Here is a 71,681-nt window from a genome sequence, read left to right as displayed (position 1 = left end):
ATAAATAAATTTTACTTACTTTACTTACTTACTCTGTTAGGAACATACGGGGTAACCAAAGCTCTGATATATGATGGAGCTTGATTATTAAGGGCTTTATAGGTGAGAAGGAGAATTTTAAATTCTATACTTGATTTAGAATTCTTGATTTTACCTCAGACGCTAGTGGACACCAGTGGTGAGTGAAGTTGTCAAGCTTGACCTCTTTACTTAAGTAAAAGTGAAAAAGTATGTGCTCCAAAAACTACTTAAAGTATAAAAGTATAAAGTAACCTTTAAAAAAATGCCACTATATGAATTGAAAGCTTAATTTAAACACTGATTAGTTCTACATGTGGCCCAAGACACAACATAATCATTAACCCATTAGTCAAAGACAAAGTCACTCAAGGAGCATGTTCTCTCTCAAACTTTATTGGAATTCAATTCAAAACAGAGGTAGTATTCAAGCCTGCAGAACTGCCAGAACATAAATGTGTGAGTTCCATCAAATACCTAAGGTAAACTATACCCTTTGGTGCAAAAACATTCAGAGAGAGAGAGAGAGAGAGAGAGGGAGAGAGAGAGAGAGAGAGAGAGAGAGAGAGAAAAAAAAATAAAAAGAGAATAGCTAACCAATGAGTGTTTGCGTTATATGACTCATCCAATTACACTAGTTCTCACTAGGTGTGGATGGCGCCAATGATCTGCATTGGATGGCGCACATTACGTGAAATAAATATTTATAAATATTAAACTGAAGCCAAGAGTAACGAGTAACGTTTGTTTTAAAAATGTAAGAAATAGAAAGAACAGATACTTGTGTGAAAATGTAATGAGTAGAAGTCAGAAGTAGGAAGAAAAATAAGTAATGGAGTAAAGTATAGATACCTAAAAAGTGTACTTAAGTACAGTAACGAAGTATTTGTACTTTGTTACATGACACCTCTGGGTAAGATGGGCTTTCAATACATATGTAGGAGCAGGCCGGTGTACCCAATCTTTAACATGGTGCCGTGATGTCGGATTTGGCTGTAAGTAATGAGACATTTTTGACTTTGGGCACTGGAGAAGTAATCATTTGCAGTACCACAGGGTCGACCCAAAACAGGTAAGGAGACCTTTATTCTCTATTGGCGAAATGCTAGATGCTTTGGCAAAATTTTCATGTGGTGCTGTGGATGAGACACTTTCTTCTCAAAATATTAGAGGTTGAACAGAGCTATTAATATGAGAGGATCGAATGGAATTTATGTTAAAACCAAGAAAGGACTGAATGGGATTTATGTTTAAATTTATGTCAGAAAAACGTAAAATAAGATAGACACGAGGAAATAGAAAACATACAGTCGAGAAACTTAACTGGTGAGACTGTAAAATAAAAGACAATAAAAACGATAAAAACAAAGAATAAAAAAGTCTCGGAGTTGGTTACTTCCCCCTCCACGGCTGACAAGTCTGGAGATCGTTAGAACTGAGATGAAGCCTTGTCTCGGAGAAAGGAGACTCTCCACAGAAACGTAGCGATAGGAACGGACGAGAATACATAACATCTGTAAATTGAGGCTAAAGAACAGTAAGACCCTGAAATGGTGAACTGTAATAGAAGAAAGAGATTTTAAAGGGGCCCCAGGAGAACAATAGGATTGTTTTCTAGCATCAGAACGAGGTTCTGATGCACGGCGGTTAGACGAGGAATTATGAGAAAACATTCCGTCGAACGGACAGGACAAAGAGATCCTTCTGTGTCACGCTAGGCTGTCTGTGTTTAAATATTAATGTTTGTTATGTTTTGAATGTCTCGGTTGTGAATGGGATCCATGCTATGTGAGACAATGTAAGAGAAACTGGTGGGGCCTGCGGATCTGCAAAGTGGTGGGTGTCTCTGTGTGTAATTCTGCTTGGGTGTGTGTGTGTCTTCATGAGTGTGTAAATTCCCTTTTCCCTGGCTCTGGGCCTCAAGATAAGAGAAGTGACTGTGCAGCAGATTACATTTGGTTAAGTAAAATGTGTTCATTATAGAGCAAGAATCTGGCTAAGATATGGGTAAAAAACTAAGGGGAATTTGGACCTACACCTACAGGTGTAGGTGATTAGTGGAGCATGGGATCTGGAGCTGTATGGGAGGCTGAGAGTGCCCTGAAATGTCCATGGTGCAGCAGGCAAGGCTGCACCATGACAGAGTCTAATTTTAATTAGCGTTATCTACTGCAAAATAGCATTTTAAAATGCCTAATGAACATATACACTTTCAGAAATAAAAAATAATTTGCGATTAAATAGTGATTAAAAGGTTTTCATTGTTTGATAGCCCTAGTTATAATACATAGATAAATAGATGTAATTTGTCAGACTTAAATCTAGCTGATTAATAGAGAGCAGAAAGTAGCACCCTATCAGCTTCTGCTCATTTGCAGGCTTGGGAAAACACGAGTAAGCAAAACTAAAAAAAAAAGTTAAAAGTTAAGGTTAAAATGAAGCTTAATGGTGTGGGCAATAGGATATTGCGGTTGATTTGACAGATTTTGTTAACCCTGCATTTAGTCATGAGTCAGTTTTGAAGTCATCCTCCAATAAAGCAGCTAAAATTGAGGAATCTATGACAAATGTTAATGGCTTGCATAATTTTATTATAGATATGTCCATGGTGCAGCTTTGCCTGCTGCACCATGGACATTTCAGGGCACTCTCAGCCTCCCATACAGCTCCAGATCCCATGCTCCACTAATCACCTACACCTGTCAGCCACTAATCAAGCCAGGACTCTTTCCGCCTGTCATCACTACTATTTACACCTCCGTCAGTAAGCTCTTCCCTGTCAGATCATACTGTTTACCTCTGCTAACTTCTGACACTGCCGCCCACCGCATCCAGTTCTCGTCCAGCCCGAAGTCCCTTCATTTCTGCCTGCCTGCTGTGGTTTTGGTTCTGATCTTACTCCGGTACTGCAAGTATTCACCTAGTCGTGCTGCTTAATTCTGCTGGGCTAGTTCTGGTTCTCAAGTCTCCATTCTGCCGTGTTGCTGGTCCTGCTGCCTCCATGCTCTGGCTCCGTCCAGCTTGCCAGCCCCAGCCACTAACAGCCTCCTGCTTCCGTCTGGTCTAAACTCTGGTCTTCATCTTCTACAATTCATCATCTTCAATAAACTCACAAAACAGAACTTTGTGCGTGGTTGTGTTCGGGTTCATCAAAACATGACAAGATACTGGTATTGCAGAGCGGCAGAAACTAGTAGAAACGGAAAATATTATGGGATAATCACAGGATGGTCCCCAAAGTATTCATTATATGTAACCACATTTTCATGGTCCCACAAAATGTAGATGCCCTTGTCACACAGTAATTTAGGAGCCAATGAATCTTTATTTGTTAGAGGTGTGCTATACCAGGAATTTTTAATCGATCCGATACCAAGTAAATACAGGGGCAGTATCGCCGATATCGATCCGATACCGATCCGATACCGATACGATACCGATACTTTTAACATTTGAGCCATGTACGAGAGGGGAGGGGGAGCAGCAGCCAGCAAAATGCCGGCCCGTGACACAGAAGGGGAGACTGGTAAATCTGCTGCAGTCAGCGCGCGCGGGAGAGAATAAAAAGGATTGATCCTGTTAAAAGAATATTGTTCAATATCAATACCCGCGTTGGTATCGATAGTATCGATCCTAGGATCGATCCGCCCACCTCTACTATTTGTTCATTTGGTAATGTGCAATTTCTGGTGAATAAACTTTTCAACATCGTTGCTGGTGATCGATCGTGGCTGGCAGAATTTGACTTAAAAAATTTCTGAACAAAGGCACAAAACTGATTTTAGAGCCATTTTAAAATGTAACTTTAGTGTTTTTTATACTTTCTTCCTTGATAGCTGTAGTTACACAGCATTTTCTTTATCCACATCAGTAGAGCTTCCTGAATTCGCTTGGGACCTGCAACATCGTCCTGAAGATTACATAACTCATGCTGCGGAGAAATGGATCAAACACACAGGTGTGGATCCTAAAACAAATCACTCCAATCTGGGTGAATTATTTAGAGGGGCAGTTTTGGATGGGGTTCCTTCTTTAGTGTCCCTTCTTATGAAACAAAATCCTGATATGCCTGGGTGTTTGTATGCTCGCTGGGAAACCCGTTTGAAACCCGTTTGATACTATTTACATGTGGCTCAAAGGGAGGACAGAAAGTCGAAGCGAGGACTTGCAACTTCAATTACTTAAATTACAGTTAATAGAAACAAAGCGGAAAGTGAGCAAGAGAAAGCAGGAGATGGCACAAAGAAATGTCTCAGCGGGTGCATCACATGGTGCTCAAACCCTGACGGTTCCACCACAGTCTAATTTCATTCAAGGAGGGGGGGGGGGGGGGGGCGCCTCCTCCGCTTTTCTGTTCTTCATTTTATTCCAGATTTGCTGTTCCTGCGCATGGACGCGGATAGCATTGTGACAATCAGTGCAGACATGGGGGAAGGAGCAGAGAACCGAAAGGATGAGGTGGACATGTCAGAACTTTTCGAACACATACAGTCGCTCACTCTGGACACTGGGCATGTGGCTGTTTCACATCATCAGCCAGTCAGCCTGGCATCAAGTCACCGAATCCTGGCATGAAGTCCCAATACGACCTCACATCCAGAAGGTCAGTACCCCAGCAAGGGGATAACACTCCCAATCTATAACATGGGGGTGGTGTGCTGCTGACCTTGACTCGGGACGCCGTGCGTCGTTGGGTGGAATACTTTGAAGACCTCCTTAATCCCACCAACACGTCTTCCATTGCAGAAGCAGAGCCTGAGGACTCTGGATCAGGTTCTCCCATCTCTGGTGCTGAGGTTGCCGAGGTTGTTAAAAAGCTCCTCGGTGGCAAGGCCCCAAAGGACCTTAAGGCTCTGGATGTTGTGGGGCTGTGTTGGTTAACGCGGCTCTGCAGCATTGCGTGGACATCGGGGGCAGTTCCCCTGGATTGGCAGACTGGGGTGGTGGTCCCCCTATTTAAAAAGGGGGACCAGAGGGTGTGTTCCAACTACAGAGGAATCACACTCTTAAGCCTCCCTGGTAAGGTCTATTCAGGGGTTCTGGAAAGGAGGGTCCGTCGGATAGTTGAATCTCGGATTCAGGAAGAGCAGTGTGGTTTTGGTCCTGGCCGTGGAACACTGGACCAGCTCTATACCCTCAGCGGGATTCTGGAGGGGGGATGGGAGTTTGCCCAACCAGTCTACATGTGCTTTGTGGATCTGGAGAAGGCATTCGACCGTGTCCCCCGGGGGATCCTGTGGGGGGTACTCCGGGAGTATGGAGTACCGGACCCTTTAATAAGGGCTGTCAGGTCTCTGTACGACCGGTGTCAGAGTCTGGTCCGCATTGCCGGCAGTAAGTCGGACTCGTTTCCAGTGAGAGTTGGACTCCGCCAAGGTTGCCCTTTGTCACCGATTCTGTTCATAACTTTTATGGACAGAATTTCTAGGCGCAGCCAAGGTGTTGAGGGGATCCGTTTTGGTGGCCTTAGGATTGCGTCTCTGCTATTCGCGGATGACGTGGTCCTATTGGCTTCATCAGGGCGTGATCTACAGCTCTCACTGGAGCGGTTCGCAGCCAAGTACGAAGCGGCCGGGATGAAAATCAGTGCCTCCAAATCTGAGACCATGGTCCAAAACACCGCACGCCAAGGAACCGCCCACTTCAGACCAGTCACCCTGACCTCCCACCTGATGAGGACCATGGAGCGCCTCATCCTCTGATGAAGACCATGAAGCGCCTCATCCTAGCTCACCTGCGCACCGTGGTGAGCCCCACCCTGGACCCGCTGCAGTTTGCCTACCGGCCCAACATCGTAGTAGAGGACGCCATCATCTACCTGCTGCAGCGGGCGCTAACCCACCTGGAGACCACCGGGAGCGCTGTGAGAGTCATGTTCTTTGACTTCTCCAGCACTTTCAACACCATCAGATCGGTGCTGCTGAGGGGGAAGCTGGAGGACGCTGGGGTGGACAAACATCTGGCTGACTGGACCATGGACTACCCCACTGACCATGGACTTCCTCACTGACCGCCCTCAGCACGTGCGGCTGCACGGCTGTCAGTCAGAGGTGGCACTCTGCAGCACTGGGCCCCCCAGGGCACCGTTCTGTCTCTGTTTCTTTTCACCCTCTACACCTCAGACTTCCCCTACAACACGGACAGCTGCCATCTTCAGAAGTTCTCTGATGACTCGGCCATTGTGGGCTGTGTGTCTGAGGGGAACAAGCTGGAGTACCGGTCGGTCATCATGGACTTTGTGGACTGGTGTGAGAAGAACCTTCTGTGTCTAAACACCAGTAAGACCAAAGAGATGGTGATTAACTTCAGGAGAAGACCCCCACCTCACTCACCTGTGAACATCCAGGGGCAGGACATAGAAACTGTGGAGAGTTTCAAACACCTGGGTGTTCACGTCAACAATAAACTGGACTGGACTCATAACACAGATGCTCTATACAAGAAGGGCCAGAGCCGGCTCCACCTCCTGAGGAGGCTGAGGTCCTTTGGAGTGAGCAGGCCTCTGCTAAAAACTTTCTATGACTCTGTGGTGGCCTCAGCCCTCCTCTACGCTGTCGTCTGCTGGGCTCCTGGCAGCACAGAGCGGGACAGAAAGAGACTGAATAAGCTGGTGAGGAAGGCCACTTCTGTCCTGGGCTGCCCTCTGGACTCTGTGGAGGAAGTAGCTGAGAGGAGGGTGTTGTCCAAGCTCACATCCATCATGGGCAACACCTTCCACCCCCTACACCAGACCATAGAGGAGCTGAGCAGCTCCTTTAGTGCCAGACCTAGACATCCTGTCTGTAAAAAGGAGCGCTACCGCAGGTCATTTATTCCTGCTGCCATCAGACTTTACAATGCTGCGCTATAACCTGGAATAACAGTGTAATAACTATTTGGTACACTGTGCAATAATCCAGGTTTTTATATTATTTAATTTTTCCCCATTCCACTGTATATCTCTGGATCTCCTCTATATACTTTATGCACCTTTTCCTCCTCTGTGCACCTTCTGTTGCTTATAGGAGCCGATGTTACAAGTAAATCTCTCCATTCTGAGATCAATAAAGTTCTATCTTATTGTCAGATTTCTTCTGATGAGCCCGAACACAACCACACACACAGAGCTTTGTTTAGAGAGTTTTATTTAACGTTGATGGAGACGGAGGATGAGAGCCAAAGATTCTTTACCGGGGTGGAGCAGGTGGATGTAGACGGCACGACCTGGAGCTCGCAGGATGGAGCTGGAGGTCTGCGGGCGAGTTCTGGAACGGACCCTGAGGCCGGCAGCTGCGCTTCAGAGTAGGATCTGAGCTTAGCCTTGGGAGCGGGACCCAAGGCAGGCAGGAAGGCCGCGAAGGTGCGTCCTGAGCAGAGCTGCAGCGGGGTTTTTAGAGGCTGCGTCTAGGAATGGGGTCCAGAGAGCTTTGAGAGATGCCGAGAACGGTGGGAAGAAGCGTGAGCCTCTGGGTGAAGCGTCAGTCATAGGGAGAAGACAATCCAGCAGGGGAGAGCAGACTAAGGTGAGTTTAAGTAGAGGTGTTGGCAGGTGAACCGAGTCCGGACTTGATTAGGAACAGCAGGTTGAACTGATCAGAGGTGCAGTGCAGGAACGAGCTCTATGGGAGGAGGAAGGTGCCAGAAATAGTCCAGGATGCAGTGAGCAAAAAACTGCATCTTGACACTTATCTTGTCTGATCTTATCTTATCTTGTCTTAACTAACAAAGTCTTTGGAGGGAGAGACCTTATATTTAATAAACCACATTTAATAGTTTTATTTTTTGGTTCAAGTTGATTTTGATTAGATTTTCATGATTTGTTCCTTTTAGATCAGTTTTTAATCTGTTCAGTTTTGGCCATGTGAAAGACACTGTCTCAATGGGGTAATGGGTGGGTAACAGTACACATTTTTCCCAGGGGAAGCAGAAATACGTGGAAGTTTGTGCAGTTAAAAGTTTTTTTTTTTTTCGCCTCTCATTCTATTTCCTAATGAAAGAACGAAATTAACATACCATCTTCTCCAAGTCCCCCATCTTTTTGAGGATGTTCATGTCGTCCATGTTGTCGATGGTTGCCAGATCCAAGTAATGTTCCCTGCAGAAACTCTGAGCATCATTCCAGGTCTTTGGTTCATAAACAAAATGGTATTTACGTGCAGGAAATGAGGAGACATCGCACAGAGCTGCAGACAAAAATCAACATGATTGAAAAACTCTCAGTTACTTTAGATTGACCATTAAGATTCACACAATCTGAATAAATGTTGTAGTAAAAGACGTACCAGACGCAGCAGCAAAAAACAGAAAAACGTTCTCCATCTGTCTTTTTCTGTCCTCTTTGTTTTATTTGCTGATGAAGAACTGCAGAGAGGAGCAATGTTCACTGCTTACATACTGAATCCAACCACTATTTGCATTTGATTAAATGTTCATATCCTGAAGCATTTTCATGCGCAACAAATTCAAAACACTTTTATTTACATAGGAAACGTCACTAATCCCAGTTTCTCTGGTTTATTCGGTGGCTGAGGTCGACTTCTTATTACTGCTGAGTTACAATGCCTAACAAGGAAGTTTACTGCATCCGTCTTTTTAGACGATGTTTGTATTTTCTGAGATTTCCACAAATTATTTTTAAATGGTAAATGGACTGAACTTTTTTAGCACTTTTCCAGTCATACTGAACACTCAAAGCACTGAAAATTAAGAAAAGTTTTCAAGGTAATGAATGTCCAAAAATAACTTAAAATTAGAAGAACATGAGGAGAACTCTCCAAAAACAGGTTTACACCTAAAACCAGTTGGCCGACATGTAACTCCGTTCAAAATCACTACTTAGAGGAGCTGGTAAAGAATATAATTAGGAAATTATTACATTTAAAAAATTATGGTTTGATGTTAATAAATTATACTTAAATCTGAACAAAAGTTTAAAAAATTAATGAAATTTGAAAATTGTAGACTGAAGATGAAGTTCAAAATACAGATAAATGAGGTTAATTTTGGAGATTTAAATAACAACTAATTTCTTGTTATTATTGGTGACAAACTAAAGTTGAAACCTGACATCAAATCTGTTAAAAAAAAAAAAAATTAAAAAGTATCTGTGTTGCTGTTGTGAATCCCAAGTATGGTCAGTTGATGAAACAGAGTGTTCTCTCCAATCTCCTCACATTGTGCTTCAAAGAACGCAGCTCTGAATTAAACCAGGGAGCCAGCTTCCTCCCAATACAGCAAACAGGCTTAAATTGGAGGTAACCGGACTTTCTCTCAGTTCTTTCTGAAAACGTTTCAACACCTATCCAGGAGTCTTTGTCAATTCTGGTGGCTGTTGGAGAACTGAGCTGTAAACACTGGGGAGTTGGAAGCACAATCCTGCCCCTCTGTTTAGTCATGGCTTTTCTCTTTGGACCAAGATGGCTTCTTTCACCCCTGACTTCTCTCACTGGACCGGGTTGTAAAAAACTGCACAAAATCCGTTTGGTTCTGATTTAAGCCTGTTTGCTGTTGCGATGACCAGCATAACTGATAATTTGCAGAGACTTCCTGTGAATAATTTCCCTTTTTTTCAAGGGAGCTACATTGTCTAATGCGAAACGCAATGAGGAAGTCACACCGTCAATAAGAACATGAATTTGTCATCTTCTGCTTCCTGGCAGCATCCTGCTTCCATGTCCTTAAGGCATAAGGCTGTAGCTGGCTCCTGCATCTCCCCCACATAGATAGCCTCTGTTATAAGCAGACTCAACCGGTCTGGGTTCCTCCATGCTCTCTGCATTTCTGAGCTCCTGCACAGCAGACAGAGCGCCAACCTCTGACCCTGCACTATCTCTCCACAGCGTACTCTGCTCTATTTCCCTTAAATACTGAGTCTCAGCATTAAGATTTTCTTCCATGAAGCTGGCAGCAGCTGCCTTTAGAATATAGAGTGCATATTTTGTGTTCTGTGTCTATCCAGGCCTCGTCTAAAGGATTATGTTTTATCCGTTTAGAGATGTATTGTAGCCTATTTGCTAAGAAGTAGTAATGGAAGTTAGGCAGATCTAGTGCCCCTTTATCTTTAGTCTTCTGTAGTGCCTTTAAGATGATATGAGGGAGTTTATCATTCCCAATCAACAAAGACATCATCCTTGCCTAGTGCCCCACTGGAGACAAAAGATGGAAGATGTTTGGTTATTTGTCCTGACACAGGCTGTTGAAAAGCTGTATAAAATATTTAACCAATTCATAAAAAAAATCCAAAACTAAATTTATGTAATGTAGTAAATAAAAAAAATCAAAGTAACTCTTATCAAATGCTTTTTCTGCATCTAAAGACAATGTATTGGATTCTATGTTTTACTATAGGAATAATCTATTAAATTAGGTAATCTGCACGCATTTGTGGATGACTGCCTTCATTTAATGAAACCAGTTTGATCAGGGTGTATTATGACAGGAGTGACTTTTTCTAATCGTTTTGCAAAAGCTTTACAGATTATTTTAATATCCACGTTGATTAAGGATATGGGACGATAGCTGGTGGGAAACATAGGATCTTTGCCTGGTTTAAGCAGAAGACTGATGGTTGCAGAATTCATATTAGCTGAAAATCTGCCATTTTCCTGAGTTTCCTGCAACATTCTGTGAAACGTTGGTGCCAGAATACTCCAGAACTCTTTATAAAACTCAGTAGGGAATCCATCTGGACCTAGAGCCTTTTTATTGGGCATGCTTTTAAGAGCTTCCTGAACTTCAGCTGTTGTCAGCGGTGAGTCCAGTGTCGTTCTTTGGTTATCTGATAGTTTAGGAAGTGTAATTTTATCCAGAAATTGCTTGATGTCATTATCTGATGTATTTATCTGTGATGTGTATAAAGATTTGTAGAAATCTCGGAAGGTGTTATTATACATTAAACATTCTGGATCACGTAATGTATTACCAGTAGAGTCTGTAACTGCAAATATAGTTGTTTTTTCTTTGTTGTTTTTTTTTAGCTGATTAGCTAAGAAGCTTCCTGTATTATTGCCATGTTCAAAATTTTCTATTCAGTCTTTGTATCAAAAATGTATTTTGCAAACAAAATATTTTAGTTCTAATTTTGCTTTACAGATTTTACCCTGCTCTTCCACTTTCGGGGAGATTTCTAGAAACTTAATTCTTTCCTCTAATTCCTGAATCTTTTTTTATGAGATGAGGATCAAATTATTTTACCTCTCATCACTGCTTTCCCTGCTTCCCATAGTATAGATGCTGATGTGCCTGGTAGATTATTGTACTCATAGTATGAAGCCCACTCTTCTTTGAAAACATTTCAAAAATCTTCATCTTTAAGCAGTCATATATTAAGTCTCTAGCTTTTGTTTTGTGGGGTTATTTTTTTATTTATTAGGGTTAAAGTAACAGGAGCATGATCACCGACAGCAATAGGATGTATTACAACATCCGAAACGTTAGATAGCAGCGAGCTGCTCATTAAGAAATAGTCCAAATGAGAGTAGGAACGATGGACATTTGAAAACAAAAGTGTATTCCTTACTTCCACAAAAAAAGTTAAAAAACAAAGCAACTGGACTTGTTTTCCGTAGTTGAAGACGTTTCGCTTCCTCTCCAGGAAGCTTTCTCAATTCAAAAAGTCTGGATTAATGTGGAGTAACAAGCTTTATACCATTTCCCAACAAAGGCCTTGCAATGGTTTAGATAACATGCAAATTCAACAGAAACAGGTCCACCCCTTAGTAATGGGCGGTCGTTAAAGTCAATTAAGCCAGCAGATTGGACCGAAACCGGTCCACTCCTCTGTAACGAGGAGTCGTTAGGGTTGTTATTGGCTTGTCTTAAAGGAACGATGTTTTGATCACCCGAATGAGGGTGAGAGTTGAGGTGATGATTGGCTGGAATTAATCCTATAGCTGTGTTGTAAGTTTTTGAGAGTTGGAACCTAAGGCCTCCTCCTCTGTTTAAGGTTGGTTTCTCTCTCTTAACGTAGATGGCTTCCTTCACACCCCTTTCAAACCATTTGTCTTCTTTCTCCAAAAGAGTGTCCTTTGTACAGCAGAGTCTTGTCCTGAGGAGGTAGCTCTCCTGTGTTGAGCCATGCGTCTGTGGAGAGGTTGTTTGGTTTCTCCAATATAAAGATCAGAACATTCCTCACTGACTGAACTGCAGACACCACTCCACTCATCTTAGGTTTGGGGGGTTTGTCCTTGGGATGCACCAGCCTCTGTCTGAGGGTCCTGTTTGGTTTGAAATGTTCTGGGATTTTGTGTTTGGAAAAAATCCTCTTGAGTTTTTCAGAGACTCCAGCAACATATGGGATGAAGATGTTTTTGCGTTTATTCTTCTCACCATTATGTTCTGCAGCGGGTCTTTTGGATTTTCTTGCTGATTTGACAAAATCCCAGTTAGGGTACCCACAGGTTTGGAGGGCATCTCTGATGTGTTTCTGTTCCTTGTGCTTCCCTTCTGTTTTAGTCGGGACATGCTCGGCCCGGTGTTGTAAGGTTCTGATGACGGAAAGTTTGTGCTCCAGTGGGTGGTGTGAGTCAAAAAGAAGATATTGGTCTGTGTGAGTGGGTTTCCTATACACTTCAATGTTGAGGTTTCCATCTCCTTCCATGTTCACCAAACAATCCAGTAGCTTGTTGTCGTTGGCATCCTCTCGAGTAAACTTGATGTTGTTGTCCACCGAGTTGATGTGTCTTGTCAAAGCTTCCACCTCTTTTAAATGGATTTTGACAAAGGTGTCATCCACATATCTAAACCAGTGGCTTGGTGGTGTTCCTCTGAAGGTTTCTAAAGCTCTCTTTTCCATTTCTTCCATGTAAAAATTGGCTACAATTGGTGACACTGGAGATCCCATGGCACAACCATGCTTCTGTCTGTAAAAATGATCACTGAACTTGAAATAAGTTGTAGAAAGACAAAGTGAAATTAGTTCTGTTATTTAGGTCACTATCTTGTTGAAGACATTTCCTGACTGTTTCTACTGCCTCTGATGTAGGTATCCAAGTGAAAAGTGAAGTGACATTACTTCCGGGAGAGGAAGCGAAACGTCTTCAATTATGGAAAACAAGTCCAGTTGCTTTGTTTTTTACTTTTTTTTGGAATGACCATGACCTGGATGACTGAGAATCTTCACCAGCATACTTTATTCCTTACTGTTAAGATGAAGAGATCGGCATGGATCACAAAGACCATTATCACTCATGTATTGTTTGACTACATTTGAGGATTGCCAACTGCACTGAATCCCTGTTTTATTCAACCTGTATTCCTCATTTAGATCAAGTGAGCAATACGAGGTCGGAAGTATGAAGCCAAGAGTGTGTCGGTTTATGCACATTTTGATTAAAACAAATTGAATCTAGGATAGTTTTAAAGGCTACACTAAGGTTATCACATTCTGTGTCAACATGAATGTTAAAATCACCCACTATAATGACCTCATCAGTGTTTAACACCAAATCAGATAAGAAATCTGACAGCTGATCCAGAAACTGAGAGCAAGGGCCTGGTGGACGATACAAAACAACAAACAGAAGAGGTTTTATTGTTTGGATGAGGGAAACTGAAGGTTAAATGTTTAAAAGAACTGTAATTATTAATTGGCCTGGGACTAATTAATAAACCAGACTGAAAGGTGGTTGCCACTCCTCCTCCTCTTCCCACAGATCTGGGAATGTGGTAATTTGAATAATTGGAGGGAGTTGACTCATTTATACCAACGTAGTCCTCTTGTAGTCAGGTTTCTGTGAGACAAAATAAATCAATCTGATCATCAGAAATCAATTCATTAACTAACAAAGTCTTTGGAGGGACAGAAATTTCACATTTAAAATTTTTTATTTTTTGGTTCAAGGTTAGCCGTATTGATTCTTATGAGATTTTTAGGATTTGTTCCTTTTAGATCAGTTTTTGATCTGTTAAGTTTTGGCCGTGGGAAAGACACCGTCTCAATAGGATAATGGGTGGGTAACAGTACAGAAGCTGCAGAGAGGTGTGTTAAACTACGGCTCTGCTTCCTGGTCTGGACCCTGGGTTGTCAGCATTTAGGAGAACTAATAAATCCGGCCAGATTTCTAGAAAGAAGAGCTGCACCATCCAAAGTAGGATGGATGCCGTCTCTCCGGATGAGACCAGGTTTTCCCCAGAAAGACAAACTTCAGTTACATTAAGTTTTGTACTTTTTTAGGAGTTTATTAATAGTGTTAATCATACTACTGCATAGACCAAACAGTAGGAGGTGCTGTTGTCACAATTAGAATGATCTAGAAGGCCTGACTAGATTGAGATATTGTCCATGGTTCAATGTCTATAAATAGAAGCAAAATGGAGTGTCCGAGAGGGGCAATGCAAACAGGCAGAAATCCACAGAATGAGAACTGGTCATGATAGGCAGGCAAACAAGGAATGCTGGATGGTCTATAACATAAAGTTTTTGAAGGACCTGGCAGTTACACACTGGGAGAGCTGCAGCAGGTGTAACTGCAGAGCTTAGGAGACAGGGAACATTTTTCCTTCACATTAAACAAAAGAGATTAATGCTCACAAAAATATCTTTAACTTTATAGCACCAAACAATAAATAAAAAAAGAATTGTCTCCTTAAATAAGCACACCACCTTTCTAATACAGAATCATGCATGTATATTTATACCTCATCCTGCTTTCAAAGGGTGCTAGTATAAATAGCTAGTTTAAATATATGCTAGTTTCATTTAGGATCTGATGCCATCTTTGACTAAAGGGACTTAAATGTGTGTTTAACCACTGGTGAAACCTTTTTAAATTAAGCAGTAGATAGACAGCATTAATCTTCTGTGACAAAAATCCCAAACAACCAGACTTTTTAGATGACCTTGTCAATGTAAATAAAACTGCTTTGAATAGTTTTTGACTTGCCAATCAGTCTGGATGTACCATTTCAGTTCCAATGCAAATAATGTGCAGAATCAAAACTTCCTGTGGATGAACAACTCTGCCAACATGGAGAAATTTCTACTTGTCTCTGTTGCATCAGGCAAGTGTTTAAAGAAAACCCTCGCCCCTGTTCAATGTTTCGAGTAGAAACTTAGTTTCACACATGTTCCCAACGAAGTAGGCTCGCACTTGCTCACAATGTTTTCTTTTTTTCTTTCTTTCTTTTTTTTTTATCGGACATATTTCTTGCAACATTACTATACATGTTTGCTTTCTAATCAATGTTTTCCATATTTTATGGTTGTAAATGCTGTTTTGTATAAAAAGTGTAAATAATAATCACACAGGCGCCAGCCCCTCACCAGAACATAAAGGCTGCAGACTAGTTTATGTGGGAGTAATTCAAGGCTGCTAGGCTACTGTTTAAGGGTTAGATCATCTTTTTTTTTTTCAATAATAATAAAAATAATAATACATTTTATTTATAATGCACTTTACATTTCAAAGAAAATCTTAAAGTGCTACAATAACATGGGGTTAACGGTTCCCATAGTATAATGAAAACAAGAAAAAAAGTTTTCAGTTACATATTACTTTATTTATAATTCTTTTTGAATATTTTCTTATTGTATTTTTATTGATGTCTTTTTTTTCAATAAAACTACTTTGGGAGTTTCTGAGAAACTCTGGAGAATTTTCCCGAAACACAACATACTAGTACATTTTTAACCAATAAGACTCTCTGTTAGCAAGCCCACAGTGTTTCTGATATATTATTGATTGAGTTAAGTTCTTTTCAGTCAGTTTTATTCCTCTTTCCTTGTAAGTTTGAAATGTCCGACGCTCTTTCTGACACTAGTGAATGCATCATGCTGGTCTGTGTAACGCTCTGCTGCACATATTTGTTTGCTCTTCAAATCAGGACAGAGCTTTGCTGTTTTCCCTAGTTTAGAGGTGAGTCTGATAAACCCTTATATTGTCTAAGTTAGAAGTTAGTACTGTGTATTCTCCTGAAGCAGAGCTGGCATGATTGTGTTGAAGGCAGAGCTGAAATCCACAAACAGGGTACTAGCATAGGTACCTGCAGAATCCAGGTGCTGGAGGATGTAGTGAAGGGCAAAGTTGACAGCGTCATCTGCAGACCTGTTGGCTCTGTAGGCAAACTGTTGTACATCTCAAAGAACATGGAATGAGCTTAAATTAGTTTGACTAATTCAGAACAACATTTGGTATGTGTTTCAACCCATTGACAATGCAAATCCTGAATTTAAGAAAACATTATTTAATGAAATACCATTTTAAAGAATGTTTTTCTGAGTAAACATCTGTAAACGTCTAGAACGCTCGATTTTATTAATGCGATTATACCTCCAGAAGGCTAGGGGTCAATGTAGCAATCGGTTGCTAAAATCGACTAATCTAAAGTCATACAAAACACCTTTAAATCAACATTAATATTCCTTATATATAATGCAGCAATAATGGCGATAGCACTATTGAACGATGGTATAGCGAAACGAAACAAACCTTGTGTTTGAAACAAATCGTAGTCGTGCAACCCGGGAAGAGCGGAAGTTATCTAGAAGCTAATAACATTAGGCTAGCAGACATTTGGCACTAATTTTTAAAAGCTTTGGCTTTATTTTAGTCGTAATGAGTGGACCAGATAACACAAACATCAATATCCCATCAATGTATAAAACCCTTGTAGAGATAAAGTTTGTTATTAACATAAAAACACACTCGAATTACATCGGCAATGGCATGGTTCAAAGAATGCTAGCGCGAGCTACCCTGTAAGCTCCGCGTGTTCCAAAAAACACAGTGAAAACGCATTAATTAAACTTCTAAATAACCAATTTAACTTTCCATAATTACTTCATTGCCAAACCTGTCAGGGCCTCTGTGTGAGTTCGGCTCACTTTGGACATCCAAGTCGAAGCAGTACTCCAAGGAAATGTTGGTTATTTCAGCAGCGGGCACGGGGCTCTTAGCTAGCTGAAACGCGGTCGGAGTAGGCCACGAGTTGTAGTCAAGTCCCTGCCACGCAGCTGATCTCAGTCCGGCTCCGTTTGGGGTCCACTTCCTGCTGAGAAAGCAAAACAAAGCTGGTTAAGTATAGGGATTCTTTCACTTCGGCATCTCGACAAAGTGAGACTGCAAACTTAGCTGTGATTCAGCCATCAGGTCCAATGCCAGTCAGGTACTCCTCTCCGCAGAGGACGAGAATTCCCCCCTTTGTCCCTCCATTGAAATGATGGCAAATGAGATTCACAGAAAGCACATTTTACTCATCTTGTGAGCCTTTGAGCCTCCTGTGAGGCTCGCATGGCTGGCTGGTCCCCCAGGGCGGACTGTCTCCTTCAGAGTCCCAGGCAAGAAGGCTGAAGAGAGTCTGGCTCTGTGGCCTGCCACCCTGTTGTGAGAGGCTGTCTCTGCGTGGATGTGTGAAATTCCTTTGCTTACAACCCATTTTGATTTGTCCTCATGTTACATGTTGTTCCCAATTCAATCTGAATTCTGCCATGGCATGATGGCAAAACAGTGTTCATTACAATTTTTTACCGGAAGAAGTTTGCACTTAGATTAGTTCAATGTTAGGCCAGAGGCTGCTGAGAAAACATTTATAAGTTTAAGAGCAAATGTCAACACTCAGAGTCAAGTCAAGGAAAACGGAAAATAAAAATAACGCAAAAAGACTTTGAGGCGGCCAAGGAGAAGCATCTAAATGCGCATCCACATTGAGTCCACAGCTGGATAAAACAGGGCTAAGATTTTGCTACAGGAGTTTTTTGGAGATGATTTTTAAAATTGCAGATGCAAATATGAAAGAAATAACAGACTAGCCAATGACAAAGCCAGAAGATGGTGCAGCACTTCAATCCTTTTCCCTGTTTCTCACTGGATGCTCCAATGCAATGGCAGACATCACCTACCTGGAGTCTTTGGACAACACTACTAACAAGTTGCTTACCAATCTAAAGGCAGCAGACGTGGAGATAAAACAAGCTATTCTGCAATGAAACAGCAGCCATATTGCAAAAAATCTGCAACAAAAGGGCACTGCATGGCATTTCAGTCCACCGTCAGACTCACATTATGATGACTGCATGGAAAGTTTGATACACTCTGTAAGAAAAACAACTTTTATATAATAAACTTTAAAAAGTTTCACATATATTTGCAACTGTTTTAGAATCGTCAAATACAGCCACATGTTTTCAATTTTATGATCCCATTTCTTTACCTATCTTACCCAGTAACGTCCATAATTGTTTTCAAATTGTGCCAGTTTTAGGTATTCTGTAATTTTTATAGTAAATACAGTTATCAAGAAGGGAGTTGTTGATCTTCCAGTAAGCAGGGTTTCTTTTATTAATTTTATCAGAGGATGTTTGAACATATCAACAACTGATTTTATGATCAGTAGAGCTTGAACAATCTCAGCTTTGCGAGTCAAATGCTGTAAGCAATCAGAAATTAGCCAAAAGTCAATTCTTGAGTGTTGGGAACCAGATTTGTTTTTCCATGTGTAGTTTGTAGCATTGCCCTGCGACAGACTGGCGACCTGTCCAGGGTGAACCCCGCCTCTCGCCCAGTGAACGCTGGAGATAGGCACCAGCAACCCCCGCGACCCCATGAGGGATAAAGCGGTTCGGAAAATGGATGGATGGATGGATAGTTTGTAGCATTAGGGGTATTTACCCTCCAAATATCTATTAAGCCTCTTTCATTCATGAAGTCCACAATATGGGAATTAATTTTTCGCCTGCTTGGCCATCAGTCAAGCTCATCGTTAACAGTGATGTTAAAATCAGCCCCTAAATTTACCTTAATATCATTAAATTTTGCAACAAGAGCATCAATATTAGAGTTCAATGTTCCTGAAGTTTCGCTTAACATTGTTATGGCCATAAATGTTACCAATAGGAAAAAAGGAGCCACTGTGTGTGATGACTGTGAGGACAAAGTGTCCGCCAGTGAGGATGATGTTACCATTAAATCTGTTTCTGCTGTATGGTGACTTCCATGAGTCTTCTCCCCACTCAGCTTTCCATAGATTATAGTCACTATGAATATCATCAATACCAAGTCAAATTCCTTGTAAGTGCAAACCTACTTGGCGATTAAACTTGATTCTGATTCAGATTCTGATGCTAATGAAGGAATGAGTCTCCTGAAGCAAAAACAAGAATCAGCGTCTCCCTGCTGCCCTCTGGGAAGAGGTTCCTCAGCATCCGCTGCAGGTCCACCAGGTTCTGCAACAGCTTTCTCCTCGCTGCCATCAAACTGTTGACCTGTTGAACTCTAAGCTGGACTCTGCACCACATTTGCATCATTATCTGGCATTACCAACGTTGCCAAACCTTTATTATCCATTGAAATAGTACACAAAAAAAGTTGTCTAAGTCATCAAAGTTCTTTACAAATAAGAATAAAGCCTTTCTTTTAGTAATCTCACACAGTCCTCGAGCACCGACTGAAAATAATTTCAATATAGAAATCAACAAGATAACTATCAAATTATTCTGTTAGAACTTAAATCAGAACATATAACAGAACTTCTCCTCCATACCGAGCCAAATGCGACCCGTCCAGTTATTCAACTTCTTTCCCGTCCACAAAAGCTCACCCTCCCACAAAGTAAGCACTTTTTATCCTTACAAGCTTGTTGGATTTAGGGCGAGATTTTTTATGAAGGGGAGATTTCTTTGCATAAAGGAGACAGAATTTTTTGCCGTTTTCCAGATAAAGTCGTGAAAATGCCGCATTGAAAACTGGATGAGAAAACTCAGGTTGTGTTTCAGTTCTGTGTTTTCTGCCTAGAAGATCGACCAAATCAATCACCTCCAGAAACTTTCCTTTGTAGTTTGGGATTATATTCTGACAAACCTTCACCGCCTTCAGCCTCACAGCCTCACAGCCTCTTAAATTTGTAGGAGAGGCAGTGACCTCCGACACCTTAAAAACTCTGCCAATGCCAAAACAAAGGAGTGGAGATGTTAGGGGAACAATCACAGCTGCAAAGCAACAAGATGTAAAAAGAAGCACATGGTGCTGTATCCATTCATCTGTCTTCTTCCTTCCTCTTGTCTGAAATCTGGAGAGAAACTGTTTTCAGGCCAGAAAAGACGGATCTAATCCTGCCAGCAGCTCCAGGGTCTGACCTTTTTTAACCACCCAAGCATATTTAATTAGGTTTTGTTTTTTTGTTGTTTTTCAAACACAATTGTTCAAATTCATCAAAGTGAAGCGTTTTCATCTGCAGGTGGAGTATTTGCTGCTCATAGCAGTAATCCTGATTTTAAATGTGGGCTGTCCCTTTAAGGCTCTGTTGATCTTTTTAAGATGGGGAAACATGTTTTTGTAGTTGGTGTGATACTGTAGATACTGTAGGTTTTAATAGGGAATTGACATTTGAGAATGTGGTTGATCAGTTAAATAGTATTGAGGAGAAAAAGAAGATTGTTCGTTTTTTTAAAAAAATACTGGGATCATTATGGGAATTTGAGAAATAGATTTTAGGATCCAATAGATGGCAGTAGTGCAACAATAATAGATGCACGCTGCCGTTAAAATCTAATGAAGAAGACTCGTTGCCATCTCCAATATGGCGGCCTGTTGGCGTACGGGAGCTCAGTGGGGAGCTCGTCCTGTCAGCGCACAGAGATGACGCATCGTTCGTCTGTCACTTCCTGCTTCCTGACAGCAGACATTCAGCAGCAGTTGTCCTGATCTTCTGCTCGTTGCTGGACCGTCTCCACCTGTCCGGCTCCACCTGTCCGGCTCCACCTGTCCGGCTCCACCTGTCCGGCTCCATGCGCGCTCCCGTGTGCGCGGCGCTGCTGCTGTGGGCGCTGAGCGACGCGGCGGCTCGGCAGTTCTCAGAGGAGCAGATGGCGGCTGTCAGGTAAGCAGGACAGGTGCTGGTCCAGGTGAGACTGTCTGACGACGGTCAGCAGGAGGCTCCGGACCTCCTGCTGCCTGTCAGCAGCCAAGGTCGTGGGTTCGACTCCGAGCCGCTTCCCGTCGGCAGTGGTTCTGTCCGTGAACTCCGGCTTCCTGTCAGGCCAAAAACCAGCAAGTTTGACCTGGGTGTCTATTCATCCTGCGTGGGTTTGTCCCCCTGCGTGGGTTTGTCCCCCTGGACTGGACTGACCCAGAATCTAGATATTGTTCCCAGAGTGAAAACAGAATCTGGTAAAAACTGAAGTTTTCTCCTTTTTTGCTTAGAGAAGAAAGAGCAGAGATACAGAAAGCACAGAAGCTCACATTGACCCAGGAGTACTTTCTATGGTAGATGGTAGAGGGTGATCTGCCTCCCCTGATGATGTCACAGCTAACAGAACACCAGACCAGGTGTACCTTCTATGAAGAGAAAAAGACAGAGAACAAAAAGTTAAAAGCTGAAATAACAACAAACAATGCAGATTGGAGAGCAGTAGGAGAACTCAGCAGAGAGAGAGAAATAGACCCTGATGTCCTCCAGCAGCCTAAGCCTATATCAGCATAACTATAGAGGTAGCTCAGGGTAACATGAGCCACTCTGACTAGAAGCTTTGTCACAAAGGAAAGTTTTAAGATTAGTCTTAAAAGTAGACGGGGTGTCTGCCTCACAGACCAAAACTGGGAGTTGGTTCCACAGGAGAGGAGCCTGATAGCTAAAGGATCTGCCTCCCATTCTACTTTTAGAGACTCTAGGAACCACCAGCAGATCTGCAGTCTGAGAGCGAAGTGCTCTGTTAGGAACATACGGGGTAATCAGAGCTCTGATATATGATGGAGCTTGATTATTAAGGGCTTTATACGTTAGAAGGAGAATTTTAAATTCTATTCTTGCACAGGTACAGGTTTTATGTGAAACTGTCCTCATTTTGGTTCTGGCCGCCATCTTGGCCAGGGCGGACATGCGACCGCCCTGCTGAGTTGTGATCCTAGATATAAACCTGCGTGTCTATTTGCAGCACAACCATTAACTCATAATTAGTGTAAACTGTCTGTTGTGGGCGCTGTCTGTGTAAATTCAGACATTTTGATGTGTGCAGCTTCTAGCAGCTGTAGATCTGAAGCACTGACCGTGGTTCTGAAACTGACCCGCAAGTCTGATATCCAGTCTTACTGCAGCGGCTGTCTTGTTCTGAATCTCGCCCGCAGACAGCGCATCAGGTCCATGTTCTACCACGCCTACAACAGCTACCTCAACAACGCCTTCCCCTACGATGAGCTCCGCCCACTCACCTGTGACGGGCAGGACACCTGGGGCAGGTGAGGCCGCGCCCTGACAGTGTCGGCTCTGATGTAAAGAACCACGTGATCCAGGCTGGTTTAGATGTTTTAGTTATTTAATTGTCATGTCTGCTGATAACTGTGTCTGTATTGAGCTTTAGAGCTAATCTGATGATTTATTTGAATTAAACACGTTTTTTTTTTGTCATCTCTAGTTTCTCTCTGACTCTGATCGACGCCCTCGACACGCTGCTGGTGAGAACGAAGTTTTATTTAATTAGAAAGATTAACGTTTCTACAGTAGACAAGTTTTCTGAGCGTCGGCAGCGGTCGGGTCCGATTAGAGACCAGCAGCTGGAGACCTCTGACAGTTTTGCTCCTCACCAAGGTTCTGGGAAACCAGACGGAGTTCCAGCGCGTGGCGTCGCTCCTCCAGGACACCGTAGACTTCGACATCGACGTCAACGCGTCGGTCTTTGAGACCAACATCAGAGGTGATCCCTGAGGCCGGGTTCCTGGTTCTGATGGGAGGAGGATGTGTTAACCTGATGGAGATTCTGTGTCTTGGTCAGTGGTGGGCGGTCTGCTGTCGGCTCACCTGCTGGCGGGCCGGGCCGGGATGGAGCTGGAGCCCGGCTGGCCCTGTTCCGGACCGCTGCTGAGGATGGCCGAGGACGCGGCCCGGAAACTGCTGCCGGGTACGGAAACCCACACAGACGGGTCCAGACGGGCTTCCGTTGTTCTCTAGGCTCCAAGTTTACTGTAAAAAATGTTCAGAAGGTCAGACAGTTGGAGCGGGCCGGGCCGGTTCTGTTCTGCGTAAAAATAGAAATGAAAAAACAGCTTATTGTCCCAAACTGGGTCGAACTCTGCAGAACAAGCAGTTCTGGACGTTTGGCTGTAAATAAGAAAACTTCCCAGCAGGGAACCAGGAACCAGGCTGAGCCCGGCTGGCCAGTGGTTCCCAGCACCATACATCAGCACCGCTGGTTCTGGGGGGTTCTAAGCTGAGCGGCTCAGAGTTGGGACCCAGCGGGTCGTATATCTGTGGTACCAAAATCAGAACCAGTTCCTCGCAGGAGTCTCAGGATGGTGCCCAGGAATGGGCCCCGTCTGGGGATTCTGCTCGGTTCTGGACGGGTCTGGGTTTTCTGTCTGAACCTTTTCTGCCTCTGCCTGCTTCCAGCCTTCCAGACGCCCAGCGGGATGCCGTACGGTACCGTCAACCTGATGCACGGCGTCAGCCCCACCGAGACGCCCGTCACCTGCACGGCCGGCGTCGGAACCTTCATCCTGGAGTTCGCCGCGCTGAGCCGGCTGACCGGAGACCCGACGTTTGAGGACGCGGCCCGCCGGGCCCTGAGCGCTCTGTGGAAGACCAGATCTGACATCGGACTGGTAACTCACCCAGGCGGTTCTGACCCACACTCTGTTCCGTTTCCTTCCTAGCCGCCAGAGTGCGTTTAAACTGGATCAGCGGTTCTCCAGGATTTCTGCAGATCTTTTCCATTCTTCTTAAGGTTCATCCTGAAGTCCAAAAGAACCTCCAGAATCCTGGAGAACCGGCGCCGTCGCTCTCTTTAGGAGATTAGAAGAAGCAAAATGCAGAAGGCTGGGCTGAATCGGACCGACCCGTTTCTGTACCCGCTCAGGTGGGGAACCACATCGACATCGTGACCCAGAAGTGGGTGGCCCAGGACGCCGGGATCGGCGCCGGCGTGGACTCGTACTTTGAGTATCTGGTGAAAGGAGCCGTCATGCTGCAGGACCAGGAGCTTCTCAGCATGTTCCGCGGTAAGGTTCTGGGTCCGACACCAGGTCCAGACAGAACCCTCCCCAGATGTCGGCCGCTTCATGGTGACGTGATGTTTCCTCAGCGTACGACGGAGTCATTCAGAACTACACCCGCTTCGACGACTGGTACCTGTGGGTCCAGATGCACAAAGGAACCGTCACCATGCCCGTCTTCCAGAGCCTGGAGGCGTTCTGGCCCGGTCTGCAGGTACGTGTCCCTGAACTCTGAGGCCCGACCCGTGGAGCCGAGCTCATCGGCCCGCCTCTCTTTCAGTCTCTGCTGGGGGACCTGGACGGCGCCGTCAGAACCTTCCAGAACTACTACTCTGTGTGGCGCCAGTTTGGAGGGCTGCCGGAGTTCTACAGCATCACTCAGGGCTACACTGTGGACAAGAGGGAGGGATACCCGCTGAGACCAGGTGAGACCAGAACCAGCACGTCTGCTTCTGGACCCGCGAGTCCAACTGCAAACCACCGTTTGCTCCCTGGTTCTGAGAAAGACCCGACTTCCCCGAACCTCACAGAACCCACCTCTTCTCATTTACAGAATCAGCCCTTTAATCTGTTTTATTTGGCTTTTAACTCAATTATTCAGTTGATTCTTGATTAATCTCACATATAAAAATGTTTCTAAGATTTTCAGTTTATTTTTCTCTGATTGAATTTTAGAATTTAACAATTTTAATTCCTTTTTCTTGCCTTTTAATTTTCCCTCATTGCAGATTTTTTGACTGCTAAATCCCTTCTGAACACTGTTTTTGTCACAGTTTGCGCAGCAAAAACGCGACTAAAAATAAGTACAATATTCTGGAAATTAGTAAATTTATCCTTGATTTGAGCAGATAAATAAGATGATCTGCCACAACCCATCTCCATTGTCTTATTTCAAGTGCAGTATAACTAATTATCTTATTTTAGGGGACGAAACACTTATTCCATTGGACGATCATTTTATTTACCTGCTCAAATCATGGACAAATTCACTAATTTCAAGAATATTTTACTTATTTTTAGCTCCGTGTTGACAGTGTTTCTGCACTTCCACCATCAGCTTCAGCCTTTCTGTGGAGGAGGAAGCAGGCAGACTGACTCTGGTGTCCGCTGCCTTTGACTAAAGCTATAAGCTCAGCTTCTGCAGAATAAACTTCATCTTTAGAGATGTGGCGTCGGGGATCAGAAGCAGTTCTGCTTTAAATCTGCAGCTAACGCCTGAAAACAACGTTAAACTCCCATCATGCCGTGCTCTGTGACCCGTTAGAAGCTGGACGCGTTTGGTTTGCTGCTGCGTGTCAGAAATCCATTTCCAGCGTCTTCGTCTGTTTGTTTCAGAGCTGATAGAGAGCGCCATGTACCTGTTCAGAGCCACAGGTGACCACACCTACCTGCAGTTTGGCCTCGACGCGGTGGAGTCCATCGAGCGGATCGCCAAGACGCCCTGCGGATACGCCAGCGTGAGTCAGGGGGCCCTGGGGTCCAGGAATAACCCTTCACCCGTTTCCTGTCCAGCAGCTGCTAAATACACTGGAGCCACAAAATAAGACTAATATTAAAAAGTTAAGCCTGCAGCAGGACAGGTGCAACGTTTTATTCACATGAGTCCTGAAGCAGTCGGCTTAAAGAGTTCATGGTTAAAGCGTCATCACTGAACCGCGTCCTGCAGGGATCTCTGCTGCCCCCTGCTGGAGAAACGGTGCAGGTCCTCAGCAGAAAACTCTGGGCAACGTTAAAGTATTTCACATAATCAGATGAACAGTGTTAGACAGTAAATGTTCAGATTGTTTCCAGTTTGGAGGAAAGTCCTCAGGTTTATGATGAATGTTCTCCGTTAACGCTGCTGATGCTGCAGATCTCCTGTCTCTAAAGACTGAAGGCTCAATGTCTTTTTTTCATTGATTAATAATAATAATCATCATTATAATAACTATTATGATTATTAGTAGTAGTATTAATAGTAGTAGCAGATTATTATTATTATTATTATTATTAGTAGTAGTAGTAGTAGTAGTAGTAGTAGTAGTAGTAGTAGTAGTAGTAGTAGTTTTTTATTATTATTATGATTATTATTATTAATAATCCGCGGCTGTGTGACAGGGAAGGTCTTTCTGCTCCAACATTTCCTCCTCTTCCTCCTGCAGGTCAAAGATCTCAGGGATCATCAGCTGGACAACCGGATGGAGTCCTTCTTCCTCGCTGAGACCGTCAAATACCTGTACCTGCTCTTTGACCCCGCCCACTTCCTGCACGGCGGGGGGACGGAGGGCAGCGGGTCCTGGGAGGAGGGCGGGGACGTTGGCCAGTGTGTTTTAGGGGCGGGGGGCTTCATCTTCAACACCGAGGCTCATCCTTTGGACCCGGCGGCGCTCCACTGCTGCAGCCGCAGCGCCCAGGAGCGCCAGGAGATCCGGGACATCCTGCTGAGCCTGTCGCAGCCCGCCAGCCAATCAGGGCGGCCGGCCAGTCAGGAAGAGGACCTTCCAGAGAGCCAATCGGAGAGCATCGCTCTGAAGCCGGGGGAGAAGAAGACTCGGCCTCCGCTGTCGTGCCCCGTTCAGCCGTTCAGCGCTCGGCTGTCCGTCCTGGGTCAGGTTTTCTCTGACAACACCTGAGCCCAGAGCTGGACAGGTGATATGACACCTGGCTGCCGACCTCATGAATGACCCCTGCACCAACCTTAAAGGTGCTCAGGAACTCAGGCGCCCTGCTCACTGCTGTATCTTCCTCTTAAAGTTATTTTTATTTATTAAAACTGTGGCATTTTCTGTTTGTCTAACCTTATTACCGTCACCAACATCATAACTGAGCCTTTTCTGTCCTTCAGAAGAGATGAAGGGGATGATTCAGATCTGCTGCAGATTTAAATCAGAATGTTTGGATTTGACACTTAGATGCTCAGATTAACGCATTTAAATCAAATTATAAACACGTTTCTGCACTTTGTGTCAAAGTGAAGCTGCAGCTGAACAATCCTGACAGCAACCAGCAGAGGGTTGACTGGGATCAGTTTCAGTTTGGAGCTGCAGTACCAGGACATGGCCACCAGAGGGAGGCATCGGAACCGACGGCTTTTAGGTCCAGTTTACACCCGGGGTGGGAAAGACCCAGGGGCCATCTGTGGCCCTCAGAGTGATTCAGTGTGGCCCCTGATGCAGATGGGCCTTTGATATTTTTTTTCTCTTGACACATTTTTATCTTCAGACAAACATTTGCTGAGAAAAAAAAATGTCTTCTTATATCAGCCATGTTTTTCATTTTAACATTTAAATGTCAAGCATGTCGGACCTCGAGCTTCCAGTGACTTTTTAAGAAAGTTCCTGTTGTTCCTGGGAACTGACTAAACCAACAGAATAGAAAATATTTGATCCAATATTCGGGAACTTTCTTAAGAGACCCCCGGTCTGTTCTGATGTTCCTTTAGGAACGAGTCTGACTGGGAGCTGCTGCTGATTCTGTGGTTTCAGACGAGCTGTCGCAAAAGTTTCCCGATGTGATTACAGAGAAAATCTTATAAAACATAAAAGATCTCTGTTTGGAAGAAAAGCAAATTATTGATTTTATATTCCTGGCGGAAACGAGTCCAAATATTACAAACTGACCCGGAACTTTAAAAGCTGTTTGCTCCTTTTTTAAATTGTTGATTTGATGTAAAATGGAGGATTTATAGCGGTTCTGATCATCTTTACGCTGTAAAAATGAAACAAAAGAAATCTTTGGGTCACATTGTGTCAGAATAGGTTGGTTCATGTTTGGAGGGAAATGAGTTAATTCCTAACACAGAACAAAGTCTCATTTTAAATGTGTTTAAAGTCAAATCCATCCAGATTTTCACAGTAAAAGCCCATTTAAGCAGTTTTAAAATCAGCCCAGTGAGATTCTGCTCTCTGCAGCTGAATTTATGGCTTTGTTGTCATATGCTCCTACTGATCAACAGGGGGCGCTGCAACACACCGACTGAGCTGAGCAAAAGCTTTTAAAAACACAAGCTTTAAATATTTAGACTCATAACAAACATCGGGATGGACCTCCTCCTCCTCCTCAGAGAAGGAGATCCGTTGTTTGTGCTTCACCTCCATCTCCTCCATCCTTCCTTCTCCGTCTCTTTCCATCCTTTCCTGCTGTTTTCCTCCCGCCGGTCCTCCCAGGGTGTGTTTCTGGATCTGTCTGGACCGATGACGGACTGCTCAGCTCACTTCAGTGAATCACTTTCTCCATCTGCTTGGCTGCGCTCGGTTACAGCTGATGGCTTCAGTTCAGTGTTTCTTAGAGAACTAGAAGGAGAAACAATAATTCTCCTGTTTTTGCTTCTCTGGTGGCTCCTAGAGCCTCTAAAAGTAGAATGGATTAAGACTAAGCTTAAAACGTTCCTTTTTGACAAAGCTTCTAGTTAAACTGGACCAGGTTATCTTTCCATCTGTGTCGTCTCTTTGTATTTCCACAGAAGGTACTTCTGACCCAGTGTGTCTGTGTTTAACACGGTTTTATTCCTGGATGAAACCGTTAAAGGAAAGCGTGTTTCTACTCGTTAACATAGAAAGTACCCCTGGCTCGGTGCTTCCGTGTTGTTTTTCACTATTTGGTCTCTCAGCCATTGCAGCAGATGGCTGTTCACAGCGAGCCTGGTTCTGGTTCTGCTGGAGTATTCTTCCTGTTTAAGGGGGGCATTTCCTCTCCACTGTCGCCACCTGCTTGCTCCGGAGGAGGGATTGCTGCGAGGTCAATGACTCGATGCAATCAGCCGGACTTTCTTAGACGAATATGCCTTCATCAGCGTTATGTGACCATCTGTGTCGGTTATCATGGGAGAACCGGACCAGAATAAGAATCTATGATTAGACTAGGCTGATTTTAAGTCATTTGGAGAGGATTCACTTTTACTCCTGAAACCAGATGTTTACCTAAACTGTCTGAAATTATTCCTTTTTCTCGCTGTTTTATGTTAAATCAGAATAAACTTCCCTGTTTGAGCTTATTTAGGATCAACACGATGATTTCTATGTGAAGCTAATATGTTGATGTGGGTTCTGGGTCTGAGCCACGCCTCAACCTCCAATCACCCTGCAGTCTACGACTTAAACCCAGTTCTCCCATCCTCCAAGGCCGTCACTTCTGTTCAACCCCATTTATCCCTTCATCCCTCCTCACCCTCCTCATCCCTACTTTCTGTTTCAGATTAAGGCCGGTCCGTCTGGTGGTCTGGGGAGATCATCGTCCTCCAGAAGGACACATCTCTGTCCAAGCTTTAAATTCCTGGCTGACTAACGATCTATGTAGGTGGATCTACCAGTGCTTTCTGCAGCACGCCACCCCCGTACTTCACAGCTTCCTCCAGATGCAACGATGGTCATGATGTCCAAACACCGTTTTGGTCCCATCAGAGCAGAGGACATCTCTCCAGAACTGAAGCTCTTTGTCTCTGAGCAGACACGACTCTGTCTCTGATGTTCCTCTAAGACTAACGTCTCTGAGGGCCTTTCAGTCCGTGGACTCGTTTCTCTGTGGATCATGACTTTCTGACCGGCTTCTTCACAAACTCTTTAGCTCTGGTTCTGGTGTTGATTCACACATTTCTCACCAGAACCTGTTCATGTCGGGTTCTATAGAGCTGAACGGATGAACCTGAAGACTGGACCCAAGGATGATCCAGGCTGGTGGAGGTCCACGGTTCTGTTCCTGATATCTGGGCTGATTTCTTTACATTCTTCAATGATGTCACACAAGAAGCAGAGTGTCTGAGGCGTTGCCTTAAATACGTCTACACATGTTTCTCTATTTAACGCAGATGTTGTGAACCAAGCAGCAGCTATTAAAGCTATGACATCATCACCTGGGCTTTCCTTCGTTTTTTAAAGACACAATGAATCTTATTCAAGAGTTGCTTTAGAAAATCCCTAAAAAAAAAAAGCAAATAGAAACATAACGGACCTAAAACATGAAAAGTTTGGTATGACTTAATGTCACAGAAAATATTCTTTTTAAATAGTTTCTTTAAATGTCTGGTTCCTACTGTGAACATTACACCCGGATATTAATAAAAATAGATTTCTTTTCTTAAAAACCACCCTGAGGAATAAAGCTGCACAAACTGATTAATTTAGCTTTTTTAAAGGTTTGGAGCCAAATGATGTAAATGACCCTGTGGAACCAACCAGGGAGGACGTACAAAAACGCTGCACTGGGGACTTGGAACCAGAACCAGAACCAGAACCATGCAATCATTGCTGTCCATCAGTCAGGGACACCAACTGGACCAGAACCTGGAGCCAAAGCTGCCAAAGACAAACTCTGGAAGACCTTCAGTAAGTCTGCAGAACAGCTGATCAGTTTGGATCAACAGAGGGAAAATAAATCATGACTTTTTCAGGAGTTTTTTAGATCTGTGATCCAGATTAAAGTTTTCATTTTTAACTCCATGAAATTGATGCGCAGACAGAAAACAAAACATCATCTGCTGCTTCAGTGAGTTTTAGATCAGAATAATTTAGGATTAAGTTCAGAAACGGTTGCCTTTCAGGTCTTAGACGGATGTAAACATCTCTAGGTTCCGGTCCAGGATCTCCTCCTTTCTGACCCGGTTATTCATCAGTACCTCCTGCTGCTTCGCTCCACTTCATTCAGCATCTGGCAAACATTAAGCGTACAGGGCGACTGAAACAGATCTGGCTTTGTTTACCGTAACAAACAGCAGAACCAGGTCCAGTCTGCCTCAGCTGCTCGGTCAGCCCCAGGGGATTCACAGCAACACGTTGGTTCGGTAAAACCCACTTTAAATCCCTTCAGGTGAACCAGGAACACCTGCTCACAGATGATCTCAGGCCAAATAGCTGAAGGTGTTTCCAAGAACCGACGGCTTGATCTATCGACCCGAACGGATCTGATGACGCAGAGAAATCTCAGCCAGAAAGGTTCTGCTCACATGACCAGCTCTAAAAAACACAATATAACACAGCAACAGGGCTTTTTTTTAAACCTGAAACGTTTGTTTGTGGTACCAGAACCAGAACAAATCAGCTCCGCCTCCTTTTGTTCATGTTTTCTGTCTAAAAGTTTTGTCTCCAAAGGTTAAAGCTTAAATGCAAACTTTGCAGCTGCAGGTTTTTACTGACAGCTTCCAGCGTTTGCAGGTTATTAACGGTCCGATTAAATCTATAAATCAATAGATAGATAGATAGATAGATAGATAGATAGATAGATAGATAGATAGATAGATAGGGGCTTGTTCCAAACACCCAGGGAGAGTTTGGGGAAGATCTGAGGCAGGACCTTCAGAGATCAGAGTGGATCAAAACTCCTCCACATCCATTGTGTGGACGGTTTGGTGCTGAGAAGCTCGTCTGATAAAGCAGCTGTGGGAACATCTGGGGCCTCAACCTTCAGAGAAACGTGACGGGTGGAGCTGACGGTCCCTCTGAAATCAGAGACGCTTCATTGACCAGATGCACCAATTAAACCAGACAGGCCAGCGAGCGAAGAGCCGCCAACCAGCGTCCGCAGAGGAGGCCCTGAGAAAGCGGTCCCAGGGTTCTCTGGTAACTGGGCGGGGCCCAGATGTCAAACCGGGGAGTCTGACACCGTCTCTAAGGAGGGGCCCACTTCCTGTGTCCATGACATCATCAGGGAGCATGTGCAGAGCGGACAGGTCCGTGATGATGATGATGATGATGATGGTATGCTGCTCATGTATTACATAATGTTGCATGTGTGTGAGAGCTGGCTCCGAGGCCCGCAGTAATCATAAAGCAGTGAGAAGGTCCACGCCCAGCACACACACATCTGCTAGCCATTTGCAGCCAGTCAGTGACAGCAGAACCGCTCGGGCTGGGCTCGTCTCATACTGTTCACATGATGTATGGATGCATGAGCTCCGCTCTGACTGTGGGAGACACATACTTTGGCTTTTAGCATCAGACTCACAGCTTTAGACTCTTCAGCCATGAAACATACACCAACCTGAAATCCTCCTCAGTCCAGACGGTAGAAACGCGGCTGCAGTCGAGTTAGAAGCTAAAATAATGGGATGAAGGTTGAGTTTAATCTGGTGTCCAGGATTATTCTGGAGGTCTGGACCCTAATGAGGGCCCAATGTTTTGGTTCTGTGTGAGGGAGCCCCCCCCCCCCCCCCCCCCCCCACCCCCCCACCCCCCATGAGGCCTTGTTGTTCTGGGGGCTCTCAAGTTTAAATCACCTGATAATACATAAAATGTATAAACCAAACTAGATTGTGTAGGAATAAAGTCTCCAGCAGAACCACAGTGAAATCTGAGGTTGTGTTATTTTTGTGCTTTTTGTTTTCATTTGTCTTTTCGCTGAGGTTTTCTTCTCCGGATGAATCAAGCCCACAATGCAGTTTAGCTTAAACACAAAACCAAGATTATCCCATTCATTCCCACTCAGGTCTCTGGTCTAGCTGTGTTTTCACATGTGGCAAGAGTCTTAGTAATGAAAATGATAAAGAAATCTTACAGGGTGATGACAGGAGGAACAGACGGAGTTATGAAAGGATCCAGAAATGGACAATTAAAAACCAGGAGTGTAAATATTAAGGCAGGGGGAGCTGAGGCAGGATGAAAGCAGGGAAGCTGAGGGATGGAGACTAATTAACACCAAGACAGCTGAAATTAATCAAAATGCACAACGAACAGAACAGAATTAACTAAAAACCTAGACACAAAGAAATGTCACTCACAAAATGGCAAAGTAACAACTGCATATGGCAATACCTTTAGAACATAATAAGTAGAAAGTGATGAGCACACCAACCAAACACCTGGGCAATGTGACAGAATTAACCTCAGAGGTTTTTATGCCTTTTCAACGCATCCAGGAAATGAAACGAAATGTTCCAAGACAGTTTTGAAATATCTAATTATTCTCAATTTTAAACCTGACATGTGTGGGGGGGGGGGCATCATTCCACCTGATTATAACCGCCAGCAAAGAACAGGACGACGTCACTGGCTGTTTAAAGGCCGGGCAGAGAGACTGCAGGGAGGAGAGCCAGGAGGCGGGCAGCTGAAAGGTGACATGGAGGAAGTGGGATGAATACGGCAATAATGTGGTGTGGGAGGAGTGAACTCTACACGCCACTTTAAACAGAATTACACACGTTGATGCTGTGTTGATAGGATCAGGTAGAAGCCCACGTTTCGTTTGAGGCCAAGTCCTCCCCCCATGTTTTGAGTTTAGAGGTCTGTGTCAAGTTCAACAGCCTGGAATGGGATCAATAAAGTGTCCTGAAGATATCTGAAAAGGTGGAGTGGTGGTGGATTGTATTTCTTGTTCAATTAATGCTAAGTTAGTCCACTCCTGTGTTCCTTGTGGTGAAAACAAATAATTATCAAAGATGTAAGAGGCAGATGACCGTTCATACTGAGCCCGGTTCTGCCGGAGGTTTTCCTTCCCGTTAATGGGTGGTTTTTCTTCCCACTGTCGCTTCATGCTTGCTCAGTATGAGGGATTGCAGCAAAGCCATGTACAATGCAGATGACTCTTCCTGTGGCTCTACGGTTCCCCAGGAGTGAATGCTGCTTGTTGGGACTTTGAAGCAATCAACTGGTTTCCTTATATAGGACATTTTTGACCAATCTGTATAATCTGACCCAATCTGTATAATATGATTGAACTTGATTTTGTAAAGTGCCTTGAGATGACATGTTTCATGATTTGGCGCTATATAAATAAATTGAATTGAATTGAATTAAATTACGACTGAAGCTGTTTAAGGAATTTGCAGTAAGTCAGACACCGGGTGTGAAACTGCTTCGCTCAGCAGAGCTCACCCAGGAAACAGATACAGCAGATGGTGACAAGAAACGGCTTCTGGTGATGCAGGAAGTCTGTCCTCCACAGTTTCACTATGACAGACACAAAACTAAAAACTGTCTGGAAACTCAGCCAGACTCAAGATCAGGAACCGTGTTGTCAGCACAGAGGTTATGAAAACTTTCCTCTGGTTTTACAAGCAAAACACATTCAAAGCTTAATTTTTCCTATTCATACATTCCTCAAAGCTACAACTTGAAAAATGTCTTAAATCTGTTCTTTGTGCATCTGGCCTGTTTCTCCAGGTTGAGTGTTAAACCTTTTTATGCCTTGGCTTGTAGTTTTCTGTGATTGGTTCAGCTCCTTTGGTGTTAATTAGTCTCCACCCCACAGCTTCTCTGCTTTCATCCTTCCTCAGCCGGTCCACATCACCTCTGAATGTCTCATGTTATTCCTACGTTATATTCCACCTATGCCTCAGTATTTAAGATCCTGGTTTTTCTTTGTTCATTACTTGATTCTTCTGTTACTCTGCTTGTTCTCCATACACCGTTTCTTCTTGTGCATCTTCTCTAAGTTTTCTGTTTTGCCATCAAACCTTAATTATGCTCATTTTAAGTTCCTGTCTGCAGTTTAGTCCACTTCACCACCAGCAAATCGTGACAGAAAGTAAAGAACAAAGCAGAGCCGGTATGAATAAATTATCGTTGCTCTGTAAATGTAAGAGCCACCCAGTCAGAGTTTTATGCTGTGCATGAAACACAACTCCTAATTGTTTAGCCTTATAACTGACATCATTCCTGGAGCTTAAACCTATTTTGATTCTTCAAAAACTTCAGCCTCAGTGTTAATGTGAATGAGCTCATAATTATCCTGTCCACAGCTTAATTTTGACCTAAAAGAGATATAACTTTGTCTTCAGGAGACACAGAAGAGCCCCAGACATTTTTAAAGATAAAGAATAAAAAGCGTCAAACCTAAACTTAAACCTTGAAAACCTTCAAAGTTCTCACATTTACATGCTTCAGAAAAGAAAACAGAAGAGAACATGTTAAATAAAAGAAGCTTTTAAAATGATTTACTAGTTTTATGTGTGCTTTAATGATGGTTGAATGAGCTGAGAAGCATCTGTCAGCTCTGGGGGCTTTGCCATCAATCTCACTGAGGGGAAATCTTCCTCTCTGCATATTTACCTTCATCTGGTAGCTTCATCTTCTGCACAGGAAAAAGCTACATGTAAGTGTTTTTATTCCTTTTGTTGCATCTAAGAGATCTTTATATTAAAACGACTAAATGTTTGTGGTTTAAAACTCTGATCCCCCTCCCCCCTTCCCGCTGAAAGAGGGAAACTCCCACACTGAGAAATAAGTTATTGGAAGAAAGCGTCCGTCCTTGCTGGTAACACTTTGGTCCTGATCCCCAGAGTCCTGTGTCCCTCAGGGCTAATTAGCTAATTAGGTCTCTAATTTAATTTATTAGTGATCGGTAGCTGGTCAAATCGTTTGTTGGACCACCTCTGTGTTTTACACTGGGTTTTATCCCTGGTTTCCCAGCAGAACTACCTGAAGTCTGCTGCTGAGAAACTCTGTGTTAGCATCCTCTGAGCAAAGCTTCAGGTCCAGATCCAGTCTCAGTAGATCTGAACAAACTCCACATATTTGTGTTTGAGACGGCAGGACAGAAAGCCTGTTCTACAGAGACACTCCAGCCATGTTGCCGCAGTTTTATCTGGCTTTTAGTTTAGGCCAACATTTGCTGACTTTTCAACACACACACCTGATTTAAGGAGATTCTCTCTTTCCATTTTTGCTCAGTGGCCAGGAAAATTAGGCCTTTTTGTCTCGTTATATTCCCCCTACAGAAACACTTCTAGAAACTCTGATAAGCTTAAAATGTAAAATCTAAATCACAGAAAAACTTATGTTATGAATAAAAATAGAGATGGTGGTCAATGTTGATGGAGCTGGGCATTAAATATTAAATGTTACGTCTCCTTGTGGACATTAATAAAACACACTTTGGTCATTTGGATGTTGAGCCTGATTATTTCAGGGGTTTTCTGCGGAAATGTTGCAGGACGTGCAGCAACTCGTGTTTCAGAAAGGAAGAACTTCACTTTTCCTGCGTCATTCTCCTGCAGGAGTCATCTCCATCTGTCATTGTGATGTTTCTTTTTCCATTTGGTAAAACATGTCCCACAGAGCATCTGTGGAGACGTGGTCCTCTCAGAGCGAGCTGGGAGGTGGGCACATGTGGGTCATTTTTCATCCTAAAATGCTTTCCTCCCCAAATATGTTAACCCAGATTGTGTTTGTTGGTCTGGAAATTGTTAAAGAATGGAACCAGAGGCAGGCCCACAATCAGAAAGCACCACATCACACAGAGGGAGGGGGCACATCTGTCACATCTGTCAGCGACAGGTCCAAACTGAGGCAGGACCATGAGACGGGCCTGGGAATGCCTCGACACCCTGATTATGTGCTGCGGATCATTGTTCGCCTGAGAATCATCTATGTGTTCATTCAGGATCAAGACGTGACGTTTGGTGAGGAAACCCGAGTAAAAACACGTCTTCTGGAGATGAGAGGGGTTGAAGCAGAGCCTTGATGGAGTGAAGGAAACAGACAGATCCGGGTCGAGGCTGATCCGTGGCACACTGTGTTTTTATCCACACACCCAGCCGTACCCACTGGGCTCACGTTGCACCGTCCAGCTCCGCACATTCCTCAGAGAGAGAAACTGGACCCTACCGGCTCTGCAGCGGCACATGTGTGTGCTGACCCGCTTCTGCTCACAGGTTAGAGTCTGATAACCGTCGGAGAAGAGGTCGGCAGAAGAGCTCTGCAGCCTCTGTGCAGCGGCTTAGAACGGCAGAGGAAAGCTTTACTGGTTGGAAGGTTTTGTGCTAATGTGCAGAAAATGTTTTACAGTGAACAGGAGGTGAGGTGGGCTTTGGGTGAGTTGAAGGAGGAGGATGGAGAAGGTCAGACAGAGGTGTGTTGCATATCGGTGCTGGACAGTCGGGTATAAGAGGGGAATCCGCTGCGAGCTGTTTGCAGCTGATCATCAGAGAGAGCAGGGGGCAGATGGAGGAGCCTGCAGGGGTGGAGGTATGCTTTGGAGACATAAAAAACAGAAAACACAGAACAAGAGGTCCACAAGTACGTCTTATGTAGAAAATGAATGGTTGCAACGGTTCAGGTTGTCCAGGAAGGAGACACATAATCTGAGCTACAGGTGCTGCTGGATGGGGTTAAACCAAATGTGTGCCGGGTAATTAGGAGAAGACAGACCCAAATCCAAAGCAGATGGCTGTTCTGCTTTGGATGTAAACTATAATTTTACAAGAACCTGCAAAAAATAATATTAAACTGTATGGAAAACCATCAATGGCAATAATCAACAAGGCAGATCATCCTCTATTACCATCTAACATAGAAAGTACTCCTGGGTCAATGTGAGCTTCTGTGCTTTCTGTGTCTCTGCTCTGTCTTCTCTAACATAGAAAGTACTCCTGGGTCAATGTGAGCTTCTGAGCTTTCTGTGTCTCTGCTCTGTCTTCTCTACCATAGAAAGTACTCCTGGGTCAATGTGAGCTTCTGTGCTTTCTGTGTCTCTGCTCTGTCTTCTCTAAGCCCCAGTGGGTGGAGGCAGATGAGCGTTCACACTGAGCCTGGTTCTGGTTCTGCTGGAGGTTCTCCTCCCTGTTAAAGGGGAGTTTTCCTCTCCACTGTCGCTTCATGCATGCTCAGTATGAGGGATTGCTGCAAAGCCATCAACAATGCAGACGACTGTCCACTGTGGCTCTACGCTCTTTCAGGAGGAGTGAATGCTGCTTGGAGAGACTTGATGCAACCTGCTGGGTTTCCTTAGAGAGGAAACTTTCTCACCAACCTGGAGGATCTGATGGAGTCTGACTTTGGAAAGAGCCTCGAGATGACGTGTTTCATGAATTGGTACTATAAAAATAAAATTGAATTGAACAACCCATAAACAAACCGAGTATAGATTGAGAAAAAAAGAGAAGACATTTCCTATTAAGCCCAGATATAATGGTCACCTACATAATTCAGACATTTCCACCCGTTAAAACATTATTCACCAGATATTAAGATAATGCTGAGGATTTTAAACTTCCCAGTTTAACACATGGGCATATAAATAATGACATTATTCATTCACTTAAAGACATAAGAAGGCCCATGTTTACTTTTAAAAGGTTTAATGACACTTTTGGTACAAACTTGATTAATCAGGGGAATTAAACTGATACATGATATTCTCTTTATATTCAATAAACATTTGCAGAAACAATTCAACTGGCAGGAAACATCTTTTGCAATCAATCCAGGCCTGATGCCCAATTAAAAGGTTTTAAAGAACATTAGAGAGAAGAAATGTGAGTTTTGGTGAATCAGATCCTGTAAAGTTTCCAGACATGAGAGCTGCAGGGTGGAGTCCAAGCGTCCGTTTATTCTGCAGATTGTTCCAGATGGAGGATGGAGGGCAGCCAGAAACAAGCCCGGTCCTGCTCGCTCTGATCTGAAGAGTCGTCGGAGCAGAACGACTGGAATCAGACAGCAGAGACAGAAACATCCAATTAAATCTGACGGAGGTTTATCCCTAAACGGAGCCGTTCTGTTGGACTGATGATAAACACGTGTTCACATGACGATCCGGACAGTTCTGGTGGAGCTCAGACCACCGAGGGACCCTCAGGGAGAGGGGACACGTTCATGTTTACACTAAACTGCTGAGAGACAAGCAAAGGACGAGAAACTCACGCAGGGAAAGAAGATAAGATAAAATAAGATGAGATAAGATAAGATAAGATAAGATAAGATAAGATAAGATAAGATAAGATAAGATAAAATAAGATAAGATAAGATAAGATAAGATAAGATAAAATAAGATAAGATAAGATAAGATAAGATAAGATAAGATAAGATAAAATAAGATGAGATAAGATAGGCTTTATTGATCTCACATTGGAGAAAGAACTCGGTGCGGGTCGTGATCCAGCAGCTACTAGAACCACCAGGTCCATGGGCAGCCCCTCCTGATGATGATGATGATGATGATGATGATGATGATGATGATGATGATGATGATGATGATGATGATCGGACCATCCACAGAACAGGACCGGTCCAAACTGCTACAGTGAATCAGCTCTGCAGAGACTGGCTGTCTCTCTGAGGGACACCGATCGGTCGGTACCAGGCTTATCGGCACCGATCTGACCTTGTCTTCCTCTTTTGTTCAAATGTTCATGTTTACAAGAAAAAGGTTTAAATTGACCCTTTTTGTACCTAAAATGTCTTCATTGACAGTAAAAGTGGAACTCCTTGTTGTATGGGGCGGTGACTGAAGCTGGTTCTGGTTCTGGTTCTGATTAAAAGGGCCGGTGCTCCCTTCATGCTAATGTCTCTGTTTCACATAAAGACCCGACGGCCGGACGGAGCAGGAGATTCATTCTTCAGAACCACAACTGGATTTTGATGCTTCCTCCTTTTTTCTTTACAGTCCCACAAGTTTCACACATCCTGCTGAAATCTGGGAACAAGAACTACAAGTTTAAGTTTATAAAGTAAGACTTTACAGTGATTACGTTGATAAAAAGTCTCCTTTAGAAGATTAAGGCGTGAAAATAAAGCAGGAAAGCCCCAGTTTGCCCAGTCAGTGATCGTCTGACGGTCCGTCGCTGGTTTAAACAAACCAGGGTTGATCCAGACGAGCAGGTTTGTTGTTTCATATTTTCAGCTAAACATGGTTTCAGAACCAGAGCCAACAGATTCTGGACCTTCCTAAATCAAGCTGTGACTCTCTGCCAGACACCAAATGATCCTTCACGTTCCGGTTCGGCAAAGATTAGCGGCACATGTGAAAGATTTGAGGCGTCTCAGACTGTGGAGCATGAGCAGCAGTAACGAGATATCCCAGCGCAGGTGCGGTTCTGGACAGTCGGACCCAGTCAGCGATCGATGAGGCCCCTACAGGGACAGTTCTGGTTCTGGATAGCGACAGATATTTCCCACCATGCTTTTAGAGGTTAATGTATCTGAGCAGCAAACACAGATGTGTAAAGGCTTGTTGTGTTAATTATGAACTACCTGTCCAGGCCGGACAGGTTATCAGTCCTCCACAGAGACAAGGTGCATTGTTTAGACTGCTTAATACGGAATTTCACTCATTTTAATAGTTCCAGGTAGTCGTTTTAAACATATACATATATTAACATCTATATGTATGTATGTATATCAGATGCATTGTTTTTCATAATTTATGGAATGTGTGTTTATGTTATCTTCCATGCAATGTGCATTGGGCATTTTTATGGAAAATGTGCAATATAAATGGATAATAATACCATTTATCAGTGTGTCAACGTTAGGCTGAAATCATGGAAGTGGTTGGATAAAACATTTAGCTCTGCAGCTACCAGGAGGACTGGCGTGATATGACACGTGTTGACTGAAGTAACCTTCAGCCTTTAACACGGTAAGCAGTCACACAGCGTCACAGAGTGAAAGGAAGAACAGCCATGAACAAGAAGCCACATAAAAACATAAAAATGAGTGAATGAGTAAAAGCTGTGATAGGGACACAGATGAACCCAGGAATGCACACCTAAGCAAGAACACATGCGTGTAATTAACAAAATAACACGGAGCTGGAGGGGGCAGCACCTGGGGGACTTACCTGGAGAGGTGTGACATGTAGGAACCGCCTTCCTGCTCTGAACATGACCTGTGAGTTACTGCTGGACGCTTCGTACCAGCCCGCCTTAGACTCTGGTTCCACACAGACTTATTTACATTTACTGACTGTTTGCTACCTTAACATAACATCTTGGTACTTCTATTAAAAATCAGAATAAACTAAATCAATCACTGAGTCCAGTAAGATTCAAAGCGCCTCAGTCGTGTGATCAAACCATGAAGATGAAGGCCACTCTGTCTAAGATCTCTTCTTCATTGTTTTAGTCCCATCAACTTAAATCTCTGTAATAAAATAATTTATTGCTTTAACTGTAACTCTTTTAGAGAAGGAAATACAGAAATAACGTTTCACTTTTAGCAAGAAGTTCTATAACTGGTGCTTTAACCGTGTGCTTGTGATTCTTTATTTTAGTCATGAGACGTTTTAGTTTTATAAATGTAATTTATATATGTAAAGTGTCTTTGTTGTCTTTGGTAAATGGAGCTCAGGACAAAGTCATGGTCTGGACGACACCAGCAGCAGTGAAGGTCCTCCAGCTGAAGGAGGTTGCAGGGGTTTTCTATACAATCACAAGAGTCAACGGAGGTTTTTGGATGGATTGCTTGTTGTGGAGGATATTCAGACACAGATGGATGGATTAACTAATTAAAACTAACTAACTAAAAGCAGCAATGAAATTTTAAGCAAATTCAAAACATGCATCTTTATGCATATGTATCCGTTAAGTAATGTGATTAAAAACCCAAGCAGAACTTATACATTTTAAAACTAAGCCTTTTATTTATTAGTTCACAGCAACATCTAAGCTGCCGTTTCAAACATTAGAAATTCAGTTTTGAACTCCTGATCCAGTCCTCGTTTCTTTCTAGAATCCAGACTTGATGTGAACACAGAGGATGCAAAACAAACACAACAGACCTGAAGCATGACTCAGCAAAAAACAAAGCTGAAGAAAGCAGAAAAAACTAAAAGAAGACGACAGAAAAAAGAAGGAAAGGAGAAATAAACACTGGAAACCCGAAATGAGGAAAACAGTTTGAGTCACAGCAAAAACCGCGACGGCTTGAAGTCAGAAGGTCTGAAACTCACAAAGAAAACGAAATCAAGGAGAGTTTGTTTCAAACATCTGAAATCCACAGACAATAACAGGCAAAGGGGGAGAACCCGGACCTCTGGGCCCTCCCGTAGAACCAGAATCTCTTCATGGACCTTGTTTGAAAACATGCTGAGGTTAAGAAAAAATGACGGAGGAAGTTTATTTGGACTAAAGCAAACAGAGCTGCTGTGGGTCTGAGTCTGAGACGGGCAGAATTCCCCGACCCGTTCTGGTTCTGTACCGAAGTTCTCTGATGTTCATGGTGCTGAAAATAAAACATGAAGCTGAATTAAAACTGACAATACGGCCACGACAAGAAGGTGGAGAAACTAAAATGAAGACGGACGGTTTGACGGGTCATTAGTCCTGTCTCTGTGAAGAGGACCAGATCAACGGTCCTGATGGTTCTGGTGGACCTGGTGGTCCTGGTGGTCCTGATGGACCTGATGGACCTGGTGGTCCTGATGGTCCTGATGGTCCTGGTGGACCTGGTGGACCTGGTGGTCCCGGGTCAGTCCGTGGACCCCAGCATAGACGGGGACTCGAGTCATGGGGCTTAAGAACGACACATTTATGACTTGATTAAAACACAAAACACCTCAGTGAGATTTTAAATGCAGACAGAAGCAGGTTCTTCTGGACCGATCCTTGAAGGCTGGGGACAGCGGTGGACGAGCTGCTTATGGTGACGGACCTTCAGTACGAGACGCCAGGGACGCCATGACGGTTTGGACCGGTGTAAGATAGAGCAGACACCCATACGTCTTCCCTGGACTTAAAGAAATGTTTTAACTTAAGATATTAAGAATAACGTCGGCCTGCGAGACGGATCCATTGGTAGCGCTGTTGCCCTGAAGGTTGTGGGTTCAAATCCTGGTCTGGGATATTTCTGTGTGGCAGTTTTTTATTTTTTTGGTATTTAAAGGAAAAAGAGGTAATAATGGCACCTAGTGTTTCAAATCGGAACAACAGCCTCCCATCGTCAACATCTATTACCTCAACGGTCTGTTGTTGCCGTGAAACTCCACTGATTTGTTTTGTACCTCCACAGGACAGGTACATTACGTTCTATTATGTTCTACTTCTGGTCCGCTTCTCTGACTGGCTTCCATGTTTCCAGGCTGCTGCTCTTCTACCAAAATAAAATACCAAATGCTGCGCTCTGTTTTGGGAACCCTGGGAACTTTCACATGATTGGATCAGGAACCAGGAAGTAAACACGGGCTGCGCTCTGGACCGTCCTTCTGGGTTAGAAAGGAGAAAAACTTGACTAAGACATCATTGATGGGAGAGCGATTGTTTAAAGGGAAAGTTACTAACATCCTGGGATAGAAATTACAACGATTAAGGTTGAATTTGCAGTAAACATGTTACTTACTGCTCCTTTAAGCTTGATTTATGCGCATTATCTCACTGAGATCCAAAAACTCATTCTGATTAAACAAAAAACATCAAGACACAGAACTCAGGTTAAATAAGGGAATAAAATCTGAATTTAAAACAGGAACAAGTTCCATAGGAATATTTCTCTATTTTTCTTTAAACAAGTTAAAATTGAAGCTTTTTTCCTCAACTTTTGGGAAAATCCAAGCATGTTCAGGGTCAGTGAGGGACTCAGGAACCGTGCTGAAAACAGCCGCCTGTTGGAGCAGAGTAGGACCAGGAGACACAGAAAGAAATCCTGCCAATAAAAATGAAACAACAACAAGAGGACAAAAGGCTGAGGAGAGACGGCGGGTGGGGCTGGGGTTGTTTTCTGGTACCAGGCAGAGCGATATGCATGAAATGTGAGTCGGCCTGGGGGCTCCCAACTGATGACTGGATCTCCTGACTCTGAAAGAGACTCTCCCCGCACCATTCAGGGGGTTCGCTCTGCAGCAGGTTTAACTTAGGCTGGCTCATGTGCTTTCTGGAGGCGGGGGGGGGGGGGGGGGGGGGGGGGGGGGGGGGGGACAGATAGAGGGAGGATCCTGGCTCGCCTGAACCCGGCCCATACACAAAAAGACCTGCAGAGCCGAGAGAGGGAGGCACTGAGGAGGACAAGACTCTCCTGACTCTCAGAGACAGCAGGCCATTGTCCACACACTCACATCCACTCTGGACCGACCGCTTCAGGATACATCCCTCTGGACGGCGTTACCCATCATGCATCACAGGAGCCTGTCTGAGCTGCAGGGGGCCTCGACCCCACGGACTGCCCAGGATGGAGCGTCTTCATGGAGGTCCAGGACCGGGATGGGATCCAGCCTCTGCAGCCTGCAGAGGGGAGCTTGTTTCTGGGTGTGTCTGCTGCTGGGGGCCCTGCTGGTTCCTGGAGCCCGGAGCCTCCTGAGCCAAGACGAGGAACTGCTGGTGGAGCTGCACAACTACTACAGAGGACAGGTTTCACCCAGCGCCTCAGCCATGCTGCCCCTGGTAAGAACCTCAGATCTTCCCAAAGTTACTGAAACAGCCTGAGAGGAGAGAGGTAAAGCCGCGTTGTTTCATCTGCACAGCTGCAGAGCAAAAGGACAGAGATGCATTTTCTTTTCTTTAAGGTTAATAATGTGTTTCACACCTTCTCATCAATCAGCCGTTCCCTCATTTCTTTCACAATTCTTCTAAAGTTCTTCCTGCAACAAACTGTCAGGAAACGTTTCTCATCCAGATTCAGCTTCAGGGAAGATTTAAAGAAGATTTAAAGTCTAAAAACTGAAACATTTGTGTGTTTTTTAAGTCTCAGGGACTCGTTTCAATGTTTGCTTCATCAAAGGGTCCGATTGCAGGTCCGGCTGTCAGAACATTTCCATAAAGTTCTTTCAGAAGACTTTCCTCCAGAACCAGTTTGTAGGAAGTTTAAACCAAACAAGCTGATTTCTACAGAAATGTTCTCTGAGACGTTCATGTAGAACCTCTTCACTGGTACCGGGTCAGAACCGCTTTCCCCTCAGAACTGTCTTAATTCTTGGTGGCACAGAGCCAACAGGCGTCTGAAACCTCCTTCAGAGATGTTGGTCCATGTTGACGTGATGGCATCCCACAGCTGCAGATTATGGGCTGAGCATCTGTGATGAGGTTCTGAAGTCAGCCGGACCCAGACCTGGTGACTGTGGAGGCCTCTGGTATCAAATGGTCTCACTGGCGCTCAAGAACCATCAGAACACGGGTCCACTGGGGTCAAAAAGGGACGGAGATGGTCAGCAACCATAGTCCGGAAGGCTGTGGTTAAAAGACACTCAGCTGGTTCTGAAGGGTCCAAAGTGGGCCAAGAAACTCTCCCCCACACCAAGGTACCACCACCAGCCTGAACCTCTGATCCAAGGCAGGATGGATCCAAGTTTTTATGCTGGTTCCTCTTAATTCTGACCCAAACATTTGAATCTTGGAGCTGAAACTGAGAACTATCGGACCAGGCGATGTTTTCCCCGCCTGCTGTTCTCTGGTTCTGAGCTTGGATTTCCTGATCTTAGCAAACAGAACCTGGTGAGGTCTTCCACTGCTACAGGACATCCAAACAGATCAGCAGGTTCTGATACACTTGGACCCAGGCCGTGTGGTACCAACAGGCAGGCCACGTTTAACATCTCATTTCTTGGTTATTCTGATGCTCAGTTTGATCCTCAGCAGGTCGCCTGCTGTTCTGTGATTGGCTGATGACAGGTGGTGGGTGTGGCTGACGATGATCGCAGAATTATCTCAGTTTTACGTTTAAATTAAGGAAGAGTTAGAAATTAATACAGCAGCTGGAAGCTTCAAGCAGCACTTTGGACCTTTCAGACCAGAGCTGCAGGTCTCTGCGTGGTTCTTCATGCTCCTGAAGAAATACTGACGCAGACGGACTGAAACACCGGTGAGGGTGGGGGGGTGTCCCTATAGGACCAGGTGGTCCTGGTTCTGCTTCTTGTTCTGGACGGTGGTAACTAACCCGTCAGGAATTGTTTGGGATGTCTGAGACAGGAAATAGGGAGATTTCATTTTGTTATTGGATTTGAAACAGAAAAGTTTGGGACTCGCATCTTCTTTTGGGCTTTTAATTTGAAATACCGACAGTTTAAGGCCATTATGGTGCGTTCACAGTGAACATGTTTTCGGCGGCGACGTCACTACTTGCCTGACATATGGAAGGCAGTTCGCACAGCAGACAAATCAGAAATACAACAGTACAATGGCGCCCTCTAGTGACGCTTTCACCTCCCTGCTACTCCAGCCTCCTCAGCCCTCACTTCTCCAGGTTTGGTCCTTTCTACTTGTCCCGGTAGTAATAAATGGCTGAGTCAGAAACTCGCTTTACGTTGTTTTGTTTCACGCCGCCTTGCTTTATGCCGCATCGCTTTACGTCGCCTCGTTTTCCGTCACATCGCTCCAGTGTTGCACCTGTACAGGTGAATATCATGTAAAACAGTCGCTCCAGTCACAGAAAACACGTTCGGTGTGAACACGCCATCAGTCATAAATGAACAAGTTTCTGAAGGTTTATTTGATTATGTGTAAAACCAGATCTTTTGCACATGAATCCCGTATAAATCTGTCAGCTGATTGTGATCCAGAGTTCTGATTAACCAGAAGAGCAAACGGGTCACTGCTGAGAGGAACCATCCTGCTGGTTTATCTTCCAAACCCAGTTTCCATCAGCAGGATGAGGTTCAGCAGAGGTTGGCTGAAGCTTTCTGACCCGAGCCGATCTGTGTTAGATCACCAGTCAGGAACAGGATTGGGTTCTTTGGCGTGAGACGTCCTGTAGGACAGCCAGCTGGACCTCAGGACACACCAGGATGGACCCAACGAGGTCTGCTAACCTTCATCAGGTCAGGATCAGTAGAAATCTTCATCAGACCTCCTTCAGTTTTGGTTCTGCTTCACAAAGTTCTGTGAAATCTGACCTCAGACTGCTCTGCCAATAAATATGACGTTTAATTTGTTGTAATTCATAACTTTTTTCTTTTTTAACAAGCAAACTGAGTTCAGGCCGATGTCAGAGAGAAATGAGGCAATCTGCGGCATTTCAGATAAACCAGGAGGACAAAGGGGAGAGGCTGATACTGAAGTAATTATTATTATGTAGAAATGTCAAAGTGAGGAAATTAACACCACTAAATAAATCTGTTCATACAGAACACAAGTAAAAAGGCCAAAAACAAGAGAAACAGAAACAAAAGGATTCCAGCAGGAAGCAGAAGGCCTTTAATAACCGGTTCATCAGTGGAGAAACCAAACACGTCATTAAAGGTGCCATGACATCACTGGAGCGACGGCGGCGCAGGAGTTAGCGAGTTCGTCCTGTACCTGGTGGAGAAGACACTTCAGCCGCACCACCTGCTGACGGAGGTCAGAGGTCTGGTGGCGCCGCTGTATGCAGGCGTAGGGACATCGTGAAGCGCTTCAGGGTCGTCTGACTTTATAAAGTACAGCCCATTTTACCATTTATCCCTGTTTAAACCATTTCAGTTAGCTGATTATCCTGCATATGTAAGTTCTCCAAAGAACTTCATTTAAAGAATAACATCAGCTTGTTGTTTTGTCAGGCCAAATGTCCGTCCTCATTAAAAGGGTCGGGCGCTATAATGAGACGCAGCTCTGATTGGTTAGAAAGATTTGTGGAAAACTGGTCAAACGCGTCCACCCAGAGTCTCTCAGAGGTCCAAACTTAGCCTAAAACTTCCTGCCAGGAGTCTGAGCTTCAGCGTTATGCAGATGGTTGCTGACAGCGACTCTCAGGGATTACACGGCAGAAATCCAGTGGTAGTAAAGAGGTGTGGTTGACTCTGTTGCTGGGTGTGATGCTGTCTTTTAACAGATGTGATTAGTTGTGCGTCATGATGATGAAACTTAGCAAAATTAAATAATTGTCACACAACATCGTCATCACCATTCTGAGTCGCTTGTCATCTCTCCGCTCCATTCTGCTCATTTTACTCCATCTACCTGCTATTAACGCCTCTCACCTGTCAGCATTTAGCCAAAGGAGCACCATGAGACGTAGAAAGCAGAGCAGCTGCTGCGTCCTCTCAGCTCTGGGAGGAGAACAGAGAGCTGAAGGTAAAGTGCTCCCTGGATCCTGGAGCCCAGGGAGCCCAGAGGTAACCCAGAGGAGGAGGCGGGGCAAGAGGAGGCGGCAGGCTCTATCTCTTTCTCTTTTTAAAACCCGTTAAAAGAGACTTTTTCTCCTTGGGTTTTGACCCACAGTGAGTTGGTTTCTGTTCCAGTTTAATTCTGCTGTGGCTCCCATGTATTAATTCATCGTTGCTTTATTGTCTGATTCCTGCTGTCGGCCCTTTGCTCAGCTGTCCTGTTGTGCTTTAGAAATAAAGCGGCATGGCACGGTTTGGAGATGCTCTGTGCAGGAAGAGTCGTGTCTGTCTTTGGATCAGCTGCTAATCAGCAGGATTCCTTCGCTCTTCATCGTTTTGGGTGAAAACCTCTTTCGCTTCCTTCCCTTCAGTGTCTCCTGCAGGGAGATGTTCCTCTCAGGATACAGGAACCAACACCTGCGGCTTCAGGGGAGCATTGATTCAACGCAAAGATCTCCTCAGGCTCAGTCGGTCTGAGCCAGAAACTCTCCAGGTTCTGATTCTGACTCTTGATTATTGACTTTTATAGTTGATGCACATCTGGATAGAAAGGAATTGGAGCAGTTTGGGCCCAGGCCGTGTTTGTTCAGATGTTGCTGGACGTGTTTCTGTGGCCAACCAGCAGCTTTGAACCCTGAATGTCACCTCAATATTACTGAAAGGTTCCTGCATGCACAGTCAGAACGTAATGGACTGGTTCTGGGTTCAGAGGAGGAAAAGTCAGACTCTGGTCTGGTGCATCACTTTCAGTCCAAGAGAACCGAGTGAAGACCTGGACTCATCAGAGCTGAGAATCTCTTCCACGCATCAAACTCGTGTTTCCTCCTCTGACTGTTGGGCTTCTTGTCGGTAAAACTGCTGCAGCAGCGCATTCCTGAGTGCATGTGGCTTTCCATCAGCTGGTCAGAAGATAATTAGAGCCGCTGCGGTTAACCGGCACCGCTCTGACCAGGGTGTTAATGTGCAGAACCACAGGGCTGTGGCCAAGGACTCATCAGCAACACATTCAATTAGTCCCGTATAATTACATGGAGGGAGGACGCGGCGCTGGAATGTGCTTCACGCGCCGCCATCAGGCGGTGAAATCATTTTTACCTCACTGGGCTCAGAGGAGTCAAATAAACCGTTTATTCTTAATGAAATGCAGAAATGATTCAGTTTCTTTTACAGATTTTACCATCAGAGAATTTCTGCAGCTCAAAGCAAAAAGTATTCACTCCCCAGAAGGTTTTTTTCCTCATTTTGTCATCAGCCACTAACTTCTGGTTGTTTTGTTGGGATTTTTTTATGAAACTTTAAATAGTTGTGAAGTAAAAGGAAAATACAAATAGTTTCTCTTCAGTTTTAGCTCCAGTTAAATGTGGTTTAGGAGTTTGTCTTTTAAATTTCCACATTTTTGTCCATTCTTTGTAAAACTGCTAAAGCTCAGTCACATTGAATTTCAATGTCTTTAGTTCTGGACTTTGACTAGGCCATTCACACGCATGAATCTGCTCTGATCTGAACCATCCCAGCGTCTCTGGCTGCAGCTTCAGGGAGGTTCTGCTGCAGGAAGGAGAACCTCCACCACAGTCTCAGGACCCTGTTTTAAACCGGACCAGAACTTTCATCTCCATGATGCTGGTTGTTCTCTGATGTTCTCTGAAGAACCTCTGAGGCCAGAGGCAGAACATCTGCAGAACATCTGAGGTTCAGTTGCATGCAGCTGGATGACCATGCAGTTACTGAGGAGGAAGCTGAATTTTATTTCCTTTTATCAGTGAAGGACTGAATCGTAACACATGGCACACGTTTTAATTTGCATTTGGAAAAATGTTCCTGAAAATGTGTTCCTGAAATGTAACAATTATAAATCATTATTTCTAAGAACTCAGTTTTCTGAAGGTGGAGGTGGGATTATGTCAGGAATCATTACTCAGCTCTTTACAGCTGTGATGGGAAGGTTGACCCTAAAGGTCCGTGAGTCGTTTCTGTGGTTTATGATGTTCGCTGTAATGTGTGAGAAAAGTAGAAAGCTGGGGGAGAACATCCTGGAGAGGCAGATATGTTGGTCTGGAGAGAAGAAAAGTGGAACAAGAGAAATGCAAAGAGCAGAGAAGTTGAAGGCGGATGAGTTTAAGAACCCTGAGATCAAATTCCCCAAAAAATGGGCCGAGCACAGGAAGAAGTTGAGGATCTGTAGCTTGTTGCTTTCTGGGTTGGATTAATGAAACCTAAGAGGGAAAATATTACATTTGTCCAGCATTAGCGTGTTAGCAGCGTCCCTGATGGAAACATGAGGACTCTGATGTTTTCCTGTAGTCCTGCTGTTTCTGCTGCTGTTTCTGCAGCCTCCCTGCATGCAGCACAAAACTGTCCATCAGTGACTTTTACAATAAAAAAGACCCTAAATCTTCTGCTAAAGATGTGTGCTAGTGAAAATATTTTTTATGAAGCTTTGCTTTTTCTGTTGGAATCCACAATCTGCCACAGTTAAGGGCTCATTATGTTTTATTGCTGTTATTTGGGGCCTTATTTATTGCCTATTATTTGCGTACAGCTGCAGCTTTCAGACCAGGAGAATTTAAGACTAATACTAGAGCACAATACTTGGAGCTGGTCCAGTTCAATAAGCCTCAACCACAACGTTAATCCAGTCAGCTCTCAGGTTGGCACCAAAGTGAAGTTCGGAGCTGATTTCCGGGGAATACTGGGAGTTTCCCCCTGCGGACCACTTCCAATTATTAACAAGAGGAGGAACGCTGTTGGGAAACCATCGCGGAGTCAGAGATCTGTGTTGAGCAACCGGAGGAGTGCCGGGGAAGTCAGCCAGCTCACTGTTTAGATAAGGAGAAATGAAAATTAGCTGCAGAATGAAGAGCTGCTCAGAGGAATGTGTGTGTTTGTCTCCAATCAGTGTTTGGATTTATAGAAATGGGCGGCGTTGAACCTGAAAAGGTTTTTAGACTCTCTGAAAGTATGGAGGCCGCACCAGGACAAAAAAAGGTGTTTTCAGAGCAAACAGCTGTGGTGTTCTCTGAGGGGTAGAAAGGTTGTGGAGAATATTAAAGAATAATGATTTTTATGGAGTTTTTTGTTTTCTTTACTAGCAGAAAGTTTCCAGTAAGGTGACGTAGCAGCCGACCAGCAGGAGGCTTTAGTCATAAATCATCTCAATGAACTCTTCAACTTATAATAATAATAATTAAACTTTATTGATCTCACAATGGAGAAATTCTGCATCTTAACCCATCCCCTTGGGGAGCAGCGGGCTGCCACTGTGCGGCACCTGGGGAGCAATCTGGGGTTAAGGGTCTTGCTCAGGGACCCAGAGTGGCAGCTTGTGGGAGTTGAACTCAGAACCTCTGGGACTGAAGCTCTGTGCTCTAACCACTAGACCACCACTCCCCCACTTTCCTCCACTCCTCTGTTTTCTTTAGGTTTTTAATCTGCAATGTTGAGATATTTTGAAAAATCAGCAACTTTTTTCAGGTCTTTCACTTGTTCCCCAAAGACTTTGAAGAATATCTGGTTCTGCGTTCGGCTCTCAGGCATTAAACTGAATTTATTTGTGTTTAAAGCTCACCAGGCGCTCTGATCCAAAGGTCACAGAACTAGTTCTTGGTCATGCATCATTTTTATTAAAAGACGTGTAGATCTTCACATCACGCTGCAGTCTGTCCTCAGGTTGCTCTTTGTAACCCGGCCTTAACCAGATTATTAACATCTCTTTACATGCGGTTTGTCACAAAGTGAACAGAATCTGAGATTTTGATAGAAAACGCAGACGTTGTGCTTTTAATGGTCGCCGCACTCAAAGCACAAAAAGTCGGTGTTTGAGGTCCTGAGACTCTTTAAACTCATCAGTTGTAAAGCAGAGAGCGATACTTCGCTCAGAACATAGAACAGAATGCACTTAGCTGTGGCTTCATCCAGCTTTCCTGTTCCTGCACCCCCCCCCCCCCCCCCCCCCCAGGCTTCCCCATCCCACAAAGTACCAACAGAACCACAACATGGCTCAACCTTTGATGGTGAGGACTCAAGTCTTCTATTAAAGATAGGAGAGAGCTATACATCATCAATAACCTGTCCCTATTGTCATGGTCTATGGAGTCGTTGCTGGAGCAAAGGTCAGACAGGCAGGTACGGCGCTAAATATTATGCACTAAATATTATGCACTAAATATTATGCACTAAATATTATGCACTAAACATCGTTCCTTTAATCCAGGCCGATAACGACCCTAACGACTCCTCGTTACAGAGGAGTGGACCAGTTTCGGTCCAATCTGCTGCTTAATGTCTTTAACGACTTCCCATTACTAAGGGGTGGTCCTGTTTCTGCTGAATCTGAATGTTATCTAAGTCATTACAAGCCTTTGTTAGGCAGTAGTATAAAGCTTGTTACTCCACATTACTCCAGACTTTTTGAATTGAGAAAGCTTCCTGGAGAGGAAGAGAAACGTCTTCAAACTACGGAAAACAAGTCCAGTTGCTTTGTTTTTTACCTTTTTTTTGTAATGACCATGACCTGGATGACTGAGAATCTTCACCAGCATACTGCACTAAATAGACATGTTTGATGAGGAACAAGCAAAAGAAACAAAAATAGACCTGAACAGAGCAGAACCAGAGTTCAGGAGGTTGGCGGCACAGGAACCTGATGGAGGAGCTCTAAAAACTGCCTCACTGCTGGAGTCCATGCAGAAGCTCTGGAGGTCCAGAGAAGGCTGGAGCTCAGCTGACTGGAGCAGAAGATGCAGGAACCATCAGAGCTCTGGAGGACGGTCCATGTGGACGTCTGCATCAGAGGGGCAGAAACATGCTCTGCCCTCCATCTTGGCACCAGCAGGACACTGAGCCCCGTTTGAGCCCAAACCTAAACTAGTCCCAGGAATTACCCGCCTCACAGTTTACAACGTCCTCGTTCCAGATCTCTCCTCCACCTCCTCTAGTCTTCTCTCATTACCTCAGGGAAGTTCAGGCTCACCCAGTTTACTCAGAAAGCCACCAGAGTTCCCCCTGCGGTGCACTAGACCAGAGTTCCCAAACGTTCCTGCCTGCGACCCTGAAATCACAGACCGCCTTTCAGGCGTTAATTTAGTCCAACTACTAAATCTTTTCAGCACATTAGCATCAAATAATTTTTAGTATCAGGATTTTTAAACAACTTTATTCTCTTGATATTTGCACTTTATTTTGGCAATTAGTACAACTTTATTTTTGTAATGTTATTAATTCTTGTCCACCTAATTTCATGACTTTATTCACATATTTTCCACACAAAAATGTGTATTAGGGCCATCATGGATTTAAGAATATTGGCCATGGAGGAGTAGATTTCAACAAAAAAACTCAAATATTTGGAGCTCAATTTCACCCATTTGTGAGAAAAAAAACTTGGATTGTTCTCTGATGTCATAAATATTAAAGAAAAACAAAACCATATCATTCTCCACATTTAAAGGCAGACATTTGCTTAATAAAACTAGGATATTCTGACATCTAATCTCGTGACCCACCTGGGGGTCCTGACTTTGGCAGCGCCTGCACTAGAGCAGAGGTCTTCAGAACCACATTAGCTTTCAGTCGGACCGGTGGTGCTGAGCAGCGTTAATGAAAGACAGAAGTGGAAAAAAAGAAGAAAAATAATCTACAAACTAAGTGGAACAATTCCCTAAAAGCAACAGAAAAGCTTTAACGTCTAAGAAGATAAGTTTGGGCGGATCCCATTACAGAGAGGACCGAGAGAAGAAATGACCAAGTTCTGGTTTTAGTTTGTGTTGGAGAGAGAAAGAACATCTGTAAAGTATCGCCGGAGTGATTCCATTTCAGAAAGATGTTCATAAAACTGAAGCCAGATTGTCAGGATAACAGACAGAACCAGCTGGAAAACATCATGAGGTCCATTTTAACCAGAGATCAGCGGAGAACCTCATTAGACCCAAACAACAACAACAGGGTAAAACCGATGGGAACCAGGGGTTCTTTCCATTTTATACTTTATATTTTCCTATCAGAACATTTTACATTTTAAGACAGCAGGAAAAGAAATAAAGGAAAATGCATTAAAATCATGAACAGTTAATTAGAAGATCCAGAAAACGGTGAATGTGACCAGGTGACTGAAAACATCAACCTTTTCTTCCTAAAGTCTTAATTAAAGGTCAGTTGCTCCAACCCCTGATTATCATTGAAGGTGCATAGAGCAAGTTTTTATGAGTTAAATATTTAATTTTCTTTCCCATACTACATGCCTCTTCTCCCATTTACAACACTGGTGTCGTTTTAACTTGTCACCAGTTGTCTGCAAAAAGTCTGGAAATGGCGCTTCGCACATTAAACAATATTCTTCCACGGGTTGATGGTTGGAGGGTCCCCGCTTCGATGCTGTCAACATTATTTTTTAAATGTATCCTTCAGATTTTGATATTCTTAAAACTATAAAACCCGAATAAAAAGATAAGCAGCTAAATTCAATATCACAGCACAAAACCTCATAAAATGGTTTAAGGAAAGGACAAACTTAGATAGTTTTAAATTCGTTACATCCTACATTATCTAGTAGAAGACGTTATAAAGTAATCCCTTTCCCATCGTACGTAACTCTGGGTCATAGTCAGAGTCGTATACCGGCTACATTAAAGGAGCAAAAAGCAAAATTTTATTATTTTAGAAAGACAGAACAAAAAATAGTGATGTGAAGAAATAAAGGTGTCTTTTTAGATGGACTATGGTGTGACGTCACACAAAAACCTGAACAGAGCGAACGGAGATTCAACATGGCGGAGAGCACATTGAAGCATTCTCTTGCTAACGGCATTATAAAGTAATGAGTTACTTACTTCCTCACTAAAATGTTCCTCTGAAAGGTGAGGCTGTTCTGCTGTGTTTTTATCCTTTGCAAATATGCGCATGGGAGGCAACAGGTGAGATGGTGAAGGTTGCAGCAGGGGTGGAGGCGGATGGAGCCGTGGCTCGATACGCGTCTTGTTTTGGTCTACAGACAGAGCTCAACAGCCCCACCTAGTGGTGAAAAAATCACTTATTGCTTCTTTAACATGTGGATTTCTTCATGGAGATTAATTCACTTTATCAAGTCTAACCAAATATTGATTCTTAACTTTACCCACTGGTTCTAATTAAAATGCCTTAATGGTCACTAAATTACTTAATAGACTCTGTAAAGTTTTATTCAGCAGTGACAGTCTATGGACCTCCATTCGGTTGCATAGTCGCTGTTACAGCAGAGCATAAGCGGTCTTCTCTGAGCTGATAGTCCTCTTGGTGAGCCCATCCCACCACCAGACCTGGGTAGCTGGCAGGTTTTGGATCTTATCCCAGGGGCTTTATCCAAATTAACCGATAAACAGCTTCGTCTGACTCTCTAAACTGGCTCTTGGGGATATGAATTGGTAAAAAATTGAAATAAGGAGAGTAATCTGGACAAGTTGCAGGAGGAAAAATCCTCTTTTATACATGCATTGCTAAGTAGTTAGTTTTCGCCACACAGCCCTGATAAGACCTTTGTAAGTACTATCTCTAGATATTTATTAAAGACCTGCCTCTTAGTGAAGATTCAGCGTTGGGTGGACCTTCAGTGTTGAGGGTCCAGCCTGAAAATCCTCCTTATGTCTGCAGCAACTCCATCATCTCTGATTTCTGGATCGCTCAAACCAACCAACACGTCATCAGCATAGAGGCGTATTTTATACTCTGAGCCTCGTACTGTACGTTTGAATCTGGCCTTATAGTTTGAGCAAGTGGTTCAATAAACCGATGAACTAACCCCGTCCTAAATGTTTGGTCTCCTGTTGGTTTCTATTCCTGAAATAGGGCATAATGCGTATAATGTTATAATGAAGTTTCTATGGAAGCCATAAGTTTATAAAGAAAGTCACAGAATTAAAGGCTTTCTCTGCCCTCATACTTAGCATGATCACTGTTGCATTTTCCTTTTTATATGGACCATTATATGGAGGGTCCTCTTTATATTGAGCCTGCCTGGGAAACACGCTTTATTCTGTTTATTCTGCTCAGCAGATCCAATCACAGAGCAGAACCGGACCAGGAATAAAATCGCCTCTGCCGGATAGCTGAGGGGAAAAGGTCTCCCGGCAGGATCTGGACTCTGCTGTGAGTTCTGCTTGCAGCTGGAGAGAAGATTATCATAAAATCCTGTTGCTTCATGCAGGTCGCTGAAACGAATCTGCCTCGGGTCAAACACAACAATAAAAGCTCCAGGAGGAGTTTATGCTCAGATATCTGGTTCTGCCTCCCGCTCACTGAGTTTAACAAAGGCTGTTAGGTCCAAACTTCCCTGGTTCACACTGAGAGGACTTCTCACACATCGCACAGTGACGTTAAGCTGGGATCCTTTAACAGGCCGTAAATAGAAACAGGTGTAATTCTTTTTGGCCTAAAGAGAAATATGTTGTAAAAAAGAGCTGTGATTTTGCCACAAAGACAGAAAAATGTGTGCAGAGGCAAAGCTGGATTCTCCGGTGCTCACTAATTGTTGCGTCGTTTGAATCTTGTTTCTAGATTAGACTAAACAGGTGAGGACCCAGATGGGAGGAGCTTATCTGGCCATAGTGGGCTCCACATGCAGACCAGGCATGAGGATGAAAGTTAATACCGGGGCATCAGGGGGGGCACCAGGCGAGGGGCAGTGATGCTATCAGGCAGTAACTGCAGCGTCTGGCAGACAGATATGAGGGGATCTCCACCGACTCAGAGGGGTCCAGCGGACTCATCAGATGGTGCTACACCTGGAGAAGGTAGATGGACGTAACATTGGGCTCAAGCGTCCTGCATGAGGGGAGAAGGGATTCTGGAAGACACCGTGGGGCAAAAGCACCAACAAACATCTGATTCCTGCAGGTTTTAGCACAGAGCAGATGAGAAACAAGATGGAGTCTTTTCCAAACTGCACCAAACAACACGCAGACATCTGTTTTAAGCCGCATCGCAGCGTTGAGGTCAGAGCTTTTACCTTTGAAGCAGAAAGGCAGTCAGCTGTGTGCTCTGATGATTCAGCAGGGAGGAGCCACATGCATTCATGACGACCTGAGAGCCGTAACTCAGAGCGGGTGTTAAGGGAGGAATGTGGAGCACAACGCTGACTCCTACCTCCTGACAAACAACCCCCCCCCCCACACACACACACATATCCATGTCTCACATACCAACAGAGGACCTTGCAATGGCGTGCATTAATTTTAAACCCCCTCTGAAAGTAACCCCAATCTAAATTAAATTCACACCTCAGTCCTGGACCTAGCCCCAAAAAAGTGAGGACCAGCTGAACATCCTCACTTTCCAAAAATGTCCTCGTTTCGCTGATAAAATACGAGAAACGGTCCTCACTCAGCAACAACTACAAGTACACACACACACACACACACACACACACAGAGACTGTTGTCCATTCATTGTTTTTTTTGGCAGCACTGATTGAAACCACGAGGCGTGGCGCTGGATGACTGACATCAATGTGTGTGTGTGTGGGGGGGGGGGGGGCTGTTCTGTTGAGAAGTTAGAAGCAGTAAATATCTTACCTGTAACAGAAGAAATCTTTCTTTATTTTCTTTATTTGGACTTTTTTATTTAAACCTTTGTTTTACCAAGGAGGTCCCGATAAGGTTGAAGATCTCATTTTCAAGGGAGTCCTGTCTAAGATAGCCAGCAGCACTATAATTAACATAGTTACACACACGCAAAATAACACATAATAGTCGTATGAAATACGTTTAAAAGACAAAACTAAGAACAACATGCATATAATGTGATTAAGTTTGTCTACTCAGGATTCATTTAAACCCTCTCAGAGTTTTAGAGTCTCTTATCAACAATCTGCAACATATACCACACAAAACAAAAAAAATCCTTTTTACACATTTCTGCAGCAGATAGAGCTGAAAGCAGCAGGAAGTCACATGATCAGAAAGAGTAGAAGCTCTTCTCCTATTCGATTAAAACACATTTCATTATTGCGTGCTCTTTAATAGACAGACATATATTAGAAATTGATGTATGAACATGTGATTTCATAATGAAATACTTTGTTTTATGCTCTTAAACAAAGACCAGGTGGTTTACAAAGCAATACATGTATAAAATAATACAGTTTATATTTTAGTAAAGAAACAAGTTGGTTTGTGCGTTTAAATTAATTTCACTCTCTCACACATGTACCTGAGCCTTCTCTACACATCAACAATAATGTCATCATATTTCTGCATACTGTGCATGCACACATGGATTCACATGGTTTTTAAAGGCCTCGAAAAATATTCTTTAAAATTCCCAGGTCCTTCCAGTGTGACACTGTTACACTACCCTGCTTTGCAACTAGGGCTGGAGCTTCCTGCATGTGAAGGCACCCTGTAACTCTGATATTTAATTTGGCAACAAGATTCAGCCTTAATTAGTGAAATTCTGCGGTAACAAATTAATAGGCATGAAATTATGGTCCATCTGTTGGGTTTCTGCTCTGTTCTCACCAAATAAAAACTCATCTTCAGAACCGATCTCAGCCCAAAATGCTGATTTATACCACGTGATCTACTTTCATCAGTTATCCCTGGTTATTGCAACCATAAGTTGCAGAAAATATGTGTAAAGTTGCTCCCTCTGCGTTCACTCCCATTGGCAGCATTCAGCAGGAGAGACCCATCCAATATGGCGCCGCAGGATTCACTCCAGCACGTAATGAGGTTTCTACATACATAATATCTATGCTTAGAGTGACGTTCAAACTGATCCTGGCTATAAAAAGAAATGCCAGAGCATTTATGTCAGCAGGTTATTTACTGCTGCACAGTTTTATGCTATATATGCAGATGAATTTATTCAATTTCAATTCAATTTTATTTATATAGCGCCAAATCATGAAACATGTCATCTCAAGGCACTTTACAAAGTCAAGTTCAATCATATTATACAGATTGGGTCAGATTATACAGATTGGTCAAAAATGTCCTATATAAGGAAACCAGTTGATTGCATCAAAGTCCCGACAAGCAGCATTCACTCCTGGGGAACCGTAGAGCCACAGGAAGAGTCATCTGCATTGTACATGGCTTTGCTGCAATCCCTCATACTGAGCAAGCATGAAGCGACAGTGGGAAGAAAAACCACCCATTAACGGGAAAAAAAACCTCCGGCAGAACCGGGCTCAGTATGAACGGTCATCTGCCTCGACCGACTGGGGTTACAGAAGACAGAGCAGAGACACAACAAGAGAGACAAAAAAGCACAGAAGCACACATTGATCTAGTAATCTGTTCTACATTAGATGGTAATAGCGGGTGAGCCGTCTTCTCTGGATGATGTCACAGTTAACAGAACGCCAGACCAGGTGTACCTACTATGAAGAGAAAAGAGAGAGAACAGAAAGTTAAAAGCTGAAATGACAACACATAATGCATAATTGAAGAACAGTAGAACTCTATAGAGTGAGAAAATTAGATCCTGATATACTCCAGTAGCCTAAGCCTATAGCAGTAAAACTATAAAGGTAGCTGAGAGTAACATGAGTCACTAGTTATAATTTTTGTCAAAAAGAAAAGTTTTAAGATTAGTCTTAAAAGTAGACGGGGTGTCTGCCTCACGGACCAAAACTGGGAGTTGGTTCCACAGGAGAGGAGCCTGATAGCTAAAGGATCTGCCTCCCATTCTACTTTTAGAGACTCTAGGAACCACCAGCAGACCTGCGGTCTGAGAGCGAAGTGCTCTGTTAGGAACATACGGGGTAATCAGAGCTCTGATATATGATGGAGCTTGATTATTAAGGGCTTTATACGTTAGAAGAAGAATTTTAAATTCTATTCTTGATTTAACAGGAAGCCAAAGAAGGGAAGCTAAAATTGGAGAAATATGATCCCTCTTGTTGATTTTCATCAGAACTCTTGCTGCAGCATTTTGGATCAGCTGAAGACTTCGAACTGCATTTTGTGGACTTCCTGATAGTAAAGAATTACAATAGTCCAGCCTTGAAGTAACAAATGCATGGACCAGTTTTTCAGCATCACTCCTGGACAGAATGTTTCTAATTTTGGCGATATTCCGGAGGTGAAAAAAGGAAACTCTGGAAACCTGTTTAATATGGGATTTAAATGACATGTCTTGGTCGAAAATAACACCAAGATTTTTTACTTTATTACCAGAGGCCAGGTTAATGCCACCCAGATTAAGTGATTGGTTAAGAAGTTTATTTTTTGAGGACTCTGGCCCAAAGATTAAAACTTCGGTCTTGTCAGAATTTAGATGCAGGAAATTTAAAGTCATCCAGCTTTTGATGTCATCAAGACATGACTGCAGTCGAAGTAATTGATTGGATTCATCAGGATTTATGGATAAATATAGCTGAGTATCATCAGCATAACAGTGGAAATTAATCCCATGCTGTCTGATAATTTTGCCTATCGGAAGCATATATATAGTAAAGAGAATTGGTCCAAGGACTGAACCCTGTGGTACTCCACAGGTGACCCTAGAGTTTGAGGAAGATTTATTATTAACATGAACAAATTGGAATCTGTCTGACAGATAAGATTTAAACCAGCCTAATGCTTTCCCCTTAATCCCTACAGTATGTTCAAGTCTTTGTAGGAGAATATTGTGATCAACTGTATCAAACGCAGCACTGAGATCTAACAGGACAAGTATAGACACAAGTCCATTATCTGAGGCCATGAGAATATCATTAGTGACCTTCACAAGAGCTGTTTCAGTGCTATGATGAGCTCTGAAGCCTGACTGAAACTCCTCAAGTAGGTCATTACTTTGTAAATGTTCACAAAGTTGATTAGCAACTACTTTCTCAAGAATTTTAGATAAGAAAAGAAGATTAGATATAGGTCTGTAATTTACTAACTCATCTTGATCAAGAGAAGGTTTCTTAAGTAAAGGTTTAATAACAGCTACTTTCAAAACCTGTGGTACATATCCATTTACTAAGGATAGATTAATCATGTCTAAAATAGTGCCACTGATCAAAGGGAATATGTCCTTAAACAACTTGGTTGGGATTGGGTCTAACATGCAGGTAGAAGGTTTAGATGAAGCTAAAATTTTAGATAGCTCAGAAAGCTCTACTGCTTCTAAACAGTTCAAACACTGCGCAGATTCTAAAGATTCCTCCAATGCTGCCTCACTTACTGAGGACGAGGTAATCATGTTTGGGAGGATGCCAATTATTTTATTTTTAATGGCATCAATTTTATTTATGAAGAATCCCATAAAATCATTACTACTGAGAGCTAAGGGAATGGATGGATCAACAGAGCTGTGGCTCTGGGTAAGTTTGGCAACTGTACTAAAGAGAAATCTAGGATTATTTTTATTCTCTTCAATTAATGATGAAAAATATGCTGCTCTAACTCTGCAGAGGGTCTTGTTATACAACAATAGTCTGTCCCTCCAGATTAAGTAGGATTCCTCTTATCTATCTATCTATCTATCTATCTATCTATCTATCTATCTATCTATCTATCTATCTATCTATCTATCTATCTATTAGTCAATTTTATAAATCAATTTATTTTTTGGGTGTAATGCAACCATAAAATTTTGTCATCATCAACAAATGTAGCGGGACGCGACATAAAGACGATACAACACTTTTAAACTATTAACATTGTATCTAACTTGCAATACAATGAATGTTAAAATGTCTAAAAATCCCTAATATATATATATATATATATATATATATATATATATATATATATATATATATATATATATATATATATCTTTTTAAAGTATCTAAGAATAACATTCTCCAATAAAGGGTATATATGTGTGTGATGTGACGTCCCGGCAGATTCAGCCTGAGGTCAGAGCCTGAACTCTCCACCTCAGAAACCCAGCGGCTCTTATCCGGGCCCCTCAGAGTCGCTGGGTGGACCATGAGCTCGTCTGTAGACCAAAGCACCCATACTGAGCCGTGCTGAATCAACTTGCTGTGAAGCTGCAGGGACTGAAGCAACGTTGGCAGGAAGAGTGGAGCAGAACTCCTGCTGCTGCAGACGTTTCTCTTAGTTTTTACACAAGCAGGGTGTCGTTTGTACTGCAGATGACTGGAACATCTCTGCTGACCGCATCAGATCCATCCGAACTGGAGAGGAAACCTGATGAGGCTGCACGCTGTGGTCAGGGTCAGAGGTCAGGCCGGGGTTGGTGAGGTGACAGCGTGCAGCCTCTGGTTTTAACTGCATGTAAAGGAAAGAGGTGAGAAGGCCTGAGAAACTGGATACGGATGGATATGTTGTCGTGGCATTCAAAAGTCCTGACTCAGCAGAAAATGTCCAAAACAATCTGCCGTTTAGACACCAAACCTGCTTTTAGTCATTTCCTCACCAACTATTAACTCACGGCAGAGAAGAACAGAGTCAAAGAGCTGTGATAGAATCACAGTGGAAAAGAAGTTACAGCATCAGCTCCCACATGAACACAAAATCACAGCCAACCAAAGCAAAATGAATTAAAAACACGCAGAATGCAGAGAATCCTGCTGATGAGTAACGGACCCACGGCACAGAACCCAACAGGAAATGTTTCCGGAGCAACACGTTCAAACCACGAAGTGTAGAAATAAATCTGGAGTTCTTCCTCTAAGGCTCCTCTTCATGACATCTGCATGCCGGCCACACGTCCCTCTGCGTCAGTCCGATATCAGCCGCGCTCAAACTTCCTGAAGCAACGGATTCATCTCTCAGGTCACGACTCGGTTTCCGGACCCAAACGCTGCCGAGGCGGTCCGCTGAATCCAGCATAGAGTCGGTGGGGGTCATGAAATGGGCTCTGATTGGGCCCTCAAACCATCAGGGGACTCCTTTTAAAGCTTCAGCACAGACCATGGATCTAAAAGAAATTCAGATTTAAAAGAATCCCCACATTTATTTAGTATATAGAGATGAATAATAATATTCCATTGTTTATCCTGCACTGCTGCTATTGCACTTCTGCTTAGACCTAAACTGCATTTCGTTGCCTTGTACCTGTGTAATGACAATAAAGTTGAATCTAATCTAATCTAATCTAAAAGTGTAAAATGTTAACCCCAGTTTGTCCAGGGAATTAGGCATAAACTTAAAGCACCACATTAGAATAACATAAAAACTACAATATGTTGAATAGGGCTGGACAATATAGAAAAAAAGCATATCTGTAAAGTAGAAATCATATTGGATCGATATCGATAATTATCTTTTGCAGCCCTGGACATCTATGCTGCTGGTTAATGAACTGTTTTTAAATAGAGAACACTGAATTCAAACTCAAACCTTTATTCTTTTTTACCAAAACTGTAAGTTTTTAAAAATGAAAAAGAACGTGTGTTCTCTGAACTCTCTGAAGGGGGCGGAGCTTGGTTCCTGGGTCTGCGTTGTGATTGGTTGGGAGGACGTAATGATGTAATATTAACCTACATGATTAAAATGCAGATGGAAGAAAAACTGTTATTCTATTGACCTTATTTTTATCATCGATTTAGGTCTATTGATCGATTGATATATTTTTATCCAGTCCAAACCACTTATTTATGTCGCACATTTAACAACAGAAAACGTTTCCAATGTGCTGTACATAACAAAAAAATAAAATAAATATAATCAAATTAAATAAACTAAATAAACTAAAAGGACACAGAGGACCACACAACTACGCGGTAGTTTATTGAATATTGAGCTGATGATGATGACTGTAAAAGATCCCCCCCCCCCCCCCCCCCTCTTCACATGACTGTACTGTAACATCTGGGTTACTAAGCTCTATATCAGGTATCTTAGATCCATCGATCCAGATGTGTTTTCAGACAGCGGGCTTTGAGTGACTGATGTCTGGAACGTCGGCTCATCAGGAGGGTGGAGGACATCCTGGATGGGACACCCTGGATGGGACACCCTGGTGTTAACAGAGACCCAAACAACCCTTAATGAGCCCAGATGGGTTAACATCTTTTAGTTTCGGGGTGTGGGAAGCAGCTGGAGCGTCCATAGGTACACATTTAAAGTCCTGCAGAAAAATCCTGACCAGGACTCAAACCAAGGACCTTGCTCACATGATTTTTAACTTTCATAAATTTCCTGCAAACGTGGTTCTGATCCACAGATTTGGAGATGAAACAGAAGTGAAAGATCTTGGACCTACTGATGGTGTAAAACTTTATCTGTGCAGAAATGGGACCCGAACCTGAAGGTGCTTGCGGAGAACTACGCGGCTAAATGCATCTGGAATCACAACCCAGAACTGGAGGACATCGGAGAGAATCTGTTTGCCGGCACCGGGCCTCTGGACCTCAGCAAGGCTCTGGAGAAATGGTTCCTGGGTGAGTCATCTCTCTACACACCCTTATTTTCTGTTGTTTTCCTCAGAACCAGGCAACAGAGTTAGTGAAAACGGCTTTTTCTGTTGTTGTCACTGAGATTTTAGACGACTTTTCTCTGTGCAGAACGCTTGGATTTTGATTACCAGAACAACAGCTGTGAAGAAGACATGATGTGTGGACACTACACACAGGTCAACACACACACACACACACACACACACACACACACACACACACACTTATTTAAAGTATACAGTGAGGACTGTGCCTTGTCTTCCATAGACTTCCATTCATCTTCAAGTCTTTCTATGGCCTAACCCTAACCTTTATGAATTTAGATCTCACCCTAACCTAAACCTGATCGACCCCATGATGCTAAAACTGAGCTAGCCCAGGATAAAAAGTGTAAAAGTCCTCACTTTATAAAAATTTTTGCAAAAAACTTTTTCGCTGAGCTGCAAGTACAAGAACAAACACACGCTGGTGTATATATTGTTGTGAGGACATTACATTGACTTCCATTCTTTTTCTATTGCTTCGTATTCCCTAACCCTCACGGCTACGTACCTGACACTAAACTTAAACTGAACCGGTGTTGGCACCAGATCGACTCTGGGGCCCGGCGCCTCCTGATGACGTCATTATACATGATTGGATTAACGTTTGCACAATTGCGCAAAACATTGGTCTGGACAACTTACCAAAGTAATTATAGCGGTGACAATTTTACGAAGAAATTCTCCATGGTCCCTGCGCCTCCTGATGACGTCACATTATGGCAACACCACTCAAACAAACTACATAGAGCCCGCGGTCTGCATTTGTAACGAATCAATTTTATTAAGTTAATTTGGCGGTTTCTTTTTTCTCAAAAGCTTCAGGCTTAAAGATGAACAAAGAAAAATGGGAAATCTTAGCAATTTAAAATAGTCAACCCACATTAATTGATAAAAATTAGGTAAATATTTTGGTATAATGATTAACAAGGACCACACTAGAAATGATAGAACAAATATTCAAGCTATTTTACAAAAAAATCAACAAATATTTGACAGTTGGCTGAATTTTTGGAAGAATATTGTCACAGTTTCATCTGGAATAATAAAAAACATGTGATCAGAAAGAACAACATAGTAATATCAGTAGAAAAAGGAGGAATAAACGTTATTGATTTTAAAGCGATGAATGCCATGATAAAATTAAAATGGCTGCAGATTTTTATTAAAAATGAAAAGGGTTTATGGTTTAGTTTCCCTTCATAACTTTTTTTTTTTTAAATTGGAGGAAGGAAATTTCTCTTAAGATGTAACTTTGATTAAATTGTCAGACTATCACAGAAGCATTCCAAAATGATGTTAAAAGTTTTCATGCCTCGATTAATTTACTGGAAAATAACCGTAAATTAACAAAATAAAATGTATTTGTAACACATGGAGAATGCAGGCGTAATGTAGTTTGTTAGAGTGGAGTTGCCATATGATGACATCATCAGGAAGCGCAGGCCCTCCAGGCTGATCTGGTACCGACACCGGAGCCCATTTGCTTTGTGTGGACCTTGCAAAATGTCGTCAAATGCCAAATTTCCACACAACATTGGCCTACTGTCACGTCTTGGTCCTCATAATGATAGCTATACATGCCCACAAACACACACACATCTTTATTTAAAGTATGTAGTGAGGACTGTGGCATGTTCTGTATGCCTAACCTTTATGGATTAATATCTCCCCCTAACCCTTAGCCCAGAATAACGTAACAAAGACACAGAGTGGGTTAACGCAGACGTGTCTGATTGAACTGTGTGTGTTACAGATGGTCTGGGCCGACACTCACCGGGTCGGCTGTGCTTTCCACCCCTGCCACACCATGTTGGGACTGCAGTGGGAGAACGTCTCCTTCCTCGTCTGCAACTACTTTCCAGCGTCAGTTCTGACACGGCGACACGTCCACCAAACCACACAGAGCCCACACAGGGAAACACCCACTCCTCAGGTTTTACAGGCACCACAGGCGGCTGTACGGCTCAGCGCCAAGCTCTGAGCACTAATCACCGGCTCATGGATCGCCTTTGCTCCTCCGCTAGTCTGTACTCTACTGTCTCGTTCAGTTCTGTATGAAATCATGGGGAGAAATAAGTGAGTCGATCTGCTGCTTCTACAGGCTCCTCCTGGTGCTGCTGTGTTGATTTACTGATCATTAGAGCAGGAGTTTGGTCAGCTTGTTGCTCTGCAGCTTACTGACGGTGGTTTGCACAATGCCAGGGTGGAAAGACATCAGCAGCAACCTCAGAGATCTTTTTCCATCCGTTGATCCGGGAACTCTCATGAAAGCCATTCCCAAACGATCTGACGTCCATCGCTCTACAGACAGAGCGATTACTTCCAAGAGAAAAACGTCTTCCAGGGAGTGGAGGTCCCAGCAGATTCAGCCCAAACCTAGACTAGTTAGGTGGTAAAGACCATGGCAGCAGGACTTAGGTGAAGGACAACATGGCTGCTTATAAACACACCCAGACACCCAATATCAGCATAAACTGTCAGGCACAGTGGTGGAGGGATGATGATGTGGGCTTGTCTTGACGTCACAGGATCTGAACACCTTGCAGTCCCTTAGTGGACCATCAAGTCCTCCATATTCTGAGGTCAAATGTGTGTCCATGTGTCCAACAGCAGAAGCTCGTCCCAAACTGGGTCATCAACAGATCAATTGTCCTGAACAGCAGGTCTATAACTCAATGGCTGATTATTGGCCTAGTCAAAGTCCAGACCTCGGTCTGACTGAAATGCTGCTGAGCAGAAAGCTCAGTGATCTGGAGTGACTTAGAAGGAGATAAAAACACACCGAGAAGGTCAGTCAGAACACGGCTTTGTTCTGGGTTTCCTAGCTCTACCATGCCCAGCAAAAATATTCACCCCCTTGAGTTTTTGCCTCTTTTTTCACATTCCAACCTGTAATTTAAATGTTTTTTGTCTTGTTTAATGTGATTGATCTGCTCAAAATAGTCTAATTGTGTGAAGTTAAATGACAAAAAAGAAATATACAATACAAAAATCAACAAAAGCTGCTGTAAAGCTCCCCAAAGATTTGGGTTCAGACATTTAATTTCAAAAGTCCACCTGTGGGGCGGGTCACATGACCTGTCAGCATAAACACACCTTTCCTAAGGTGACCCAGGAGCTCCAGACAAGATCTCTGATGTTCTCCAGAGCATCATCTGATCCATCATCTTCTTATGCACTGAGCCTGGTTCTGGTTCTGCTGGAGGTTCTCCTCCCTGTTAAAGGGGAGTTTTCCTCTCCACTGTCGCTTCATGCATGCTCAGTATGAGGGATTGCTGCAAAGCCATCAACAATGCAGACGACTGTCCACTGTGGCTCTACGCTCTTTCAGGAGGAGTGAATGCTGCTTGGAGAGACTTGATGCAACCTGCTGGGTTTCCTTAGAGAGGAAACTTTCTCACCAACCTGGAGGATCTGATGGAAGCTGACTTTGGAAAGAGACTTGAGATGACATGATGTGAATTCAGGCTATATAAATAAAACTGAATTGAATTGAATTAATAGAAAGCAGCTAGTGCCAGAACAGACCCACCAAGAGCGGGCTGCCCACCAGAACTCCCAGACCGGGCCAGGAGGGCATTAATCAGAGAGGTTGTGTCCAGAGGACCAGAATCAGAGCTGGGTTATAGAACAGTCGTTGAAAGCTGAGCTGTAAAACTTCTACAGGTGCTCCTGCTACAGCGGCGCTCCGCCTAGTGGACGCCACTGATTCTGGTCCAGATGGGTTTTGACTGAGCGGGGGATGCGATCAGCAGTAACCAGAATGGTTGTGGATCTCCATCACAGCGTCTCTGTCTGTGTTTCTGTGCTCAGAGGGAACTATGAGGACCAGCGGCCGTACGTGGAGGGGGACTGGTGCTCCAGCTGCCCGGAGAACCTGCAGAAATGTCAAGACAACCTCTGTGGTATGAGATGCTCCGACCTCTCTGGGTCTATTCACCACACCGAGTTATATGACAGAAGAAAACACCATGAATTTCTCTAATTTCTCTGACTTTTCACCTTAAACGGATTCTAAAATGTGTCTCAGCCCAGGTTGCATGTTTGCAGTCTGAGTGAAAGCCGTTTTAATAGAGATGACAGAAACTGTAGTTCTGATCCAGGTTCTGGTTCCTGTTCGGTTTGGTCCGTGATCCTAAACCAGTTCAAACTTTTCAGTACATGGGCCAAAATGATCAAGGTTCAAAGATGAAAACCACTTTTTTTTACCTGCTTTACAAAATATAATTTTAAATACATAAATTAGTCATAATTCAGCAGGAAATTAACGTGTGAGTCGTTGAAGATTCAAAGGTTGAACAAGGGGTTTTCCACATTTGACGTTGTCCAGTTTGCAAATTATTTTAAATAATTAAATTTCTCTTTAACAGCAATAAACTGAACTCTTTTTGGTTTAGCAACATAAGAACAGTATTTGGGTCCATTGTTCTTTGAACACACTTGTTGTTCTTAACCAGTTTTAATAATTGAATTCAAAGCAGATTTTAATGCACCAAAGTCTGCATTTGAGTAATTAAATGTTATTGGATAGATGTTACTATGAAATTAAAGAGAATGTCAAAAGTGTGTTTATTAAAAGATGAATATTTTGTGTCGTACTTAACATTTTAAATTGTAGGATTTCAACTTTTCTGTCACAATCTGCCCTAATTAAAAACTAAAAGCTTCCATCTGCATCAGCCTCCTGTGTTAGTAAACCAAATCATTATTGAAATACAGTTAAGGGGGGGGGGGGGGCACCCAAAATCTGTACAGGGACTACAAACGGCCCCCAGCCCTAAAACGTCTTCTTCTGGACTCAGACAACCAGCATTTAGACACAGGAATCATCTTTGGAGGCATCAGATATTTATATCATCTCTCCGGCTTTTTAGCTGTAATCTTTACTTTTTTAATGCATTCTCCCTTCATTAAATACCAAATAGTTTAGCTATTTTACTTTGTTTTACCTCCATCGTTCATTGTAAATAAAATGTACTTTAGCATTTAACTGTCATAAAACCTGATTTCTCTTTCTCCATTTCCTCGTGAAGGAGTCTTTACTCTCTGTGGCGGCTAACGCAGATATTTTCTCTTTGGTAGTTCCTGACACGGAGGATCCAGAGGAGGTCACCGTTACCGCCTCAGATCTTTCTCCAGAGGCCAGTCCTGCATCGACACATGAAGCCATCGCTGAGACGTCTGCCAGTACGCCCAGAGCTCCCATCATCATCACCACCGTCTCTGCAGACAGCGCTGAAGACACGCCTCCACCAGGAACCACCGAACAGGACGTCTCCTCCACTAACCTGCCCTCATCCAGACATCAGGAGGAGGAGGAGGAAGAGGAGGAAGAGGAGGAGGAGCCGGAGCCGACGGGGAAGAGCATCATCAGGAAGCAAGAATTATGGAAGAAAATAGAATCTCAGAGCAAAGCATCTGCTGGTTCTGTTTCCACACCGTCGGTCCTGTTGGCCTGTCTGACTGGACTCCTGCCTCTGTGGCTGTGAGGAGAACCAGGAGGGCAGTGGAGGAAAGTTCACGGTCGCTGATCCACCCTGCAGAACCGACGGCTTCCTCTGCGCAGCAAAACGGACCCGTTAACCGTTCCCTGTCCCCAGAAAACAAGCTGCTGTTTGAACGACATCTGTTTGAGGTCTGGACTGAAACCCGGGTCAGAGAACGTTCTGCAGAACCCGCTTTGGGCTGAGTGGAAACCAGAACCATCTCAGTCCAAGACATGGAGATAAACGTTCTGCTCTCACAGGAAGTAAACTCAGAGTTTTAAAAATAGAACATTAATTGTCCCCGGAAGCAGGATTTTCCCCTCACAGCTGCGAATTAGAAAGATTAATTTGATTAAAACTGTTTCCATAATAATCAGCGTTCACATCGGGACATCAGAGGCTGAGGTGTAGTCAGTATCCTACCTACGAGGAGTCGGGTCAGGGTTAGGCTCCGGTTCCTGTCCCTGGTCCAACACGCCTGGATCAAACAGTTACCAGCTCCACACACATCCAGGTTCTAACGAGTCCTGGTTCTGACCCGACCCAATTAGAACAGCAGCCATTCAGGACTGGAGTCAGAATTATGTGCCTCAGATGTTTCTCTCGTTAAACACACCTGATTAAACGAGCGGGTCTTTAACGGGTCCCTGTAGGGTTTGCTGACCAGGCGGGGAGCCGTTTGACTCAGGTGTGCTGAAGCAGGAACAGGTAGAAGCAGGAACAGGTAGAAGCAGGAACAGGTAGGAGCAGGAACAGGTAGAAGCAGGAACAGGTAGGAGCAGGAACAGGTAGAAGCAGGAACAGGTAGAAGCAGGAACAGGTAGGAGCAGGAACAGGTAGAAGCAGGAACAGGTAGGGGCAGGAACAGGTAGAAGCAGGAACAGGTAGAAGCAGGAACAGGTAGAAGCAGGAACAGGTAGGAGCAGGAACAGGTAGGAGCAGGAACAGGTAGAAGCAGGAACAGGTAGGAGCAGGAACAGGTAGAAGCAGGAACAGGTAGGGGACCTCCTGATGTGATCATCATGGTGCTGGTTTCATCACCCAGTGAAACGTGTCTCTCAGAGTCAGGCTGTAAAAATCAGGTTACTGCCAAAGACCAGACAGTGATGTCAGACGGGACACAGAGGGTTCTGTTTAAGTTGCAGAACCTTGTTTAGTCCTCACTGCTGAGCAAAAACCTGCATAATCAGGGCGTTTTCTGTGTTTAGTTCCCTAAAGATAAACCACAAAGTCATCAGCATACAAGGAGATTTGGTTTCTTTGAAAGATGTCTAATTGGCCCCGGTGTGCATCCTGTACGGTTCCCGCTCTGAGAAGCTGTCAGCTCTAGAAATGACTCTGACTACTGCGGGGAAGATACTGACTCCTCACCCTGCTCCACAGAACCACAATCCAACAGAACAGAGCTTCCCTTTAAAGGTTTGATGAGGCTGATGTTCTTCAAAGCCTCCTGCTGCCAGTTACTGATTCACCATCCTGCAGCTAGGCTGGGGTTAATTACTGGAGAAAAGACATCAAATGGAAACTTTATTTGGAGATTTGAACAGAACTCAGTCATAATTTGAGTGAATTTGGCTGTAAAATCAGTCCTGGGATCAGTTTCCCTTCCTTCCAGGTCCGACGCTGCGCTAACAAGTCCTTTCCTCTAAAACCTGTCTTTAAAAGATGAAGCGTCAAACCTAAATTATCTGCAGATATTTCCTTTACCTGAGAGGACAAATAACATGCAAGTTAGTCCGGTTAGGTTTGCTGTGTCGTTTGTTTCCTGGAAGATATAATTTTCTCTGAGGAATATAGCTTTATGATGTTGTTGCTGGTGATGAATATTTAAATGGCTTCGGACCATCTGATGATCAGCAGTGTGTCTGCAGGGTGACGAGGGTTTAATTAGGGGAGAATCATCTCATTACGGCTAAACCAGCAGAAAACATCAAGTTTCTGACGTTTAATTCCAAACTGGATGCAGCAGAAATCGTTTGAAAATGACGGCCCTGTTTCTGCTTTTACTCTGACTGGAACTCGACACAAACTAATGATTTACTCATCTCTGCATCCGTGTCAGCAGGAATTACAGCAATTAACTCAAAGATGATGTAAATGTCTGTACATACCATGAATAAAGAATGAAACATTTGTTTCTTTTCAACGACACATAATTGTTACGCTTTGTTTAAAGAGGGATCACGTAAAGCAGCGGTCACCAACATGTGGCCCGCGGGCACCAAGTAGCCCACGAGGACGTCATGTGGGGCCCACCAGCCTTTCCTAAAAACAGCACCAT

General features: G+C 43.6%; 3 protein-coding genes across 3 annotated transcripts in view; 2 read left to right on the top strand and 1 right to left on the bottom strand.

Moving 5' to 3' along the window:
* Positions 1-8,746, bottom strand: part of LOC118556495 (macrophage mannose receptor 1-like) — an 18,415-nt gene extending 9,669 nt beyond the window's left edge. The window contains exons 1-2 of the mRNA XM_036143392.1: positions 8,280-8,746; positions 8,011-8,180 (exon numbers count right to left, since the gene is read on the bottom strand). Coding sequence (XP_035999285.1) covers positions 8,011-8,180; positions 8,280-8,316 — 207 coding nt within the window. The 5' untranslated portion in view covers positions 8,317-8,746. The remainder of the gene's footprint in view (positions 1-8,010; positions 8,181-8,279) is intronic.
* An 11,806-nt stretch (positions 8,747-20,552) lies between these two features.
* LOC105917269 (ER degradation enhancer, mannosidase alpha-like 2) lies at positions 20,553-26,677 on the top strand. Its single transcript, XM_012852025.3, has 11 exons — positions 20,553-20,808; positions 22,053-22,163; positions 22,340-22,379; positions 22,513-22,618; positions 22,697-22,822; positions 23,311-23,522; positions 23,777-23,918; positions 24,002-24,126; positions 24,193-24,337; positions 25,248-25,369; positions 26,054-26,677. The coding sequence occupies exons 1-11, from the start codon at positions 20,717-20,719 to the stop codon at positions 26,522-26,524; spliced, it is 1,692 nt and encodes a 563-aa protein (XP_012707479.3). The 5' UTR covers positions 20,553-20,716; the 3' UTR covers positions 26,525-26,677.
* A 16,771-nt stretch (positions 26,678-43,448) lies between these two features.
* On the top strand, positions 43,449-69,616 carry LOC110366856 (peptidase inhibitor 16-like). Its single transcript, XM_036143374.1, has 6 exons — positions 43,449-43,908; positions 63,705-63,855; positions 63,979-64,046; positions 65,668-65,777; positions 67,728-67,819; positions 68,997-69,616. Exons 1-6 carry the CDS (start codon positions 43,639-43,641, stop codon positions 69,401-69,403), a joined length of 1,098 nt encoding a protein of 365 aa, XP_035999267.1. The 5' UTR covers positions 43,449-43,638; the 3' UTR covers positions 69,404-69,616.
* Positions 69,617-71,681: the final 2,065 nt, after the last annotated feature.

Source organism: Fundulus heteroclitus, chromosome 1 (genome assembly GCF_011125445.2).
Source record: "Fundulus heteroclitus isolate FHET01 chromosome 1, MU-UCD_Fhet_4.1, whole genome shotgun sequence".
NCBI classification, from domain to species: Eukaryota; Metazoa; Chordata; class Actinopteri; order Cyprinodontiformes; family Fundulidae; genus Fundulus; species Fundulus heteroclitus.
The sequence above is the reverse complement of the archived record's forward strand: the minus strand, read 5'-3'. Positions and strand labels throughout refer to the sequence as shown.

Coding starts and splice junctions, on each gene's coding strand:
- LOC105917269 (XM_012852025.3), top strand. CDS start 20,717: ATGCGCGCTCCCGTGTGCGCGGCGCTGCTGCTGTGGGCGCTGAGCGAC. Junction 23,523..23,776: donor CCAGATCTGACATCGGACTG/GTAACTCACCCA, acceptor GTACCCGCTCAG/GTGGGGAACCACATCGACAT. Junction 23,919..24,001: donor GCTTCTCAGCATGTTCCGCG/GTAAGGTTCTGG, acceptor ATGTTTCCTCAG/CGTACGACGGAGTCATTCAG.
- LOC110366856 (XM_036143374.1), top strand. CDS start 43,639: ATGCATCACAGGAGCCTGTCTGAGCTGCAGGGGGCCTCGACCCCACGG. Junction 43,909..63,704: donor CCTCAGCCATGCTGCCCCTG/GTAAGAACCTCA, acceptor TTATCTGTGCAG/AAATGGGACCCGAACCTGAA. Junction 64,047..65,667: donor TGTGTGGACACTACACACAG/GTCAACACACAC, acceptor TGTGTGTTACAG/ATGGTCTGGGCCGACACTCA.